Consider the following 72,089-nt stretch of genomic DNA (forward strand, 5'->3'; position numbering starts at 1 on the left):
CTACTACAACCAGTGGCTTGACAGCACATCTGTTAACATCAGGGCCTGTACAACAGGACAACTGCATGACTCTCCTGAGAACTATTGCAAGAGATATTTTTTCAGCAAAAATACTCATATGGGTGCAATCAGGAAAGAGGAAACTTCTAAAGGAGTTTGGAAGAACTAGCAAACTAATGTAAATGACAAAAATGTTTAAAAAGCTGTGCAAAATTACCACTCCACAAGAACATTTGTATGTGGATTGTCAATGCCATATTTAGTCTGAATATTAGAGGCTTTTGGAGGACTGGGGTTTTGGAACAATATTTCTACAGGATCTTCAAGAAATCTAATTAAGTTTAAGTACTGAAGACATAAGAACACAGTTCTTTACCATATTAAGGGAATTGGCAGTGCCTCAGGAATTTCCTGTCCACTCTGAACACTCTGAAGTGTATGTTTTCAGCGGAAGTGTTAGGGTCAAAAGCCAAATGGGTAGAAATACAGGTATAAGTAATTAAAAAAAAAAAAAAAAAAAAAAAGTTATGGCGCTCATGTGAGGTTCTTTGCCTGAATATACCACATTTTGGCCATGAAAGTGTGAAGGAAGAAAATAAAGTTAGAAGACAAAGGATAAAAAATGACAGGACAGTGTAATGAAAGACCATTCCTCAGACGTAGACAAAGTCAAGGTGTACTGGAACAATAATGGCCCCCATACAATGAGGAAGACATAATTGGTATTTGCTTGCTTTGAAGAAAAGAGGTCTCCTGGTGTGACCGCATCTGGAATATTGCATCCAGTTTCCAGTTCTGGGTCCCTCAGTTCAAGAAAGACAGGGAACTGCTTGAGAGAGTCCAGCACAGAGCCACGAGGATGATTAAGGGAGTGGAGCAAATTCCTTACGAGGAAGGCTGAGGAAGCTGGGTCTCTTTAGCTTGGAGAAGAGGAGACTGAGGGGTGACCTTATTAATGTTTATAAATATGTGAAGAGTGAGTGTCAGGAGGATGGAGCCAGGCTCTTCTCGGTGACATCCAATGATAGGACAAGGGGCAATGGGTGCAAACTGGAACACAGGAGGTTCTACTTAAATATGAGACAATTTTTTACAGTGAGGGTGACAGAACACTGGAACAGGCTGCCCAGGGGGTTGTGGAGTCTCCTTCTCTGGAGACATTCAAAACCTGCCTGGACACATTCCTGTGTGATGTGATTTAGGTATTCCTGCTCCACCAAGGGGATTGGACTAGATGATCTTTCAAGGTTCCTTCTAATCCCTAACATTCTGTGATTCTGTGTATAGAGAAGTGGTCAGCAGGTCGAGGGAGGTGTTTGTCTTCCTCTACTCTACCCTGCTTGGAGTACTGCATACAGGTCTGGGGCCCCCAGAACAAGAAGGGTGCAGACCTGTTACAGCGGGTCCAGAGGTGGGCCACAAAGGTAACCAGAAGGCTAGAGCATCCCTCTTATGGAGGAAGGCTGAGAAAAGCTGGGGTTTTTCAGCCTGAAGAAGAGAAGTTTCTGGGGAGACCTCACTGCATCTTTTAATACTTAACGGGGTCTTATAAAACACATGGAGAACCACTTTTTGCTTAGGCAAGTAATGATAGGACAAAGGGGAATCATAGAATGGCTCAGGTTGGAAGGGACCTTAAAGATCATCTAGTTCCAACCCCCCTGCCATGGGCGGGGATGCCACCCACTAGATCAGGTTGGCCAAGGGTCCATCCAGCCCGGCCTTGAACACCTGCAGGGATGGGGCATCCACAATTTCTCTGGGCAACCTGTTCCATTGCCTCACCACCCTCTGAGTGAAGAATTTCTTCCTAACATCTAATCTAAATCTCCCCTCTTTTAGTTTAAGACCATTCCCCCTTGTCCTATAACTTACCTGCATGTGTAAAAAGTCATCACTCCACATGATTTTATAAGCCTCCTTTAAGAACTGAATCACAGAATCACAGAATGGTTGAGGTTGGAAGGGACCTCTAAAAATCATCTAGTTCAACCCCCTTGCTGAGCAGGATCATCTAGAGCACATTGCACAGGATAGCATCCAGGCGTGTATATCTCCAAAGGAGACTCCACAGCCTCTCTGGGCAACCTGTTCCATTGCTCTGTCACCCTCACAGTAAAGAAGTGCCCCCACTGAAAGGCCACAGTGAGGTCTCCTTGGCGCCTTCTCTTCTCCAGGCTGAACATCCCCAGCTCTCTCAGCCTTTCTTCACAGGAGAGAGGTGCTCCAGCCCTCTGATCATCTTGGTATCTCTCCTCTGGACTTGCTCTAACAGGTCCACATTTTTCTTGTGCTTGGGACCCCAAACCAGGACACAGTACTCCAGGTGGGGACTCACGAGGGCAGAATAGAGGGGGATAATCACCTCCCTTGACCTGTTAGTTGCACATCTTTTGATGCAGCCCAGGATGCAGTTGTCCTGCTGAGCTGCAAGTGCATGCTGCTGGCTCATGTTGAGCTTTTTGTCCACTAGAACCCCCATGTCCTTCTCTGCAGGGCTGCTCTCAATGAGTTCACATGGGCTCACTTTTCCAGTCTGTCCAGGTCCCTTTGAATGGCATCTCTGGTTTTAAACTAAAAGAGGGGAGATTTAGATTAGATGTTAGGAGGAAATTCTTTACTCAGAGGGTGGTGAGGCACTGGAACAGGTTTCTCAGAGAAGTTGTGGATGTCCCATCCGTGGAGGGGTTCAAGACCAGGTTGGATGGGTCTTTGGGCAACCTGGTCTAGTAGTAGGTGTCCCTGCCCATGGCATGAGGGTTGGAATTGGATGGTCTTCAACCTAAACCTTCCAATCCAAACCATTCTGTGCTTCTATGAAAATAGCATGACTGGCAAAATGTGTAAGCATTTTGTAACACTGTAACACCACTAATAACATTTGGTAAGACAGCTAAGCTTAAATATTTAAATAATATCCATAGCACCTGAGGGAAAAACAGAGATCTCTGCTATAATTGCACAAATTGGATAGAAGAAAATGTACAACTAGTATAATCTGCCAAAGGAGAGCTAACGAGGTAAAACAGACAAGGTGGATGTCTGTTAAAATCAGAATCCTGCAGAAGATGATAAAGTAGCGTAAGTCCTATTCTCCAAAATAAGTTCTCAAAAGTAGGTGAGATCACCTTTTTTCTTTTGGGGAAGGGGAGAGGAGCATATTAAGAAAAACACACACACACACACACACAAAAAAAAAAAAAGAAACAAAACAAAACAAACAAAAAAAAGAAACAGCAATGAGGGAAGAAAGTTGGGGAAGAAAAAGGAGAGACCACCCAGCATCTCCCTTCTCTTGGGAATGGCCTTAATTGATCTTTAACTCAGTAATGGACCATAGCCCTTGGTGCTGAATAAAGATGCATCACTCCCTTGATATTGTGAACTCATGGTTGGTTTAGGATAAGCCTGCTGAAGACCAATTGTTTTTTATATATAGTGATAATAATTGATAGCAATTAAAAGGTAGCCACTGACAACAAATCGTATTGTTAACAAGTACCAATCCAGTAAATGGAAAAAAAAAAAAAAGAAAGAAAGAGAAAGTGAAAGAGAAAAAGAAAAAGAAAAAGAAAAAGAAAAAGAAAAAGAAAAAGAAAAAGAAAAAGAAAAAGAAAAAGAAAAAGAAAAAGAAAAAGAAAAAGAAAAAGAAAAAGAAGAAAAAGAAAAAGAGAAAAAGAAAAAGAAAAAGAAAAAGAAAAAGAAAAAGAAAAAGAAAAAGAAAAAGAAAAAGAAAAAGAAAAAGAAAAAGAAAAAGAAAGAGAAAAAGAAAAAGAAAAAGAAAAAGAAAAAGAAAAAGAAAAAACTGATCTGATTTGTCAGTCTTAAACACTTCCATGACAGTAAATTCTAATTCCCTAACCAATTCACATAGCAATACCTTACATTCAGTTGTAACACAGGTAGAGGGCTTTTTCTCTTCCAACATTAGTGTTGAATTTTCTATTAAAACTTTACTACTTTTACTTGTTTAATGAATTATATTTCCTAATAAAGTTGCTTCACGTTAAAATTCAGAGAAAATTGAATCACCAAAGTTCAAACGCATAAATCATCAGTTCTATTTTCAATGTCTTTCCTTGCTGTTTTCTCTTCCTTTCAATTTTATCTCTGGAGTTTACTGAAAAAAAATCTGTATTGTTGAAAGACAGTTGTGTTATAAAATAATTATTTCCTTGAGAAATATGAAAACTACTCAAAAAACTATTCAAGATCTTTTTAATGAACTTGATCCTCATTTCAGGTACTCAGCTAACTCAGCTAACTTGTAAGCTAGCTCAGAGAGATAACGTAGTCTGTAGTGCTGACTCTACAAGCTTAAAAATCCATTTTAGTATGGAGTAGCTAAAGTTTTCTACCTAAGAGAAGTCATTAACCAAAGTTACTGTGTCAGATTGATATTTCAGGACGCATTTTGGGCTCAAAGTCTGTTTGTCAATACAAATGGCAAGGAAGATATTTGTACAGAACTTATAGAGTAGCAACATGGGCAGGCAGATGGTTCTTGAAATATTTAGTGTGTTACATATTTGTAAACAAATTTAATAATGTTTATTAGAAAATCTACAAATTGGACTTCAAGATGTCTGCTAAAAGTGGAATTTATCATACTGACTGGAAAATTAGAAAATACGTAACAGTATTCTCAGTTCTCTCTCTTTTTTCCTCTTAATTCTCATATGCCAGGAAATCAATGAGGCCACAGTTGAACTAAACTGCATCTGTTGTAACATTCCGATTTTTTTTTTTTTTCTGTGATGCCCAAATAGTAATATTACAGTGCCTCACAAAAAAATATTTAATCTTCATAATGCTCTGGTGATATGAAGAAGTGGTGTAATTCCTATTTTATAGGTACTAAAGAGAGGCAAGAAGAGGTCAAGTGCACTCCTGGATTTTTAGAGTCCAAGCTCAGGGCATAGAATCTGATTTTCCAGCATGCACTACAGTGCATTTTAAAGATTCAAAGTGCTTTTGTATTAGATCCACAAAAGCTGAACGCTTCTGCAGAGCAGACCTCATGATCTGAGGTCAAGCCCAGAATATGATGAATGCACAATTAATAACTGCTTGTGAAAGGTTACTTAAATTCGTACAGGAATTCTTTAACAAAGATAAGAAAAAAATTGCAGGATGACATTAAACCCTTTAACTATGGGGTTTAACCCATAAACCCATTAAACCCCTTTCCTTCTCTACCCTGAACCAACCCTCCATCCCAATCCCATCTTCCACAGCAAATAAAACAAATCAAACAAGCAAGCGAACAACAAACTTCACCTTAAGCAAGTTGATCTATCCCACATGATGAACAAACTTGGAATCCTGTGCAAACTGTAAGCTGTATCTGAAACATGCATAAATTTCCTCTACTATATAAAATTAACCTGACATGAAACCTCTCTAATTCAAGCGGTACATAAAATGAGGTAGGTTTATTTGTGAAAGTTTTGAGTGGAAACTATATAAATGTATTATTTCAGTGTCTAGTATTTAAGTGTTTGTATTGGTTTGATTAGTATAAGATACTAAAATGTTAGTTGCTGAATTATAGAATAACTAATATGATGCATCTACCAGTACTTAATATGGTTTTGATGGTTCATTTTGGTAACAGTTCTACTACAGTTAATCAGATATTTTAGTAGTTCTTTCACAGTAGTGCAGTAAAACTGTTTTAACTTTTATCCTCCAATTGGTTCCATGTTTCCAAATCACCATTTTAGGAGATTGTCTTCTGTGTATATATATATATATATATGTACAGATTAGAAGAAAATGGTTCTGAATAACTTACAGTTTTATGGAATAAAACCTGCTTCCTCCCAGCCCAAACCACAATTTGTGGGACAGGTCTCAGTTTGTCAATTTAAAAGTCTTCACTACCAATTATCTTAGTTTGTACCTTTTCTTCTGTATCTACCTTAGAGTTTATACATGTCTAGTTTCTTTGATTTGTCTAATTATTGGTATATCAGAAACATCTTACAACTCAAGAGGTGCTTTCTAGTGTCTCTGCTTTTTCATCACCTGTGCGTTATGCCTCTTCACTGTCAGATTAACACACTCGAACAGCTATTCACCTCCTAACTTTTTGAAGGGCCATCCATACAATTATTGTATAGATGGATAATTCCAAGAAAAAATGCTATAAGTAATTTATTGACTCGTGTATCTTCCTCTGCCTTCCATCAGCTATCTGTACTGGGTGAAAGTATCTAGCACATAGTTAGAAGCACTATGACTGGAAGTGCTCACAAAATGCAGACTAATTTGAAAAAATGAGAAGTTTTTTAATCTGTGTTGTCAGGTCTTGGACATTAATTTACAACATCTTAAAGATCTGTTTTTAAAATTCTAGAAAGGATTTTCAAATTCCATTGCCACTAGTGGGAGGTATGCAGCATGTTCAAATGTGGCACAGATTTGACAATGTTGAACAGTTTTCAGGTTTAAATTATTGACAATTGTTTGACAATGTTGAACAGTTTTTAGTTTAAAACTCAGTACCTGATCTGCTGTATACTAAATACGACTCATGCATTATTTAATCATGGACTGCCCCAATTTATTCATCTATCACAATAAAAATCTGAAATATTACTGTGTGGCAACTACAAGCAATTATTGACTTTTTGAAAACAATTACCTGACAAGTTTCTTTTAGTAGTTTAACTACTTGGAGCACTTGAAAGGTAATGACTAGAGATCTCTGTGTAGGATCTTCCATGTGACTATGGCTTTCTTGATACAGTATTTCAAGGTATTTTGTCAACAATATTGCTGTGAGTTATTTTTATTTTTACTGAACTGGGAAAACTGTAAATGAGCAAGTTCTGTGTTCTTAAAATTGCTTCAAATAATAGATTGACATAGACAGACTCCTCTCATTACCAGAGTGTACTCTCTGCAGTGTATGAAGTGTACTTCACCGTGTGTACCCTCAGCAAGTTTGCAGAGGACACAAAACTGGGAGGAGTGGCTGATATGCTAGAAGGTCATGTTGCCTTTCAGAGTGACCAGCTGGAGAAATGAGCTGACAGGAACCTCATGAAATTCAGCAAGGAGAACTGCTATGTTCTACTGCCGAGGAGGAAAAATCCCATGCATCAGTAGATGCTGGGGGACAACCAGCTGGAAAGATGCCTTGCAGAAAATGACCTGCAAATCACCGGTGAACACCAAATTGAATGTCAGCAATGTGCCCTTGCTGCAAAGAAGGCCAACAGCACTCAGGGCTGTGTTAGGGTAACTGTTACCAGAAGGCTGAGGGAGGAGATCCTTCCCTGCTACCCAGCACTGGTGAGGCCACTCCTGGAGTGCTGGATCCGGTGCCAGGCTCCTCAGTACATGAGAGTCATGGAGCTACTGGTTAAAGTCCAATGACAGGCCACAAAGATGTTTAAGGGACTGGAGGAAAGGCCAAGAGATCTGGGCTGTTTAGCTTGCAGAATAGAAGGCTCAGGTGGCATCTTATCAATGTCTATAAATACATGAAAGGAAGGTGTAAAGCAGCTGGAACTAGTCTCCTTTCAGTGGTGCCCAGCGATAAGTCGAGAGGAAGTAGGCACAAACTGGAACACCAAAGGTTCTGTCTGAACACTGAGAAACACTTCTTTACTGTGCAGGTGACAGAGCACTGGAACAGGTTGCCTAGAGAGTCTGAGGACTTTCCCTCCGTGGAGATATTCAAAAGGTGTCTGGACATGGTCCTGGGCAACCCGATCTAGGTGGCCCTCTTTGAGCAGGGGGGTGAGACCCAATGACCTCCAGAGGTCCCTTCCAACCTCAACCATTCTGCGTATCTGTGATTCTGGGAAACGGTGTTTTCAAATAAGAACCTTAAACATGGGTAAGAGCAAAGCATTGAGAAACAACTCTGGGGCAAAAAGCCCATCTATGAGAGGAATATGTGAAGTGTAGACTTGAATAGATTGAACACTGAAACCACTGAAAACTTTTTACGACCACTATGTGTGATAACATACATAATTCTCAGACTGGTCTTCAGCAGGAGAAAATGATGCAGAGTACGTCTGTCTCTGTAACTGAAAAATTGCAGGGGACGAGCTGCATTTTCAGTCCAGTTAAAAGAAAGATTGCAAAATAACTTAGTATATTGCCTGGTGGAAAGAGCCTTGAGCTGGGTGTCAGGCAAATCACGTTCTATTACTGGCTCTGACATTTTATCCCCTTTACCTTGTGTAACTTGTGCTCCATCTGCAGAAAAAGGATAATGTTCTTTGAAGTCTACTAATGGAAAATGAGGTATCTTCCTAATGTTTATTGATTCAATTCATAATTATTTTCTTATGCTTACAGGGTAAAATTAGATCATGTTCTTCATGTTAGTTCTTACAGGCATGACATTTGTTATGCCACAGTATAAGCACTTTTTTCCCCCAAAGGTATTGCACCCATATGTTCCTTCCAAAAGCTTTCCACTTTCTAAAAATGTTGCATGAAATGGTGAATGATTCTAATAAACGCTGCATTTAAAATTATTTCAGTAGAAATATTTTGTCTGAATTTTCTTTCAAAAATAAGAAAGCAAAACAAGAAATACAAATATTTTGACCTTCTGTTTGCTTTCAACCAGTCCAATGAAAGATAATATTATGGTTAATAACAACTGACATGATCTCTTACAAAACAGATGCAGGCTGTTTACTCATTCCTTTTTCCTTCTTTGCCTTTGGCTAAAAGGAAGTGAAGATATGTAGAAAAGGCAGTGTGTAAAATGACTTTAAAATAGTTTAAGTTACTATGATTTCAGCCATTACTCCTTTAGCTTGAAAACAAAAAGATTACTTTTTGTAATTGTTATTTGTACTTGTACTGATTGCATTTTGAGACAAACTATGTTCTGGCCTTGTGTCATATTATGGTAATGAAGAAATACAGGACAAACACTACCTTCAGTTATTGATGTGCAAAAATGGCAACTTAATTTGGAAACAAAGAGACCACACAAATTGTTATCAGAGTATATTTTTGCACTGGTGAATCTTTATCTCTGTACTAACATACACAAAGAAAACAATCAAGTACTATGGGTGACAGATGAACACAAAGGAAAATGTGTGCAAACATTGGGAAATGTCTCATTTTGTTGTCTGAACCAGAAAAATCTTGCCAAAATATAAAATGGATTAGACTAAAAAGTATCATCAGACAAAAAAAAAAAAAAAAAGAAGTCACTGTTTTGTTCTCTTTTTTTTTTTTTTAAACCAAGAATTAGAATTTGAGGTCATAGAATCCTGACAGTTCTGAGTCAGAACAGAGGAATGCTAGCTGCATGAAGCATAGAGTATAACTGATATGGGGGGGGCGGGGGGGGAATGTTTTTCCAGCTCCTTTTTTGTTAAAGCTATTGGATGAAGTTGTGTTAAAATCACAGATGATTTAGGTATTCCTGGAGCAGAGTGGAGCGGGAAGGGAAGGGAAGGGAAGGGAAGGGAAGGGAAGGGAAGGGAAGGGAAGGGAAGGGAAGGGAAGGGAAGGGAAGGGAAGGGAAGGGAAGGGAAGGGAAGGGAAGGGAAGGGAAGGGAAGGGAAGGGAAGGGAAGGGAAGGGAAGGGAAGGGAAGGGAAGGGAAGGGAAGGGAAGGGAAAGGAAGGGAAGGGAAGGGAAGGGAAGGGAAGGGAAGGGAAGGGAAGGGAAGGGAAGGGAAGGGAAGGGAAGGGAAGGGAAGGGAAGGGAAGGGAAGGGAAGGGAAGGGAATGGGAAGTGAAATAATCTCCAAATATTCTCTACTACATAATGCCCAGATCCTGGAAACACACTGGAAACCAAGAAAAGGATAAATTCAAATAAAATTCTACTGAAGTGATCGTATATAATTAATACTCTGTGCATTTGGAAACACAGCCAACTTAGACTTAAAGTATCTTGAAGTAAATTTGCTGTTCTTATAGATATGAAACTTACTTTTTGAGGACTGTTTCAAGAACTAGCAGTTTCAAAACTGCAACAGCTTTATCATTCCAAGGCTTTATTTCTAGCACTACATTTATACTTCATTAGTTAGTGAGGAATGAGTGAATTCTGTAAGGTGAATGTAACTGTATGAAGAAAACCAAAAGAAACACGATTTCTGAAACACTAAAGAATCAAATTGAGGTTGAACAGGTTGTCTGGACTATTTGGAGATAAGAATGAAGCTGTTTACCAAAATGTAAAGTGTCCTATTTTATTTTTCTTTGTACACAAAGAAAGAAGAAGGGCAATGGCCTTGCACTTGTGTTGTATACACTGTTCTGACCAAGACAGTGAAAAGCTTTCTACTTCTGCAATCTGGTCTTCCATACAGTTCTGTACTAGCCAACATAAAGTGCTATTTGAAAGTCTGCCCTCTATACCACTGCCATAGACACCTTAGCTACATCAAAAGACTGAGAAAAATGGACAAAAAATGTCCTTTTTAATATTTATTTTTTTTAGGACCAGAGTGATTCTGGAGTCTCTAAACTCCTGTGGTGTTTCAAGGAAAGTATGTAATGCATTATTATACTGTCTGCAATTTCTTGTTCATGAAGAAATGTCTTTCACTTTTCAGTTATCATTAATCTGGTGTGCTTTTCTGTATAAATATTTATCTTTAATCCATACTCCATGGAAATTCCTAGAAGGAAAGAAACTAACTGACTTTGAACCATCTTTGATATACACCACTGCTTAATAAGAAAACAAGATTTCTTAACGTGATAGTTTCACACTGATGGCTGGCTAAACTCCACCACACTGCTCTCTCACTTCCCCTCCTCAATGGAAGTGGGAGAAAAAATATTATAAAAAAGGGCTCCAGGGTTGAGAAAAGGATAGGGAGATCACTCAACAGTTACCATCACAGGCAAGACTGACTCAGCATAGGGAGATTAATATAATTTATTGCCTATTACTAACAGACTACAGCAGGAAGAACTAAAAAAAGCAAAGCAAAAATATCTTCTTACCTGATCCCTTCAACCTCATGTCCCCAAGTGGCACAGGGGAACGGGGAACGGATGTTGCAGTTGGTCCATAATACTTCGTCTCTGCCACTCCTTAGTCACCCTCTTCCCCTGCTCCACATGGGGTCCCTTCCATGGGATGCCATCCTTCCTGAACTGATCCTGTGTGTGCTTCCCACAGGCAGCAGCTCTTCAAGAACTCTTCCAAATATGAGCCTGTACTACGGGGTCCATCTCCCAGGAGCAAACTGCTCCAGCACGGGTCCCCCACGGGTAGCAGGTAGCAGCTCCGCCTCCAGATCCCCTGCTCCTGCGTGGGCTCCTCTCCACGGGCTGCAGCTCTGGCCCGGGGCCTGCTCCTGCAGGGGCTCTCCATGGGCCACAGCCTCCTCCAGGCTACATCCACCTGCTCCACCAGGGGCTCCTCCACGGGCTGCAGCGTGGAGATCTGCTCCATGGGGGACCCATGGGCTGCAGGGGGACAGCCTGCTCCACCAGGGGCCTCTCCACAGGCCGCAGGAGAACATCTGCTGTGGTGCCTGGAGCACCTCCTGCCCTCCTCCTGCTCAGACTTGCAGGTCTGCAGGGCTGTTTCTCACTCTTCGCTTTCCCAGCTGCTGTGGCACAGCAGTTTTCCCTTCCTTGAATCTGCTGTCATAGAGACACAACCAATGTCATGTATTGCCTCACCTCTGGTCAGTGGCGGTTTCCTTTGGAGCCAACTGGAACTGATATGGCAGCTTCTGGACTCTTCTCACAGAGACCACCCCTGCAGCCCCACTCCTACCAAAACCTAACATACCTAAACAGAGGTTGCCTGTTATGTACTAAACAATATGAACCCAACTGTTTTTACTTTGCAGGTGGCTGGAATAGTCAATAGAACTGCTGACTCAGCAACAAACTTAAGTGGAATGCTGTAACTATTAATTTAGCAGACAGTCTGGAAATTTGTTTAAACTAGGAAGGGATATAGTAACTACTGTTTTTTGTTGTTGTTTTTGTTTGTTTATTTTTATCCAATGAGTTAATAAGAATTCAGTGGTTATGTACTTGAAGGATTTATAAAATAAAGAGTTGGTTATCATATGCTTCATTTTAGCTTCAGCTTTTCTCTGAGAACAGTTTACAGCACAATTTTTCTCCGTTGATAACACTCAAACTCTTTTGTCTTTAATTTTTGAATGCTGCAGGAGGCTTTGCTTATGTGTATGACTTCTAATTTAAAAGCATGTTATAAATAAAATCCCTCACCTTTTACACGGGAACAACAACAAAAAATCTGGTTTTAGCTTCAATCTGATTTCAAGTTCACTATTCAAGTGATCATTTTCCTTAGCAATCTTACTGTAAATGGGATCTTACTTGTTTCCTAATAGACTTTAGACCACTTCATTTGTGTAATTGGTGTGAGTTCTTGGAACATAAAAATATATATAGCAAAAATACTAACAAAAAGGAAAAATTGAAGAGTATAAAACTAGGTCACTAGTAGTTTTAAGACAGAAGATATTGAATCTTGCATTTCATCTGAATTCCTGTTATATCAGCTTCGACTTCTTTATGCACAAGGTTTCTCATTCTGCCTTTTATGCACTCAACCCTCTTAATGTAAAACTCAAATCATTACTGAATTCACTTATTGGCATTTCTATAATTCTTTAGTCTTAGTTGTAGGTACTCCATCAGAGTATATACAGATTTGATAGACTGACATTAACATTGGCATAAAATATAGTGAAGTGGCTCACCAAGACAGGAGGTAAGGTTGTGTTATCACCTTCACTGGGCTCAGTGCATCTGTAACTAATGGCAATGGACAAAAATAATTTGGTCTTTATATCTGTTTTGCTGTTTAATTAAAATAAAATAAAATAAAAAAGACTATTTTTCTACAGTCCTATATTTCATATCATTTTTCTCATATTTCTTCTCATAATAAAGGTGTTTCAAACAGCTTATTAAAAGAAATTTCAGTCAGCTCACACAAGACTGAGTTATCTGTGCCTATAGACTGCATTACTAATTATGGCAATATCCCAACTACCTCTAAAAAAAGTAGTTAGGTCCTCATTCACTCTTCAAAAGCAGCACTTTTTTTTCTTTTTTTTCTTTTTTTTTCTTTTTTTTCCCTATTATAAACACAAATGTGCTTTTCTTTTTTCCTTGTGTAACCTGTTACAGAGATTTTTCTATTAAAAAAAAAAAGAGGTCTAAGTACAAAGCATTACAGTGGTAATATTACTGTATCAGCACTCCTACATTCAAAATTATTTTTGCTCTGCCACACTTATTTAACTCAGGGAAGGTTATTGTATCTCTATAAACATGTTTTAACATCACAGAATGGGGTATCCATTAATGATGCCATTTGATCCAGCCAGCTAGCCAAAATTCAGTCATGTAGATGGATTTAATCATGTGGAGTAGTTAATGGTGGAGCCGGGAATTTCCTTGTTGCAGTTTTTGCTTCAATACATGCACAGCATGCTGTTCTGAAATACAGGAGTTAAGCAAGTGAAGATAAACTCCTTCTTTCATGGAACAAATTCTCTTCTAATCCATAATTCTTGAACTTTTTTTACATGATAAAACTCCATGGGATCTGTGAAGTTTTTGTTTGTTTGTTTGTTTTTTCATGACTGAGAAGATTACTTTTACTAGTGACCCCTTGGAGAAGCCCAATGCTCCATGGTGATTCTCAGATGTCCAGCTCTGTCTCTGTCCTCCAGGTGCTTGGTAAAGAGGCTTGTTATGTTAATTAAAATGTCTCACATAGACCAAAACTTACATTACTTGTCTTTGGTTGCATTTAGTTCACAGTACATTGTTTATTGAACTGCTACAGTACATGCATTCTACTTGAGTAGAAGGCATCATAACAGTTTTCATGCTTTTCTTTTACAGTGCGTTGGCTGTGCCCTAAAAAGCAGAGTTTCTAAAGGATACAAGGTTACTTGAACACAGTCTTATCATTACTTTAATTTAAGGATGAAATAATAAATAGTTATCTATAAAGTTGGGTAAAGTATATAAAAAGGATGAAATTCTTAATGGAGACTATTTACTCCTTAACTGTTCTTGAATCTTATCATATGAGGGTGACTACTTAGCCTCTATAATCTAACCCACGGCAATGATCTTCTAAAGACTCTAAGCTACTCCTCTCCTGCATTTTTTTTTCAAGGATATATATTATAGATGCCTACTAATGCAGTCAATCTGGGCAAGGTTCCCAGTAGACCAAAATGGCAAGATTTTTATTTGCTTGATCATGAAAACAGCTTTTCTGTATTTGTGATAGGGACTTGGATAGCAGTACTGATGGGGCAATATAATATGCTCCCACAAAAGATCTGGATGTTTAAAGATAACAAATAATATGATGTTCTAAGTAAATTTGTATTTTTTTTTTTTAACACATTTTAAAAAATACTACATTTTTCAGTACCATAATATGCTTACAGCATTCCCCCAAAATAGTGGCAGAAGTTTACAGATTATAAAAAAAATGTGAAAAAAAAGTATCGAGGTTAGTTTGCTCCAAGATCCTCAATGGAACTGTATTTGAGTTATGAGCAGAATAAAAATAAAAAAATAAAAATGAAAAAAAAAATGGTGTGAATATGACACACTGGGAGGTCATAACCTCTCACTGAACAATTTTTTAAGATGTGGTCATGGGACAATCAGTCATACATAGCATTCAAAAAATTAGATGAATATTATATATATTTTTTTATATTTATATATATATTTTTACTTCTGGTAGAGAGGAGAATCCCAGATTTCTGGAATGGTAACTTCAATTGAATTCTGGGAAAGACTGTTATATCTATTTCAGTGACTTTGAACATAAAGCTGGAGCTCTGAAGAGATCTTGAATTATGTAGTAATTAATCATTTTGGTTTGCTTCTTTGTTTTGGTCCAGGTACAAAGTTAGTCTTTATTAGTTTGCTGTCACATGAGGAGAATAATTGTGAGCTCCCATACAAAGTAGCATATGTTCACATTATGAGGCATATGAGGTTTTTAAAATTGATTAGATTAGATTGCTATAAAGAAAGAAATCTTAAAGTCAGAATTTTGAAGACAAACAAAGAATGAGGAGTAAGGAGTATTACAACAAAGATGGAGAACTGAGGCTCAAAGAGATTGGCTCAAAGAGATTATGTGATTTGTCCAAAAGCACGCAAATAGCTGTAGGTAAAGTGTCAATGAAACCCATATCTACTGCCTTCTACTTCAGCCTCTCACCACCCACCCTTCTAGAATAAGAAAACTATGTTAAGTAATTCTACAGCTGCAAAATAAGATGATGATGTGTTTAAAAAGTAAAAGTAAAGCTTTCATTCAAAATCCACTTCTGGAAACATCTTTACACAAATTTCAGTATACTGACCATCTCCTGAGGTCAGACTGTTACAGAAGATTTTGCATAATCTTTTCTGACAGGAAGAATAAAGGCTTGATGATGCAGAACTGTAAGATATTTGAATTTGTACAGACCAGTATTGAACAGAAAGCATCTTTTCTTTCCAACAGGTATGAAAGCTGCGTGAAAGTTTACATGATTGTCCAGCATCCCTGAGTCTTCTGAAAGTGGGACAAGGGTCATCTTCTCCAAACTCTTCTCTCTGCATTTAGAGGTGTTCAATACAAGTCAAGTACCTCCCTTATGTCAAACTTCCTGTATCTTTTGCCTGAAGCTGCTTAACTTCCATTGTTATTGATGTTGTTATAATTACTGATTCTTATTTCAACTGTAAGTAGGGATTTTAAAACTGGTACAGACAAACTGCCTTCCCAAATTGATTTACAAGCAAAATGTATCAGGAATGTAGGTCGTAACACATTAAAAGACGAAAATTGCCATATAGTTCTCCTGGTTTATGATTTTTCATTGCCTCTGGTACTGGGATTTTTCGGTTCCAATTTTGCACCATCTACCTTTTAAGTTGCTGGGGAACAGGGAGAATAGATACTTTGGGGATCAATAACCCCTTTGGGTCTACCACAGACACTGTTCTGGCCTCTCCCAAAGTAGAAACTTGGCTTTCCCACCCAGCAGTGATCCAGGACAATTTATTTTTTTTTTAATTCAAGTTCATATTTTTTTCATATTATTATTTTCCCCTTGAATATACATTCTACAGTTTTCAGTAAAAACACGTATTCTTATTGATTCAGAATGGATATGCATACACTTTTCAGATTATTTTGTCTCTTCTTTTCTTTCTTATTTTTTTTCCTCTAAACACTTTTAGCTTAGAACCCTTGGGGCTTAGAGATGAGTGACTAGGTAAATTTCCTGGGAAAAAGCAAACAAACTTAAAATCTATTTCTTAAATCAGCTGGTAAATCCAAGTAAAATATCACAAGTCAGCAAAATTTCCTCAGAATTATTCATCATTGTAAGCATATTTAAGTAGAAGTTTATTTTCTCTGAATAGGTATCCAACCTTTGTCGGTCAATGTTATTACTCACAGTTAAATGAGCTAAAACTGGCTTTTATTTTCTAATCTATTTTCCAGATTTGGGTCAAAAAAATAGTGAAAGATTTAATAATGAGATGCTGTATTTCTGAACAACTAATTTTTCTTCTTATGGTCTGTTTTGTTGTTGTTGTTGTTATTGTTGTTTGTTTGCTTGTTTGTTTTTAATTATTCTCACTCATTTTGCTAGAAAGTCCAGTCTAGACCTTTAATTCAAAACCAAAATCTAACTCTACCTTCAGTTTCCAGACAAAATTGTTCACCATTTGCTTCTTTTTTTTTTTTTTTTTTTTTGGACAATGTACATTTTTTGCCCTCCAGATTGCTTCTTTCCTGAAAAGGTTTAGCTTTATGAAAATTAACTTGGCTTATCTAATTATTTGAATATTCTATAAAAATATAACCACACTTCATTTTGAATTATTGGTATTCATTTTGAATACTAGATGGCATTGAAATGGTTAAAGTCTATTTCTTCCTTTTTATATTGGAATAAAGTTAATAAGCAACCAGTGAGATGGACTGTAGCTGCTAAAGCTAAACTTCTAAGTAATCCTAAATGGAAAGAGGAAAATTGTTCCTGACAAGCTGAAATTACATTATAAAACCTCCCATATTTTGAAGAGCCATGATTTGTCCTAGGCATGAAGCTTATTTCAGTGTTTAATGAAACCTGTTTATAAAGAAAATATCTTCCCTGATATTAGTTTTCCAAAAGCATGCCCCTTAACCCTTGCTTTTTTGTTTCTATTCATTGTTGTCATGGAGGCAAAGGGGTACTCCACAAGATTGATCAACGCATGGTAACATCAACATAACATTTTCAGTGAAGTTCCCAGGAGCCTTCCTCCTGAATCCGTCATTTTGATTCAGATAACTAAATCAGCCTATCACTGCAATGATAACGGATGACTTGCCTCATTAGCTGTCTCCTGCTGCTTTACTGTGTCAGGAAGCACCACAGTGACTGTCTGGGTTCTTGGGATAGAGAACTGGCTTGTCTTATATTATTTTGGTTTATGTACATGTCTTTCATATTTCTATCCATTATTTTGTCTATATTAATGACAATAATATAGAAAAAATAATAATATAAAATATATATAAAATATATAATAATATAAAAATAATAATATAAAAATATAAAGAGACAAATGCAAGCAGCTTTTAATGAATTAATTAATATTTCATTCAGAGGAAATAGAGTTGCAGGATTCTTTATCAAAATCCAAAATTTAATCAGATAAATAAATAAATATATTTCATAACGTCCTGATAATACAGAAATACAGATATATTCTCTTATCACTTACTGTCTCAAAACTTTCTGTTTTCTTTAAATTGGATTTTTTTTGTTGTTGTTGTTAAGACACTTTGCTTATCTGAGCCTTCAGTGAATCAATTACCTTAATTACATCAATATACAAAAACAAAACAAAACAAACAAAAAACAAACAAACAAACAAAACCTAAGAGTCATTCCTAGATAAGTAGTTTGAATTGTAAATATGCTGTTGAATAACAAACTGAATTCAAATACAAACTGTAAATGATAGGACAAACAGGTTTTCAACTGTCATTATTAAACAGACCGCAGGTGTTCTACAGGAAGTACAGGTAACAAATGATTCCAAATATACGAATTTAGCCAAGTTGTCAGTTTATACATGGAGAAAGTAGGAGCAGTGTGATTGGTATGTCATCAGTTGTGTTTGTGGGCAGGTGCTTAAATTCAGTAAAAAATTAAAAAATACATGTATTAAATAACCACTCACAACACATGGCCTTCTAACTTGTACTACTGCTACAGTTTTCCTTATATACTGACCAAAAAATTATCCAAATTAGTGAAATTACAATATACTAAAATCACAGTCTTCACACTTCCCCTCCCCCCCCCCCCCCCCCCCCCCCCAAAATCAGACAACTTGCTTTGAATTCTAAAAGCAGAGATTTATTGCTAACTGAGAAGAAACCTTGCCGCTGGCACTAAAATAATACCATTCTGTGAATATCAGCCAAAGCATCTCAACCACCTTGAGCTGGCAAGGTACTTATAAAAGGAAAGAGAGAATTACGGAGTTTGCCAATTAACTCCCTACCCCACTGAAGATTTTTTCAAAACCTTTACAGAAACAGGGCAGCAAAACATTTTAGCTGGGCTGGGGAATTCCAGTTTCCGTTCCATGTTCAATCATGGGATGCTTGCACATTCTTATCAGGACACCTGGATTAAATTCACCAGTTAGATTCGGTTGGTTTCAGTGGGGTATCTGGAGAATTCTGGTGTTGACTGCCAGAGCATTTACAAAAATCTCACTTAATCGAGTAAGCAGGAGTCAGGAATGGGTAAGGAAGTCTTAGCATTTCTATTCCATCGCTGTCTAATTCTTGATATCACCTGCCAGCCTGACAGGTTCAATCAATTTATTCAGTGGGATTCAAAAATTCCATATTCTGTGGCTAGCTCACTTATAAAGTTAAATAATTTTTTTTTGTTTTTGTTATGGAGCATACTTAAAATTTAGAAGAATAAAGAAAAATAAAAACAAACCATTGGTATAATTTGTTTCCACTATATTGAGTCAAGACTTTTTTCCTGGTCTTTTTTTTTTTCTTGAAGCTGTTCCACTTTGGACACATAAATATTCAGCTGGGGAAACTCAGTTCTGCTAGTTTCTTCCAGGGGAAGAGTTCTAAACATGAGCCCTCTTTGGCCAAAAGGGTTTCACACACACAAATTACAAAAGAATTTGCACTTTTAGAAATATGTTGCTTCCTTATTTTACTGCAAGTAAGAAAAAGATAATAAACTATACATACAATTCATGAGTAAGGCTTATAGTAAGGTCCCTTGCTTGATTTTTAAGTGCAGTCCTTAATCATTACACTTTGTGCTGTTACCTAGAGTTGAGTGTTATACATGGTTATGATACTGTTCCCTCACCAACTACCATCTAAAGTAACATATGTCTGTGTGTATTCCTCAGGAATACTTCACATGTCTGAACCATCATACACCAATCCTTCCTCATGTCTGTCTCCTAAGTACATCCATCTATATGAATATCTAGAACTGCATGGTTCAAACAAGATTAAAAGATTGAAAGAGAAGCCTAATTCTTGTCCCAAAAGAAGGTATATCTCAAATGGAAGAAAGTCTATCTGAAATCCAGAAGTTGTTCTCCAAATGTTTTCTTCTTTAATAAGCATTTTTCCCTTCTGCATTGTCTCCACAGTTTACACATTATTCCTTGAATTATTTTGCAGCATATATAAAGAAAAGATTCTACCTCATGTCATTTCTTATAGTATAACAATTAGAATGTGCTACTACCAAGATTAAATCTCTTTCTAGATTTTGGTCTTTAAAAGGCCTTAATTTAAATTAACACAGAAAACATGAGCAAAAACCCATTTATTATACTTATTAAACTTATTAGTGTTTAACAGTGGAAGTTGTTCGATTATAAATATTCTGGACTTGGTAATGTCTGTAAATACCACACCATATAACTTCAAATTACTCTGATATACAGACATATATCAGTATAGGAATGAAATCCTCTTTCCAGTATTTAATTTTAGGATACAGAAAACGTTGAAGAAAACTCTATTAAGGTCTCACATGTATGTTGTTTATTCATCATTTATTACATTATGTATACCAGTCATTTTTGAAAAATACCATAATGGAAATGTAAAGTATTACCAGTTCCTAATACTGCCAAACCCTAAGCCTAGACCTCCTGAAGACAGAAGATTAAGTTTAACAATCATAAGATTTGAAATAATAAATGCTAAACTTCCATTCTAATTCTTGAACTTGAACATTTGTCTGGCTTCCAAGTGCAAGTAGGAGAGATCAATGTGCACTCATTTTAAAAAATGAAAGCTGACGTGTTTCTATAATCTCTTGATTTCAGCAGCCAAGGCTCTAAGAGATGCTCACTCCATCATGAATCTAGCCTTGTAACAGAACCAAGTTCATATTTTCAGAATGAACCTTTCTCTTTGTGGTTAGGGCAGTATCCTTGCAGAGAAAACTGCATTCCATTTAAAATAAAATAAAATAAAATAAAATAAAATAAAATAAAATAAAATAATCTCTGAGCTGTCATCTTTCCTCTGCAGGATTTACCAGCATAAAGGATTTCTAAAGGATTTCTCGCAAATTTTTCTGAGCAGTTCCTGGAATGAATACTTTGCAATTGCTTTAACCTCTCTACAAAGTGACTTCCAAATGCATATTTTCCCCATACTTATATAAGATTACTATTTTCTTTTAGCTAAAGAAAGATTAAGATGTTCAATTTCTTAAAGTCTTTGATTGCCTCTCTTCAGCTGTAGTTCCTGCTATGGTAAATAATACTTAGTGAATTGAATAAAGTCCCATTATTCTTTGTCAAGATACCAGAGTAAATTTAGCCACAGTGATTTTCTAGACTCAAAACACCTGTTAATTCTATCCTTTGCAATCTAGGAAATACCTACAGTCAGAGAGATTTACCCTTGAAATAGAAATGGATCTAAAATTCTGGTGTGTGCTGTCAAAATTTTATTAGCGCAAAACAGAAAATATAAACTCTTTATAAAGCCTTATGGTGTGTAAGGTTTATGAAACTTATGAGCTCCTTTGTCTGACATGTATTTGCTATGATGCTTTTAAATTCAATGGCTCAAAAATATTTCACTTAAGTGTTTTTCTTAAAATAATCTCAATCTTTATACAGCAACACAGATCTTCTAGTTTAAAGATATCTACTATTTCTCAAACTACTTAATATATGTCCACATTTGATTATTTAGTACCTGTGACAAGCTATTAATTAAGTGGTATGTGCCTCAAAGTAATCTGTTGACTGCTGGCTTTTCACTGTTGGTTTTATCTTTCCTTCCCAAATAATTGATTTTAAACTCCAAAATGATACTGTATAATAAACAACCCATGTTCCTGTAACTTGCATACTATTTGACTCAAATATTTGTAGAGTTTAAATGTATGTTTATGCACTGTAAACACACACACGCAAAAAAAAAAAAAAGAATTTTTGTATTCAAGTAAAAATAAACATTGTGGCTAGAGTGCTGAAGACAGCACTAAGCATGACTTCCAATCATTTCTATTCTGAATTCATGTTCCCATTCTAAATCCTTTTTTTTTTTTTTCTGCTGTCTTAAAATTCCCAAGATTTGTTTCTGTTCACACATAAACTGTATTAGAAATCCTGTAAAGAAATGTTTTAATGGTTTTCCTGTCAAGGGCAGGAATATAAATTCGCTATGAAAATCACTTTGGTAACTAATTCTTTCACTATATAGGCACTCTCCAAGTTGATGGCAAAAACATGGAGAAAAAAATGTCACTGTGATAATGTGCTATTGGACTAAAATTGCTTCTCAGTTTGCCTGGACTGGGAGACTTGTTGTTCTGGGCAAGGTCTACAGAAAAGGCATTTTGCCCCCTACACATTTTGGAAACATGCTTTGAACTAAAATTACCAGAGCTGAATATTCAAAAGCATCAGCGACCATAACAGTTTACAAAATTTGCACAGCTTATGTAGGCTCTGTACTACGTATATTTCTTTTATTTCATTTACATATTTTGTATGTTGTACATTACAAGAGAATAATTTTCAGACTTCAGGCAGTGGGTTTTCTAAAGGTTAGTAGATGTCATAACTCAAACATGTCTTTAGTGATACAAGCAGGCTTAATTCTAAGTCTGGCAGTGTAAGGGAGAATGATGTTGAAGTCATGGAGGATAAAAAGAAATAAAGCAAATGGTGTTTCCTCTTAAAAACTTCTTGTTATAGTCTTTCTTTCAATCTTCAACTCCTTTTGATCCTGAAATTGTAAACACATGAAATAAAAACAAACAAACAAACAAAACCCCCCAATGGTTTTACTCAGATAAACCTCAAAAGAAAATGTTTGACTCATTTCTTCCTTTATTCAAAACCATTTTTGAATAGCCCAACTCTGATGCTAACTAAAACAGCAAAATACGTGTTTGTATAGACAAAAAACAGTTATTAACAATATGTATGCCATCTGTCTTTATATTCTTGTCCTTCTCTCCTGAATACTGTAATATTATTTCAATGTAAAACACACAAAAAATGTTAAGTTTTGTAATGGTACTTATTAAACATTCAGTACAGAAAATAAACACTGAATATGCGATCATGGGTGAAAGTGCATCCCAGTGCTCCTAATTCTAACATAAACAGGACCACATATGTATTGCATATTACCCATCTCTTACTGGCTTCATTATCCAAAGAAAACAGTGCAGTTAATCTATTTTACTCAAATTGTACCACATTAGAACTAGTCTGGGCTTGTTCCTCTTACTTTTTTTTTTTCTTTTTTTTTAAGGGAGGAATGTTGATACCTATGTTATCAACTTTACTCTTTTGTCATTTGTGAATGCATAGAAGAACACAAGCCAAACTGTAACTTAGCAATATTTAGGGTTCTTATAGGTGTATGTTTTGCCAGCCACTCGATTCTTTTTAGAAAATTGAGATATTTTATAAAAATTAAATATAAATAATTTCTTCCCTAGGTCAGAATTTCTGTGAGAGTTCAGAGGCAATAAAAGGTGGGAAAGGGGAAGGGGGTGGGGGGTGGTACACATTATGAAGGTGTCTGTCCTCCCAAACAACGGCTATGCATATTCAGGCCCTACTTCCCAGGACATGGCTGAACACCGCTAGCTGATGGGAAGTAGAGAGTAATTTCTTTTCTCTCTTTCTGTGCTTTCATGCAGCCTTTGCTCATTTGCTTGTTTTTCTTCCCTCTTCCTTTTCCCTTTAATTAAATTATCCTTTTCTCAACCCTTGAGTTGCTTTTTTTGTTTTTTATTTCCAGCATACTTTCTTCTCTCCCTCTTCTTCTAAGGAGAAAGAGTGAAAGAGCAGTTGTGGTAGAGTTCAGCTGCCCAGAAAGGTAAAACCACCACAAAAGGTCACCATTACTTTAATCTTTTCTACTTTTTTTTCCATGTGGATATTTTTTGTTTCTATCCAGGGGAAGAACATAGATAGTGGGGGATAAAAAGAGAAGAAGGTAAAGTGACAAAAGGGAATGGGGGTGAGTGTAGATCTACCAATTCACTAACACTGCTGATTTTAGTGTACTTGTTTTTGTGTGCACTGTGGTAGAAACATTGTGCTAACAGAGTATTAATGTCAACTAGAATATGAGAAAAAAAATATTTTTTGGTCACATTAACCAACCTCTAGTCAGTTAACTGGAACCTCTCTGGTTACCCAGGACTGCTGCTAAATTATTAAAAATATAAGAAATACAGAAATATCCTTTCCATTTACATATCGCAGAACTTGCTTGAGCCTGTTATGATGAGAAATAAAAATACAGTCTGTCTAGCTTACTTTATAATCTTTAACAAGTTCAAAGAACAATATTTTAAAGTGGGGAACACTGAAGTACAAGTGAATTTCTCTTTATTTGCAGGTATCAGTATTTGACTGTAAAGCTAATCAACAAGGAGCACAGCAGTTAACAGCAAAAAATATCAGCAGATTTTCATTTTACTTTAAAATGATTTTATAGTTCATAAATCCATGCAAAGCAAATTACAGTGGTAATAAAACATCTAAGATTACCTGGGATTGTGCTAATCTGCAAACGACCTAATTTTCCAAAGAGTTTGGCGCTAGACATAGTCACTAGAACGTCAGGAAATCTAAGCTGTAGATATAACATGTGTCTACATGTAAATTTATTCATTTTGAGCTTTCAAACATCCTCATATTTTATGGTGTACAGAACTTTTTTTTTTTTTTAACATTTTTTTTAATATGGGGGTAATTATCCAAACGTTGATTTAAGCCTATGTCCCAGATCACATTTTGGTTAAGCAAAAAGGATTTTGACTAAATAATCTACCTAAGTTTGAAAAAAGAGGCTTGTCTTTTCTAGAATCATATATACTACAGCTTAGTAGTCATTCTGAATTATTGCTATACAAACATAAAGCAGTTGAAATCCTTCATTCGGTGGTTGATCATAATCAACTAAATTCACAAACAAATACGATATTTTGCATGGTAAGATGAATACAGTTTTCCTTGTTTTAAGATATTACTACGACACAACCACAATCCAATGACATTTCTTTTAATAGCCCAAGTGGTTTATAATTTGACAGAGAGATGCTAAAATGGAGATAAGTTCTTTATTGCTTTGTCCATAGCTCATTAAGTTGCTTCCTGTTCATAATTAGGAGTCTATTTTCTTGTAGCTTTCAGAAGTTTCTGTCTATTCAGATCCATACATTATTTGGGTTGTCTTACACCCTCAGTTATAGAATGCAGCGTTATGTTTCAGTCAGTGTCTTGAAAACTTCATCTGTTTGACCTTCTCTCGTTCTTATAGATATATATGATTATTTTCCCATTTTAAAGCTTAAAAGCAATGTGATTATATTGTTTTGTCTGTCAAAATGTATGTTTATTCAATGCTTGAGAAGAACTTCCTTGTGCTGAGTGATATTATCTCCAGCTATTGTGACAGCAACATCAGTTCTGTAGGACAAAGACACACACTAGTTTGTCACTTGTCTTAGTTCTGGTATCCCTCGGGAGTATTTTGGATCATATTGACATTTATTTCAGGAGCTCATTCTGATCGTCTTTAACAGGGTCATATGTAACTCAGTTACTCAACCATCTCAGTCTTACTTCAATTGTATTCTCTTGCAGCTAAAGTTATCTGTTTGGTTAAATGTTTTGCCCCCCCCACCCCCCTTTTTTTTAAATAATTTGTCTTCTTTGTTCTCTTGTATCATGCTGAATACATTTTGAAAGTATAAATGTATATGAATACAATGAATCAAATACATGAATACATTTTCTGACAAAATTGAGCTGTTTTCTATTCTCCTATATTTTTCCCTAATTATACTCTTATACTAAACAAATAGGTAATGTACAAATAATGGATGGAAACCAGCTACATAAACCCCCTGTGCTGAAAGATATAGTACAGTAAGGGTCTTTATTATGATATGGTAATTGGATTCTAACATTCAAAATACATGCTAGACATTGAAAGAATGTTATTTAACACTGAATAATTGCAATTTCCATTTCTTTCTGTACGGTCATTTGAGAACAGATAGTATTGCTCGTAAATTTCACTTTTTTTAGCATTGGTCTGTGGGGACTGTTGCATGAAAAAGAATAAGCGAATGAGTGAATTGTAAAAACACATGATGATGTTCAAAGCTTGTTCAAAAAACGTGAAAGTGAAAAGAAGGATACCAGTTGCTTTATCATTATGCCATTAACAAGAAAATCCTGCAAAGTGGAAAAAGTTTGGAAAAAATCTTTCTCAACAGCGTTCCAGGAGAACTCCTTGCAAAGGAAATATAATCAGAGGAATTAATATGTTATATGGTTCAGAAAGGAATACTTGCCTGTTCCAGGCCTGTTGCATTTTTTCCTTTTTTATTTCTCACCCTAAGTCCATATTTATAATGTTTCTGACATCTGCCATAATTTTTTATCTTTTGCTGAGTGGACTAGTGTGTGTCTACTATCTAGGAGTCCTCAGCAATTCAAAACAGGATGCACATCAAGAATGAAAGGAAAGAAGTGCTATCTGCAGCTGGAGTTACATAGGTGTTGTAAATATTATCTGTTGCATTAGGTGAAAAGCAGATATTGAAACTGGCATACAGAATCCTCTCCAGAAGTTCAGCTTCAATGTTCTGGAACAAATTTATTTTTGCCAAACTATTTATGAAGTAGGAACTAACTCACATTTGTCATCAAAGCTAGGTGTTAACTCTATACTCCTTTACCTCTCTGTAAGCTCAACCAAGAATTAAATGGCTTGTAGCAATACCAGTCCTCCAGAAGTAGTACATCAGAAAAAAGGAAACAAAAAAAAAAAGAAAATATCAGATATAATAATGATTTCAGATATTGTTTACAAAATAATAACCTCCCATAAAACTTCCAATGGAGGAGCCGAGTATTTGCAGCAAGTCTCTTTAGCTACACAAATTTTTAGATTACATGTTTTTTTACCTTATCTGATCAACTGTAAGTTGCATTCCTAAAGAATATTTTCACTGCATTCACTTGAGGAAGTGCTAGAGCATTTTCAAGGGCTGAAGCTACATGTTTCATTTCCGCAGCATTCTGTTTTACGGAACAGAAATTATACAAAGCTATATCAGACTGTAAAATAGTTCCTTGATTGAAGGGAGTACAAAGATTTGACAAATAAATATATTTACTGTTACTTTCCTCTTGTTCTTTCTTTTGATCTTTTTTACCTCAGAAGTTATCAGCTTTTGAAAATATCAAAAGCCTTATACCATATCATCTTCTGATATATATGGCCATGTATATTCTGATTATATAAGGCTATATAGTCCATTGCAGCACATTAAATGTACTACAAACTGCAAAGTGACTTTGAAAATATAACTTTATCTACTTCACTCACTCTGTATACCAATGTATTTAGAAGTCATAAGTTACACAAACACAATTTTTAAAAAGCTATTTATAAATAACAGTCCAGAACCATTTTTTAGCTGTAATCTAAACCAGTAGCAAAAGTGGCAACTAAATTCTTCAACAAATAAGAGAAGGAATTTTGATCAATATTGGTAAAACATTAGTCTAGGTGTATTAAGAATTGCCACTTTTGAACTTCTCTGCTATTAACTTTAAGCAAGAAAACAAAACTCATTATAAAACTTCTGAAATGCAGGTCTTGAACCTAGGATCCAAAATATAGACCTTAGTACCTAGTTATACACAAATAGAAAGAATTGAGAAATGGTAAATGCAAAATAGATGGTATTCTTTGTGATTCTTCTCAGAAGAATCCACCCTAGCCTTTTTATTGTAAGTGCAATATTACCACTAGACTAATGAAGTCTAGAAGCTTAGACTAGTCTAAGACTAGTCTTAGAGACAGCTGGTCTCAGAAGAGTCTAAAGAGATGATGAGAAGAACTTATGACAAAACATTACTTGATTATACCAATTTATTTATGTCTCATTGTCTCACCATCTATGAGAAGTTTTCATGAAATATTGGTTGAAGTAGTTACGAAGTTTTGAAATAATTTTAAAGAGCTTAATCTCTCGCTTCAGCATCAATTATGTTTTAAGTTTTTAAGTTTTTAAGTTCTATTTTAATGTTTTAAGTTTATGGTTTTAATTTATAAAATAAATTAACAAGTATATAAAATTTTAAGATTATAGAAAAATAAAAGTTACCTTTGCTGAAATTCCCAAACTAAAATGTTTCATTTTATGCTACGCAATATTTTTCCTCCAGAAGGAGACCTGTTGATTAACATTTTAAAAATCGTAACTTCTTCTTCCTGCCTAGCTAGGGAAATTTTCTTGAAAGTATACTATATCATTATTATCCTAAAATGAGATGTAACTATCTACACAGCTCCAAATTTTTGCATGAACATACACTTAAACTAGTATGGTGGTTTTTACCCAGCTGGGCAGCTGAGCTCCACCACAACCATTCTGAATCCCCCTCCTCAAAGGGAAAGGGTGAGAAAATGGGATGGAAAGGGCTCAAGGGTTGAGATAAGGACAGGGAGATCACTCAACAATTATCGTCATGGGCAAAACAGATTCAACATAGGGAGATTAATGAAATGTATTACCTATTACTAACAAGCTAGAGCAGTGAGAAACAAAACCAACATGGGTCCCCCACAGGCAGCAGCTCCCTCCAGATCACCTGCTCCTGTGTGGGCTCCCCTGCACAGACTGCAGGTCTGGCTTAGAGTCTCCTTCTGCAGGGGCTCTCCATGGGCCGCAGCCTCCTCCAGGCTACATCCACCTGCTCCACCGGGGGCTCCTCCACAGGCTGCAGCATGGAGATCTGCTCCATGAGGGACCCATGGGCTACAGGGGGACAGCCTGCTCCACAGGGGCCTCTCCACAGGCCGCAGGGGAACTGCTACTGCGTGCCTGGAGCACCTCCTGCCCTCCTGCTGCACTGATGTATCAGTACAGGCTGGGGGACGACCTGCTGGAGAGGAGCTCTGAGAAGGACCTGGGGGTCCTGGTGGACAACAGGTTGACCATGAGCCAGCAGTGTGCCCTGGTGGCCAAGAAGGCCAATGGGATCCTGGCGTGCATAAAAAGGAGCATGGCCAGCACGTCAAGGGAGGTGATCCTCCCCCTCTACTCTGCCCTGGTCAGGCCTCACCTGGAGTACTGTGTCCAGTTCTGGGCTCCCCGGTACCAAAAAGACAGGGATCTCCTGGAAAGAGTCCAGCGGAGGGCCACAAAGATGATACGGGGCCTGGAGCATCTTCCCTATGAGGAAAGGCTGAGAGACCTGGGTCTGTTCAGCCTTGAGAAGGGAAGACTGAGAGGGGATCTCATCAATGTGTATAAATACCTGAGGTGTGGGGGACAGAGGGATTTGGCCAACCTCTTTTCAGTGGTTTGTGGGGATAGGACAAGGGGTAATGGCCACAAGATAGAGCACAGGAAGTTCCGCACCAACATGTGAAAGAACTTCTTCACAGTGAGGGTATCGGAGCACTGGAGCAGGCTGCCCAGGGAGGTTGTGGAGTCTCCTAGTCTCCTCCTCTGGAGATATTCAAGGGCCGTCTGGACGCCTACCTGGGCAGCCTGCTCTAGGGAACCTGCTTTGGCAGGGGGATTGGACCCGATGATCTTTCGAGGTCCCTTCCAACCCTTTCAGTTCTGTGATTCTGTGATTCTGTGATTCTGTGATGCTGTGACCTGGGGGGCTGCAGGGCTGGTTCTCACTTCTCACTCTCTGGATGCTCTTGGGCAGCAGTTTTTTTTTTTTTTTCCCCTTTCTTAAACATGCTTTCACAGAGGCACAAACGGCATCACTTATTAGCTCGGTTCTGGGCATTGGCGGTTCCCTTTTGGAGATGGCTGGAACTGGCCTTTATCTAACATGGTGCAGCTCCTGGATTCTTCTCACAGAAGCCACCCCTGCAGCCCCCCACTACCAAAACCTTGACACATAAACCAACTACAACTAAAAAGCGTTTAGATTAGGAACGCTAAAAACATTAGCCAATTAAAAAAATATTTACTTTCTCCTTACTTGCCTATTTGGGCCCAATAACAGCCTTGGTTTTATATTAATGTTAAGAAACAAATAGCTTTGGTTCATTTGGTTCAGAATAATTTGGTGAAAAATATACTGTTGTGTGCTGCTTTTGTGGTCAATTTGAAAGTCTCCTTCTTAATCTGTTTCAACCTGTAGCTGAAGTCTTAATCTGTTGCCTCAGTCTGTTTGTATTCTGGTTTCAGAGTGCAATATTGATTGCAAATATATTCCTCAACTAAGAACATCATATATATTGACAAGGATTTGGTAGCATTTTATTATTATTATTATTATTTATTTATATAGGACACTAAGCAGATGTTGTTTATTGAGAAAAAAAATTACTGTGCTGAATCATGAAGACATTGGAAACAACAATTTTCGGACAGCAAAAAGGAAAAAAGAAAAAAAGGAAGGTGGCTCAGGTATGTCCTTGAGCTTCACAGTAAATTAACTTTTAAGGTATTTGTAGATTTGAGAGGGAATCCTCACCTCCTTCTTGAAGCAATGACAGTTGTCATCTGTAAATGAGTAAGACTCTTGTCTTCACAAGGAGCCAAATGGAGGAGTCAAAGGGCAACAGGTAAATGATCCATTAGGATAGGTGTTGTCTTAATATAAGAAAGACTTTTTTTTTTTTTTTTTTTTTTACAGTGAGATAAATCAATCATTGGAACAATGTTCCTAGGGACTTGGTACAATTCCCATCACAGGAGGTTTTCAAGATGCTGCGGGACAGGGTGATAGGTAACGTCATCTAGGTTCCCTTTTCCCACGGAAGGTTGGACCTGATGACCTTTTGCGCTCCCCTTCAACCTGGGCTGTTCTATGATTCTATGATGCTATAACTGAATCTATGACTCTATGATTCTATGATTAAGTATTTGTATTTCTCTGCGTTAGTTAGAGTACAAAATGTAGTTCGTTAATTTGAAATTTATGGGTGTATAGTCTCGCAACAGACAATCTCCATGAATTTGTAGTGTCACATGTCTGTAAGAGCATGCTCTTCAGTGTAATCTTGTATATGTTACTGCCACATCAGAGAGGTTTGCAGTTTAAATTAAAAACTCTAATACCTGCATATTCAGGGAATGACAGGATTTGTAGCTACAACAGATAACCTGCTAGATTAAGGTCTGAAATCTGAGAGGCATATGCAGTTCATTATACACAGAACAGCTGAGAAATGATCGCCATCACTGAGAGCAAACACAATAATGCCTTGAAGCTAAGTTAGAAAGATAGCAGTGCTGTTAATAATTAATTCTCTCTGTTGTGTCTGGCATCCTTCCTATGATAGCAAAAAATCCAATAGGATATTGCTATATCCCCAAGCTTGTACAAATCCACCAGGGGTGCACTATGGCTGACATGATGTTGCCCAACGGTACAAAATTAAATCAAGAAGTGCTGTCAGAAACACCCTACCTCGTCTCATAGAAAGCAATCGAATGTGGGAGATAGGAGAGTGTTGAAAACCTCAGACTAATGTTGGAGAAATCTGTCTATTGCAGTAACCCTGCTAGCAGATGTTAAATCATTCCAGATAGCAACACAGTCATGCCTGCCTCTTGAATTTCCATCCTTTTTGTTTGTTTTGATTTTGTTTGTTTTTAATTAAATTAAATTTAGCCCAAGTCTTTTTCAAATGGAGGGTCAGCCTTTAAGACAGTCCTGCGAAGACAATCATATATACAAAAGCAGATAATTTATATCTATTTACATCACCTGGTTCCTTTCAGCTATTATATACAAACTTTTGTGAAGTATCATTGCAATAGAAATACTGCAAAACATGCATGACTCTGCCCTACTGTCCTTGAAGTTAAGTTTTCCATGACCTTTAATGTGTTTAGACCTATAGCATGTATTGTTGCTAAATGCAATTACCCAGATTTTTAGAAATACATTAGAGAAGAAGTCACAAAAATAATCTGTGCTAGCAAAAAAAGATTTATCTTGTGTCCATAGAATATTTATGACAGATCCTGAAGAATTTCTTCTTGTAGTGTATACATCTTTCAATTTTCAGTCAGGTTTAGTTAACATATTTAGTCTATTAGAGGACTCAACACCTTGGACTCAGGTAGGTAGAATTTTTTAGGTTCCTGCCTAAAATTTCATACTTGAACTGAAAAATATCAGAAATGCATCAGAAATGTCAACTAGTCTCCAAGTTTGGTTTAATTTAAAATTGATTATGAATCCTTCTGCCTATCCCTAATCAAGCATAGTTTAGATTTAAGGAATTAGTTTTAACATTAACCAAACTCATCATTCCCCCACATTGATTGCTCTAGACATTAGTGAATCAATTTCTTATTCTCTTTTTTTTCTTAACTATACAACTTTCCCTGTAGTGCACTTAGAATCATAGAATATCCCGAGTTGGAAGGGCCCCATAAGGATCATCAAGTCCAACTCCTGGCACCGCACAGGTCTGCCCAAAAGTTTAGACCATGTGACTAAGTGCACAGTCCAATCTCTTCTTAAATTCAGAAAGGCTTGGTGCAGTGACTACTTCACTGAGGAGCCTGTTCCAGTGTGCAACCACCCTTTTGGCTCTTCCTGATGTCCAGCCTAAACTTCCCCTGCCTCAGCTTAACACCGTTCCTGCAGGTCCTGTCACTGGTGATAACGGAGAATAGGTCACCTGCCTCTCCACTCCCCCTCGCGAGGAGGTTGTAGACTGTGATGAGGTCCCCCCTCAGCCTCCTCTTCTCCAGGCTGAACAGGCCAAGTGACCTCAGGTGCTCCTCATATGTCTTCCCCTCTAGGCCCTTCACCATCTTCGTTGCCCTCCTCTGGACAGTCTCCAACATTTTAATGTCCTTTTTGTACTGTGGTGCCCAGAACTGCACACAGTACTCAAGGTGAGGCTGCACCAGCGCAGAGTAGAGCGGGACAATCACTTCCCTTGACTGACTAGCAATGCCGTGCTTGATGCATCCCAGGATGTGGTTGGCCCTCCTGGCTGCCAGGGCACACTGCTGGCTCATATTCAACTTGCTGTCAAACATTTTACTTCTGTAAAACATAGATGATTAATGCCTAAATACTAATTATTTTTTCTATGCCTGTGATTAATTACCAGTGATTTCTTCTTACTTTCAGGGAAACAAATTTCCACTTTCCCTTTTTTACACCCAAGTTTCACTAGTTGCCTGAAAAGTTCCTAGTCGATACTACCTACATTTAAAAAATAAATAAATAAATAAAAATGAAGTCTTATACTGATATAATGAGTCTGGTTACTCAAACTTGAAAAAAAAATCACTGTACAAAACATAAATAAGTGATAGATGACTTCATAAGTTGCTCTCATGTTATGGAATCTTCTTCACCATAGTAGCTTCAAATGCAATCAGAAAGAATAATCTTGTACAGATCAATTTCAGGTCGAAGATTTTTCACATCTCTGTCTTTGAACAGATACTTCTTTGTGTATTTTATTTAAACTCATAAAAATGTCCTAGTACCAGCTGTTGCACATTTGCTTTCACTATAGTGCTTGGATAAGATATTAGATTCATGAAAAGGGTTTGTAATTGAAAAGTAGTTAAATATAATTTAAGGAAGAAACACTGCATACTGTTCCGGCACTCTGTGTGCATGGCAAGTGCAATCAGTCCTATTCTATACAGTACTATTAGAGCACAGATACCTAGCATATTAAAAAAAAAAAAAAAGTAATATTTTTGTTATGCCTGTTAAATAACTCATGGTTATTTAGGAAGTTTTTCTTACTGTTTATGCAGAAGATACTTGCAACTGACTTCATCATAATTTATTGAACACAGCTTTTTTCTGCACATATTTTTCTTTGGAAAAAAAAAAAAAAAGCTCTTTTGTTACATTTAATCTCACAGTCTTATTGTATTACATGGACAGGAATGTACATTGAAGACTCAAAGATTGCCTAATACAACACAGAGAAAGAATGAAAATGCTGTGCTTATTCACGTAGATGGAAGTTGATGCTTCAGCATGCTATGCTCTAGTTGCCTTTAGTAGTTATTGTTAAATGAAGGAAATCAAGCCACTGAGCTGTGGCTTTCTTCCAAGTTAAGTGAGCACAATAATAATGTAAAAACTGTGTATACTAATTTTTTATTATGTGTACAGAAAACTAACATGTAACATATTTATATTTTAGAAGTTAATATTCACCTTCAATTCCAGTGAAAATTCATGGTTCTTAGTAGCACTCAGTACCACTCAGAATCTTGCAGGATTGTCCCCTGGTTTCTGAAGTGAAAAGCCTAGTTTACAACACTTTTTCTGATACTAAAAAGTCATTTGAATATGGCGTTCTGGCATGAAGTCAGTGGGATTGTGTCTTGGAACTAAGAGACACCTTCTGTTTCCTGTGGCAGTCAATTCAAAATTCTTCAGTTATTTCTTTGTGACTTCCAGAAGACTACACATGCTGTAGTTAACTGTCATCAGTTTCCAAAGTATTGTTGCTACTTTGGTCAACTTTCCAGATTTATCATTCTGCTCAATAAGTAGGGTATCATATGTGTACTTCAACTGCTAAAGGACTGGTAAAACATTCAAAGTGAAGCACTTCAGCATATACAAATGTTTACTGTTTTCCTTTTTTGTTTTAGTTTTTCAGTTTGGTCTTCCCTCACTACATATATTTTTGGTTGTTGCTTGTTTTATTAATGTTAATGTTGTTTTAATTTCACCACAGTTGTATTAGGAAGAACAACACTGATCATTTACAACTACCAATGTAAGAAAAATATTACTCTCATTTAAGTGTTAAGGTCTCTGTCTGTGTCTCTTCTCCTTTTCTGGTTTTTAGAAAGAGAAAATGCTGATCTTGGCTAATCATTAGACCAAAAACAAGCTTTAATATCTTCCACAGCAGAAAGTTACAAAGCCTTAAGATTTCCTCTCCTTGTGTTTTCTGCATGCTCATTTTATATTGAATTGTCAGATATATCATAATCTATCAATGAAGGCTAAGATCAGAATGGGAAGTTCTTTCTCTACCTATTCTTTCTCCACAGTACTCAATACCAGCCAGAAAACTGGTCTTTGACAGTTCAGGGGTCTAGAAAACTTGACAGAGCAATTCAGCTTGGGAAGTACTTCATGACTGCTGGTGTTGTGAAAAGCTTTGCTTACTTTTTCTGGTCATCTCTCTAATGGTCCATTCACACCAGCAATACTTACAGATGTCTGGTATGTGAATCCTTTGAGGAGTTGGAACATCTTTAACAGTGTTATCACTCTTGGCCCACACCATCTCTGTTATTGATATTACATTATTATAAAAACTATATATCTCTTCTCAATTTCACAATCATTTCAATTTCTCTTTGTGGATACCCAATGTGACCTACAAACACAGCAATTGACAGGCATCAAGGGCTTGAGCTAAACTAGTTCCTACAGTTAGTTTTAGGGATTCAGACAGTCAGATTATCCCAGGGAATTTCTTCTGTAGAACTCCTCAGATATTTCTTGGTTGTCTGTGTGCAATGACAAGAAAATTGTTAGTGATATTTTAAGTCTTTTTTTTTAGTGGGCAGTGAGATAATGGCCAGTTTCCTTCAAGCGTTTTCCCACATCCCAATACCAGCACGTCTGAACGCTCCCAAACGCTTCTGAGGTAAAAGACAACATCACTACCTGGTTTCTGAACTAAGGTGATTAATGTCCGGACAAAACCCAAGTGGGGAATACTCAGAAGAGTTGCTATCTGCCTAAGCAAACATATCAATTTGTGTATTCACACAAGTTCAGGAACAGGCAGTGCAATTCAGTCTCACCTTTGGACATACAGGTGCTCAGGCATTTAGGAAGATGCCAACACAAAGGAGATGACCAAATTTCAATCACATAACCTGAAGTCCCCAGCACTAATTTCATTCATAGGCAATCTGTCTCTGCTTCCCTCAATAATTTCATAAAGAATTCAGTTGCATAACGTCCAGGGCTTAGTTGCCATAACCACTGTATAAAAACTGTGCATCCATTGTCCCCTATGGATTTAATTTTCAGGCACAAGTCCAAGTTTCTAGCTAGTGAAATCCTTAGGAAACCTTCTGCTGTGCACAGGTTTTCCTGCTATATTATGTAACACTGGCAGCTGATAGCCCAACTGCTACACTTTTCATCCAGTGCTGAACTATTGCTCTCTTATTATTATTATTATTATTATTATTATTATTATTATTTCATTGTTATTATAGTTTTTTTTATTATTATTAAGTGGCAAACTACTGAAAGGTGACCAAGTTTGACAGTCTATTCTCAAAAAAAAAAAAAAAGAGTGAATTAACAAAGTAGGCAAAAAAGATAAAAATGATCTAAGCAAACAAGACTGGCACAGAGTTTAGAAGACTCTTTTGAAGAGGCCATTGAATGGAATTCACAGAGCTAGCAATTGGCCTAGGTGTGTGATACCTAAGTTGTATCTAATGTTTTGGCAACATGTAATGCAATCTTCCTGAAAAATGCCTTTCTAATCAAGGAATTAACTTGCAGAGTGAGTGTCTGAAACCTGCAAAGGAAAAAAAACAATGCTGTCTACAGAAGTTTTGGCACCTAAATTAACCCCGTGAGTGTGCCTAACATATAAAGAGAAATTTTTAAAAAGTGAATGAGAACCTTTCGAGTCTTTGTAATACTCGAGAGAGTTATATGCATTCAGACTTCTGTAAAAATATCAGGCTATTTACTTCTACTTAAATGGGTAGAATTTGCACAACCTTCAAACTAAATACCAGTGCACTTATTTACTTTAGGAGGAAAAAAAGAGACAATTAAAAATAATAAAAATAAAAATAATTAAAAAAAAAACACACTTTAAAAAGAGCATTGTCTTACAGTCTTAGTAAAGGTTATGCAAAGTCCGAAATAAGAAAGAAAATATCTACTGCTTAATGCGTATCTTATGTCTTACATATTTTGGTAAGGACCATTTTGACTGCTGTTGAATCAGTCTGTCTTGTTAAATTCACTGGGCCAATTTTTATTTACACTTTAGCACACTTTCTTTGTTCCTCACATACATTTTCTTATTATAGTACTTCCCATGCTCATTATAAGACATAATAATGGACTTTCTGCTGTGGTCTGACATGAAAATCCAGAGCAGTCAGAAGACTGTAAAGCACATGGCCAAGAAAATTATCAGTTCCTCAGTATACAGAATACGTCCAAGATAACACAGGTAGAAGTTGTCTTCTGTTTGCTGGCAGACTGCACTTTTGTCACTTTTTTACACTGAGGCAGTTTATTACAGATATTAAGAAACATTGCATGAGATCCTGAAATTGTAAAGAAAATGAAGTAAGATGGTGGTGCACAAGCTAGATGTACTCACAGAGACATCAATCTTCTGAATCGCAAAGGCCATTGATATGTATCCATGGTTCAAAGAGAGATATTGGCAACACAAAAATGGTGGTAATTCAGTAGTATGTACACACAGTTCATATGAGCTAATGAAGTAATTTTATGCGCTTACTTTTACTTTAGATACTAAAATTCTCAGCAGGTTCTAAACAAACATTGTTTGGCTCACTGCTTCAGATTCAGGGACAATAGTAGATAGAATGCAATCTCTGACAATGTAGCTCCAAGGAATGGGAAAGAACATTTGCAACCAAAACAAATCAATCCAAAAACCACCATCATTTGGCTTGCATTCCCACTAAATTAGAAAGTTTTGCAGTGCCTGGAATGCAAATAATTTCAGAGGTTTGCTGGGTTTGATTCCAGGTCATAGAGGTATATGCTTTTTCTCGGAAGGTTTTTCCTTGCTTCTTGACCTACAATACCTGAGGCAGAAAATTAGCATAGGTTGTTCATATGTCTCTTCCTCAAAAAGCAATTATAAAGTGTCTTGACTACCACGTTGTTTTTCATAAAAGGTTGTCCATAAGATTTTTCCACAGAAGTGCTGCTGTGCTCCTGATCCCAGGGGTCAGGTTAATCAAAGTAATGGAAAAAAATTTCAGAAATTATTTGTATGTTGTACATATGCAGTTTAGTTTCACAACACTTAATATTTGGAAGTTTGGTCTTTTTGAGCAACTGCTCAAAAAACTGCTCATTGTACTGTACAAGAGGGTGTGAAATTCTATTTCCTCTGAGCTAGCAGAAGCTTTTCTTACTCCTTAAGATGAGTCATAACTTCCTCTATGTGTCTTGCATCTAGGTTAGATAAGTTCTGCATTTTGTTCACAGAAAGTAACATACACAAACATATAGGTGCTTCATTCACCTCTGAATCTCCTTTCTAGATTAAAAGCACAAATTTTCCTTGCTTTTGTATGATATTAAATGAGAAAGTACTTAAGGGAAGATTCATTTCGGTGTCATCTTTAAAAGGTCTGTGTTGTGATGCCATTTTCAAAATCTCTTGGTTTTCTACTACATTACAGAAGTCAAAACTGCCCCAAAATAACCACGTGAGGACTAGAATAACACACCGTGCATACCAATACTCTTGCTATGATGAATTTTGAAAAGGAGTGCTGGGTAGAAGTCTGGACCTGCCTAGACTCAAGACACATTCTGATGTCTCTATATGTTTTCACTTTCTATACTTTTCTATAACTTTTCTGTGATCAAACTGCTGCAAGTTACCTTAATCTATACAGTCCTTTAAGTCATCTGGGTCTTATCTTTCCTGTGCATTTTCCATTACCAGAATCAATGCCTTCCTTTTGGTATATTTGATTTCATGAATGAGTAGAATGTTATTCTGTCTCTGACATGCCCAAGATATTGCATTATTTATGACACTTTTTCTCTCCCATTGCTTTTCGTAACTCTTAATTCCCTGAGCCTATTTTATGTCTTTTTTTGGCAATGTATATGAGATGTTTTCTGTATAATACAGTTATACTTTTCCTTCCTTAAAAAATAAATTAAAAAATAAAATAAAAAATAACAGTTTACTTTTTCAGTGCTTTTTAGGCATGTGATATTATGGCAAGATATGAACTTAGATAACTGAAAATCCACCAATGCAATATTTGAACAAAGCAAATAATCTATTGGTTTGTAGCTAATAATATAACATATTGTATTCTGCTTTGAATATTTGACTTGTCTATATATACACACCAATACTTTATTTAATTCAGCTTTTATTTTATTTTATTTTATTTTTAATTTTTATGTGCAATGTTAGGCTACATGTATATCTTTGTAACACAGTTCTGCTATCTGACTGAATTAATGCCTGTCATATTTGAAGGCCAAAATTTAACACTTATTAAATTTTAAATTTTCTGTTCTTATTCTGTAGTGCATACTTAGAATGTCCATGCTGTGTATGATTCCTGATTTTATTTTTTGATTTAGATGCGAAATATATCTTGCTGATTTATAACTCCTTGAGAACGATTTCATCAAAATTCTTCCATCTTCCACAGTGTAAATATATCCTTAATTCTAGCACTGCTTGAAAACAAAGCAGGGTTTGAAATAGGACTTTTTGGTGGTGTCTCATTCACATATGATAAATTCCTCTGCAGCTTCTGTGAGAATCTAGCTTCTGTTGTGCAATTGTGTGTGCCACTACTCAGATGATAGAAATATATTGGACATCTGTTTCATGAACAATGCCTTGTGCTTGACAGAATGCAATGTTATAGACATATTCCTTCAAATAGCTTCAAAGTAAAAATAAAATACAGCAAGGAATGAAGACTGTGTTTAGTTCCTTAATCTTCTGCCTGTATGCCCTTGTGGATTAATCTTGAACTTGGACAAATATGCCTGGCAAGAAAATGCTCTCACTCACTCTTGCTTGCTTCTTTTTAAATTTTCCAGACTCTCCAGCCTAGAGTGCACATAATTGTTTTCAGTGAAGAACTCTCCAGTTCCTATACTCCCCAGTGGGATTTTCAAGCTCAGTAGACAATTAGATTTTCTAGTGGTTCTGCCAGTCATGCATTGGCACTGTATACCTACATTTAATATGCTTAAGGTATGTGAGTACTCAGCTCTGGAGAGGCCGCACCTCGAGTACTGTGTTCAGTTTTGGGCCCCTCACTACAAGGACATTGAGGTGCTCCAGTGAGTCCGGGGAAGGGCAACGAAGCTGGAGAGGGATCTGGAGAACAAGTCTTATGAGGAGCAGCTGAGGGAGCTGGGATTGTTCAGTCTGGAGAAGAGGAGGCTCAGGGGTGACCTTATCGCACTCTATGAGTACCTTAAAGGAGGCTGTAGCGAGGTGGGGATTGGTCTATTCTCCCACGTGCCCAGTGATAGGACGAGGGGGAACGGGCAAAAGTTGTGCCAAGAGAGGTTTAGGTTGGATATTAGGAAGAACTTCTTTACCAAAAGGGATGTTAGGCATTGGAATGTGCTGCCCAGTGAAGTGGTCGAGTCACCATCCCTGGAGGTCTTTAAAAGATGTTTAGATGTAGAGCTTAGGGATATGGCTTAGTGGAGGACTTGTTAGTGTTAGGACAGAGGTTAGACTCAGTGATCTTGGAGGTCTCTTCCAAACTAAATGATTCTGTGATTCTGTGCTGCAGTCTCCAAGCTCAGATACAACCACATATTCGTCTGGCGCAACTGATATTTGTGTGCCTTGCACTAGCTGTTCCTTCACCTCCTCTTCAGAGACAAGGATATGCATCTCTTTTGTGCTCCTTCATTAGTAAACAAACCAGGATAGATTAAAGTCTCTTTCTTCAAGTCAGTAAGATACTGGGCAACAAAGATGGTGAAGGGCCTAGAGGGGAAGACGTATGAGGAGCGGCTGAGGTCACTTGGCCTGTTCAGCCTGGAAAAGAGGAGGCTGAGGGGAGACCTCACTGCAGACTACAGCTTCCTCATGACGGGATGTGGAGGGGCAGGCACCGATCTATTCTCTTTAGTCACTGGTGATAGGACCCGCAGGAATGGTGTCAAGCTGAGGCAGGGGAGGTTTAGGCTGGACATCAGGAAGACGTTCTTCACCGAAAGGGTGGTTGCACACTGGAACAGGCTCCCCAGTGAAGCAGTCACTGCACCAAGCCTGTCAGAGTTTAAGAAGCATTTGGACTGTGCACTTAGTCACATGGTCTGAATTTTTGGGTAGACCTGTGTGGTGCCAGGAGTTGGACTCGATGATCCTTATGGGACCATCCCAACTCAGGCTATTCTGTGATTCTATACCCGCCTTTAGTTTCAGTGAGAATTCAGGCCCTAACAACTGAAGTTTCTTCTGGATGGTGTTTCTTCGGAATAGGATAATTTCATTTCCCTTTTGAAGACTTACAAGGATGTAGTAACAAAAGCAAAGGCATAAAACAGTACCTGAAGCACAGGCTACTTTTCAGCCTGCAGCAGACTATAGGTATGATATTATCATTTCAGACAAATGTGATCTACGTAATGTGAAGTGTTCCGGCATGCTTACAGTCTGTCAAAGGCCAGAAAATGGGACCTTCATTTTAAGACTGTATGGTATAGAAAACAAAAAACAACAGAGAAGGAACTTTTCCTTCACCTAAATTTTATTATTATTTTGCAACTCCTTCAGGTGTCCACAAGGAGTTCTGACACCCTTCCAAAAAAAAAAAAAAAGTAATGTATTTAGAAATTAGTGTTACATGTTGGCCTTATTTACGTGTCCAGTCTTGCATTCAGGGCTTGATCTATCTGGGGGAGGAACATGTAATGCCGTGCAAGGCTGTTTGGTTGTATGACTGCCAACATGACTTTACAATTTTGAACTGTTTGTATAGAAGCAATATACAGAAGAGTACGCTATCCCCAAGTGAAATGTAGAAACTACCTGTTGCCTGTCAGGTAGAAAAGTTTAAAGGTGTAAGCATCTGTTCAGGTGTAAGAAAGAGTGTAATCATCTGTTTGAGTACAATTCTTATGTATACATGAACATTTTCCTCTCCAATTTCCAACTTGGAGTGCAACATTTTTCATCATACTCTTAGATCAGGATTCTGATTCTAACAATGGTTCCTAGTGCAAATTTCCAGAGAAGAGAGAAGCAAACCAGTCCTGACTGCTTTGAACGAGATGGAGATAGCAAACAAATGTAAATGAAGAAAATAAGCCTGTAGGAATGTTTTCAAGTAATTGTCATTGTCCAAAAGCTTTACATTGGTTGAATCCTTGAAAGGTAATTAATGTAAACTCAGGTTGCATCACTGAATTTGAGGTAGTAAGATAGACTTGCACCATTGCAGAGCCTCAGTCATAGTTTAAATGGGCACTGCCTCTAACTTCACAAGAATGAAAGAGAAAAGCACATCTTTCTACCTTGTCAGCTACGAGCAGACCTAGAGGAAGAAAAAACGAAAGTTGTTATAGTTAAAAAGTAATGGTTTTTTAGAACATTTCACTGAATATGTAATATTGAGTAGTAACCAGACAGCAAATGAAAGGGAAGATGAAACGGTAGAAGGTACTTGCATGACCTTAATTTACATGGCAATTGACAACAACCACAATCTGCAATGATTTATAAGTGCCTTACACCATTCACCCTTGAGACAGAAAAAAGGGATTCCCATATTATGTATGGGGAGTGCAATCCCTCTCAAAACACAAGAGTCTGGGGTACGCAACTGAGTACCGAAAATCTTAAGATTAGGCAGCACCAAAGTCAACTGAGAAGGGAGGATGAGTCTCTCAAGATGTTCACGTAACGGAAAGGAAACTCAGATGTTAGCCCTACACAACAATTTTTAGAGACAGGCTGGGAACTGGTTCTTTTCAAGCCAGGGACCATTTCAGCATCCTCAAAGCTAAAGAAAGAGTTGACTGCTCTGTGGAATTGTGTTCCTGGCGGGAAAATTCTGGGGACCAGATCTGGGGAGCTTATGTACACATGGCTTTTAGGCTGCTGCCGCAGTGTTCCTCTAGATTTGAAAATTTGTTTATGGTTTGAAAATCCATCTGAGTTGTCTGAGTGGTTAGAAAGCTGCCTAGCAGAGAAGGACCTGGGTGTATTGGTGGATAGTCAGCTGAATACGAGCCAGCAGTGTGCTCAGCTGGCCAAGAAGGCCAGCAGCATCCTGGCTTGTATAAGAAACAGCATGGCCAGCAGGACTAGGGAAGTGATTGTCCCCCTGTACTTGGCTCTGGTGAGGCCACATCTCGAGTACTGTGTTCAGTTTTGGGCCCCTCACTACAAGAAGGACATTGAGGTGCTCCAGTGAGTCTGGAGAAGGACAACGAAGCTGGAGAGGGATCTGGAGAACAAGTCTTATGAGGAGCAGCTGAGGGAGCTGGGATTGTTCAGTCTGGAGAAGAGGAGGCTCAGGGGTGACCTTATCACGCTCTATGAGTACCTTAAAGGAGGCTGTAGCGAGGTGGGGATTGGTCTATTCTCCCACGTGCCCAGTGATAGGACGAGGGGGAATGGGCAAAAGTTGTGCCAAGAGAGGTTTAGGTTGGATATTAGGAAGAACTTCTTTACCAAAAGGGATGTTAGGCATTGGAATGTGCTGCCCAGTGAAGTGGTCGAGTCACCATCCCTGGAGGTCTTTAAAAGATGTTTAGATGTAGAGCTTAGGGATATGGCTTAGTGGAGGACTTGTTAGTGTTAGGACAGAGGTTGGACTCAGTGATCTTGGAGGTCTCTTCCAAACTAAATGATTCTGTGATTCTGTGATTCTGAGTCTGATTTGCAAAGTTCTTTCAAAGAAGAATATTATTTAGCAGTCTGCAGGGGTGATGCTGGGGAGTTGTGCAGGTTGGCTTAGGAATCCGGGTTCAGCCTTGAGAAGTAGGGAATTACCTCTGCTCATCATTCTTTTTGCTTTTATTTAACCTGATTGTTTTTCTGTAATAAGTACCATAAGTACTTTGCATCACAGTTCACATCCTTACTATTTTCAAAAACATTTTTCCACACATGCATGGTCACTTCTAAGGAACTGATGTAAACCTACCAAAGTCAGGAGAAAGACTTTTCACCCTACTCTCCCTGAGAAATGAATCTGTTGTCTCCTTCATCATAGTAAACAGCTAAACAGATCATTTGAGTATTCTTGGTAATATCTATAGATGGGCAGAAAATTAAAGGTAGTTAAAATGGATTAATCATTGTTTGCATTCTCTGAGAATATTATAGACAGTCATCTTCATTAGTCTTCAAGGAAAGCAGTATTTACATATGAAAGAAGATCAAAAAGAATGCATTTAAATTTAAACACACACATTTTCAGATGAGCTGTGAAAATTTCCTGTGAAATGGGTCATTGCTCTACATAGTTTAACTTATTCGGTGGAAATGTGAAAGTTAAACTGACTGTTGCTTAGAAAACAAAGAAGAAAGGATTTGGTGTTACTTAACAAAAGAAAGCAATGTGAAAAAGAAATTTGAAAATCATGTTGTCCTGGTTTCAGGTAGGACAGAGTTAATTTTCCTCCTAGTAGCTGGCAGGGTGCTATGTTTTGGATTAGGATGAGAAGAGCGCTGATAACATGCTGATGTTTTAATTGTTGTAGAGCAATGCTTACACCAAGCCAAGGACTTTTCAGCTTCTCGCTCTGTCCTGCTAGCGAGCAGGCTGGGGGTGCAGCAGGAGCTGGGAGGGGACAGACCCAGGACAGCTGACCCAAACTGGCCAAAGGGGTATTCCATACCATCTGACGTCATGCTGAACAATATATAGGGGTGGCTAGCCGGGGTGGGGGGGCCGGCTGCTCGGGGATAGGCTGGGCATCGGTCAACGGGTGGTGAGCAATTGCATTGTGCATCACTTTGTACACATTATTACTATTATTATTATTATTATTATTATTATTCTTGTTATTATTTTTCCTGTCTTAATAAACTGTCCTTATCTCAACTCACAGGCTTCACTTTCCCGTTTCTCTCCCCCATCCCGGAGAGGGAGGGGGGAGGGTGAGCGAACGGCTGTGTGGTGTTTGGCTGCCAGCCGGGCTAAACCACAACAATGTAACTCTTCCTAATTTTTCTGAAAAAAAAAAAATGGGGCTTCTTGGCTTTGTCAAGTTCAGTTTTTCAACTGGATCATTAATGAACCAGTTATTCCACCAAGAAAGTAATCATAACATTTTTTAAGAAAGTTAGGAGATATTTTTAAACATTTTCTTGCAGTGAAATAAGGTGATTTTTTTTTTCAGCTAGTGGGCTTTTTTTTTCTTTTATATTTTTTCTCCTTTGTCCAGAACATCTCTGTATGTAATATGCCACTTCATTTTTCTTTCTTCAGCCTCACAAAGCAACTCATTCAACAAATTCAACAAATCTATGGTAGTTTGTATCAGAAGAATAACTCATCCTGAAATAGTAACACTTTTTGAATTAAGTCATATAAAGCTATGGCAATTAGGTGAAAAATCATAACTATCAAGCACACATTTTATATCTAAATTCAGTTACTGAATAATTCCATTTTACAGAATACTCAGAAACCTTCAGAATTTAAAGCAGAAAGCTTCTCTTCATTTTCTAGTGGATTAGAATAAGAGATTTGTTTTTATCTATTTGTGGACATTCCATAAAGAGGAAAATGAGGTTGAATTCCTGAAATAAGTTATTCACTGCTAATTATACAGTGCTCTAGCATCAATGGAAAAATCAACCATAAATGTACTGCAGTAGCTCAGCAACGTGAATAGCAAGTGTAGCTGTTCCCTGATGCACATGAATACAAGATGCTAAATTGTATGAAAATGGCCCCAGGATATTGTTTCAGATTCTGTATTGGTTTCTGTATGAATAGCACTGCTGCAGTGGAAAGCAAAAGAAAACAAACAACTCGGAATTTTTCTACTGGTTAAAAATATATCAGGTAAAATCCAATATTCCAGTGGATCAGGAATTCAGGTTAAGTTACAAACATTCACTTGGACATTGCTTTTCTTCTTTACCATATTATCCTGGATATTTTTTTACTTGACAATAAATAAATAAATAAATAAGGTTTATTCTTCACATCTCACTTCTCTTTTTGCTTTGATCCTTCAAGTGGGCCTAATCCTGTGTTTGTAATATCATAATCCCCTGCTATGGAAATTAATGTGGTGTCACACATATTCAGTATTATGTAGCTCCAGTGCCAGAAGGGACAGTGAGCTTTGAAAAGTGCAAGATATTTTAAAGAAAATAAATAAATACCCAAGCAAACAAATATGCAATCTTTTCTATACATATGTAATGTGGCCAAAATTGTGTAATGTTACTGAAAGGATAATTTGATCCACTGGATTTGAAAGGTCCATTCAGTGATCCCCTCCCCCCCCCACCCCCCCGCCCCCCCCACCCTGGCTGTTCAGGTAGGCATATATATTGATTTCAGATATGAGGGCACTAAAAAGGCATAATGTCAGTGTGAAACTATCAAGGGATAGATTTTTTCTAAAATAGTCACATGAATCACTGGAAGATTTTTTTTGGAAATGAATCCTTCTAATGGTTCCAATTCTTTCCGCAGGAGAAGGTCAAAGTAAAGGAAATACCTCTCATCTTTTGGGAGGATGCGGTGAAGTTCTCAAGCAAACCCCCCAAACTATTTATCATTTCCATAGCTCATGCAAATGAGAAGAACTCGGCTCCATCTTCTCAAACATTTCTTGGACTTCTTTCTGTCTTACGGGCTCCAGGTCAGAGATATACTGCTGGAGTCCTACAGAGTCAGGTTTTCTGAGACTGTTAGTAGTCCCAGTATTGCTCTGAAAATGAAATGAAAATCCTCTTCACATATAGGTATGTTGGTGTTCAATATCTCCTTGTGAAATCCCCTCATTTTCTTCTATTCTTGTCTTTTCCTTGTGAATTTTTGTTTTTGCTAACTTCTATTTCAAATGGTGCTACTGAGAAAGGAAAAAAAAAAAACAAACAAAAAAAAAAACACACCATTCTAATGTGCATTTCATTTGAGAATAAAGTGTCCATAATTGTTTTGCTGATACTGTGATACTGAAAATCTGCAAACAGACAAAGTAACAATAAGATTCATTTTAATAGGCATGCTGAGGGGAAGTGAACTGTAAAATCATTGTCTGTAAGTCCATTTAAGGACTTGTCCCTTCATTCCACATATCTCTTTCCCCAAAGCACTTCAGAATGTGTTTTTAATTATCTTGAACATCTGATTAATTTTTACATTGCAAACTGCAGCCCTGTTGGGAAGATACCTGTCAAGGCATAGCAAGAATAAAATGCATCTCTTCTGAAAAGTCTGGGAGTCCATTTTTCAACTCTTGTATTACCATTCTCAGGCTTATTTTTTCAAGCATTAATCTCAAAATACCGCTGGCAAACAGTTTATTTGGTGGTTCATTATACTGCCCAGCAGGCAGTGAAATCAGCAAGAGCATGGGCTTGTTGGGCTGCTCCATATGTTTATTTGCTAGCATGTACAAAAAACAACCTCACACACAGATCCTGAAAATGCTGAATCGAGCAAATATGGAAAGAGAGGCTGGAAGATGGAGTGGAGGATGGGGAGAGAAGACTTAAATTCAGACGGGAAATTTCTTTCTTGGCAGAGGAGAGAAACATCAGGGCACTGAGTACACCCATAAACATTACTCAGCCAGTCAGAGCAGTCCCATCTGAGATCCCCCAGGAACTTTCTGCCTTTGGCGTGGGGGCTCTACTCAAGCCCTGGCTGAAGTTCAGCCCCAGGACTTCCGCACAGCTCCAGGCTGACCTCCAAGCCTCACAGACACCTGAGGCAGCATGCACAGGCAGCCCTGAGGCCTTCTCTACCATATTCAGCACCCAGAACAGCCCCTGGTCTCCCCCTTCCTAAACTGCTCAGTGGGGTTAAGCTAAGGTACAGGACTTTCTCAGTCAGATTCAACTTGTCTTTTCTTCCTACCCAAAAGTTACTTGTTGCTGGTTGGTGATGGAGGTAACAAGAATATCACCAAAGGAGTAGAGAGATTGGATTGGATTTGAGAGCTGGGCAATCACCAACCGCATGAAGGTTAACAAGAGCAAGTGCCAGGTCCTGCACCTGGGATGGAGCAACCCTGGCTATACGTACAGACTGGGTGATGAGACGCTGGAGAGCAGCCCCGCAGAGAGGGATCTGGGGGTTGTGGTTGACAGCAAGTTGAATATGAGCCAGCAGTGCGCCCTGGCAGCCAGGAGGGCCAGCCACATCCTGGGATGCATCAAGCATGGCATTGCTAGTCGGTCAAGGGAAGTGATTGTCCTGCTCTACTCTGCGCTGGTGCAGCCTCAACTCGAGTACTGTGTGCAGTTCTGGGCACCACAGTACAAAAAGGACGTCAAACTATTGGAGAGTGTCCAGAGAAGGGCTACAAAGATGGTGAAGGGCCTAGAGGGGAAGACATATGAGGAGCAGCTGAGGTCACTTGGCCTGTTCAGCCTGGAGAAGAGGAGGCTGAGGGGAGACCTCACTGCAGACTACAGCTTTTAGATGAGGGGGAGTGGAGGGGCAGGTGCCGATCTATTCTCTTTAGTGATCAGTGATAGGACCTGAGGGAATGGTGTCAAGCTGCGACAGGGGAGGTTCAGGCTGGATATCAGGAAGAGGTTCTTCACTGAGAGGGTGGTCGCACACTGGAACAGGTTCCCCAGGGACGTGGTCACCGCACCAAGCCTGTCAGAGTTTAAGAAGTGTTTGGACTGTGCTCTCAGTCTTATGGCCTGAATTTTTGGGTAGACCTGTGTGGTGCCATTAGTTGGACTTGATGATCCTTATGGGTCCCTTCCAACTCGGGATATTCTATGATTCTATGAAAGGAGTAGAGATATGGGAAAATTTATAATTCTATATATACTGTGATTATTTTGTCTTTATTTCATTCAGGGATGTCAAGTTCAAGATGTTTATCATATTAAGTCAGGGACATACTATGCTTGAATTTATGCAAACATAGAAGACAGCAGCTGAGCTGAAGATTTCATAATCTCAGTAGCTGGCAGAAAAGTTTCCAGGCAGCTATTCTGACAGACAAGGTGATGAATTAGAGGATGTTTCAGCCCACTGGGTAGAACAGGATTAGCTATACCTATTCCGCTCTCCTTTTTTCCTTACCAAATATCTCAGACAATTTCAGCAATGTAACAGATGTCTGCAACTTAGTTGTTCTCTCCACCTCATTCAAATAAAGAAAATAATTGTACAGTGAAGTATGTTGTAGTAGAGCTTGTTAATATATGTGTTAAAGTAGAAACCAGGTATAACTTGTGCTTAGAACAGAGGGCAGGTAGATCCAGGATGGTCCTGAGTTCCTGCGAGGTTTCATTACTGGATTTGGACTGACCTTAAAAAAATATCTTCCATATGCATAGTCTTTCTATTCAAGTGGCAAATAAGGAAACAGAAGGAAAACAGGTTTTTAGAGACCTGTAAAAGGATCTATGGAAAAATAGAGGAATGGAATGGAATGGAATGGAATGGAATGGAATGGAATGGAATGGAATGGAATAGTTCAGTTGGAAAGGACCTTCATAGATCATCCAGTTCAACCACCTGACCTCTTCAGCGCTAACCAAAAGTTATAGCATATTATTGAGGGCATTGTTCAAACATCTCTCGAACATTGACAGGCGTGGGGCATCAACCACCTCTCTAGAAACCTTTTTCCAGTGTTTGACCACCCCCACAGTAAAGAAATTTTTCCTTCTATCCAGTGTGAACCTCCCTTGGCACAGTTTTGTGCCATTCCCATGTGTTCTGTCATCAGTTACCAGGGAGAAGAGACCAGCACATCTATCTCTATTTCTGCACTTCAGGAAGTAGTAGAGAACAAAGATGTCACCTTTCAGCCTTCTCTTCTCCAGATTAGACAACCCAAGTGTCCTCAGTCTCTCCTCATCAGTCATGTCTTCTAGCCCTTTTACCATCTTTGTTGCCCTCCTCTGGGTGCTTTCAAGGACTTAAAATCCCTTACATGTCTGTCTAATTTATCAGTCCCCAGAAAAGCACAACTCTAGCAAACAGTGAGAAAGAGTCTAAGGAAATGACATTTAGCTAATAATAGAAACATTGGGATTATATCTCCCTTGAATTTATCCCTTAGAGTCCTCCAACAGAGAAGACACATACTTGTGAAGCTGTCAGCTGAAAAGTTTCCTTTACCAAAAGCATAGCTTTGGTAGCTGCTGTGTGATTATACATGTATGTGAAATGCTTAGTGATTTCTATTGTTTTGGTATGCTTGTGGTGTAACCAATAAGCTTGAGACTAACCAACAAACCTCCTGTAAGACGGAGTTCATTGTCTGTGATATTCTATCCTCATGGCTCTGGCTGTTGTTACAGTAAAACGTAACTGTGTATGTAGAAAATCAGGAACCTAAATAAATGTAGGACATTAGCAAACAGTAAAGGTAACTTGTAACCCCTTGATCTTGTAGTCTTTAAGCTGCCACAGTTCTTTTTGATACTAGTCAAGGAATGTGTTGGTATAGCAGATATACAAAGAAGTGTATTAGCCATAGCTGAAATTCTTAAAGATAGCCTTTATAAATTTCAATGACAGTTTCTCAGTATCAGATGTAGGTTTTGAAGTGTTTTCTTAATCTGTGAAAGATATTGTAGTCAATTATGATATTTTATTCTTTAGGTAACTCCATTGACTTCATATACTTTTCAAAAGTAGAGTAATACACAGATAAGGTTAAAAATGAGAAGTATTGCACCCTCCAGCTGGTATCTGCCATATGAGCACTGGGATATATCACAGTTTAAAATAAACCCCATTGCCTAAATTCCCCAGTACAACTTTTTGAAGTGGCTTCCTTTGCAAATTGGCTGCTACCAATAAGAACTGAATGATTTATATATGGAATACTGAAAATAAACTCTACATTTTGGACTACTCCCCATTCATCCAAATAACAGAGGAGAGGCTGATTTTCATACAGGACAGGATAATTGAAATCAAATATATTATTTCAGAAAATAATTAGAGTAAAATAAATAATTAAATCTTGCTAGATTATTGCAGAATGACTCCTATGAAACTCTTGGCAAGAACAGGCTTCAGTGAAGTCAGTTCCAGCACTTAGCTTAATTCATGGAGGTCAGGAAGACAAGTCTACCTGCTTGGCTAGTACATCTTTCTTGCACACAACAGTCTTTGAAGAAATGTGTGCTGAGCACAAAGGTTTAATATTATTACATTCTTTCAAATACAGCCCAGTGTCAGCTGGACTATTTGAATGTGCCTCAGTGTGTAATTGTTCTGTCTAATAATGTATGAAAGTATGTAAAACCAAATTAGATTAGAAGAAAAAAGACTCTTACTTTCATTGTATCCTGTACTGTTGGTTTGCCCATCCAGACAAGAATGCAGTAAAGGTTTCAGTCACGTTTGCTGTAAACCAAAAAGAATAAGACTTATACCCACAATTTACTCTCCAGCCAGGTGGCAGCAGAAGTTAATTATTTAGGAAGCAATGCCATTGTATGTCAACTTGACCCTGCCTCAGCATGGGATTCAGAATACCTTCCAATAATAGTATAGCGCATGACAGTGCAATATCAAAATTATGCATTCCAGTCCCTAATTCCACTATCCCAAGAAAAACAAAAGTAAGACTGATTGATACAAGTCACTATTTTAGCAATGTACAAATCTCAGCAGCAGTAAGGATGCTCAGAGGAGACAACAGTTTTCAGATGCATAAACTGTGTTAAAGAATTAAGCTGAATTCTTTAATTATCATAATAAATCCTATGTAAATAGGATTTAGATTCATAGCTATGGTTTTATTGGCCAGATAGGTGATTTTTTATGCTTTTTATTTAATTTTTTTTCCCCAGATTCGGTTTTGATTCAGTTGTACAAAGGATGACTTTTAATACCTCAGAATACAAGTACCGCCATGATAGAATAAGGGTAGAGTTTTCAAAAATTCCTAAAGGACATGGACCTCTCAGGCTTTTATGAATATCTGACTCAGTTTATCACTCATTACAAATAATTATTGAAAAGAAAAGCAACAACAACAACAATGACAAAACTGTGTAACATGCAACTATGCAACTATGCTATGGTCCAAGGATATTTTTTTCCCTTTTTAATATTTTAAGTTAACAATATATGTAAATGTCACTAATAATAGGGGATGTTCTATTCACATTCAATAATCTTAGCATAATAAGATATATCATTGTTTGTTTTTAAAGCAATTTTGCCTGCTTTAATACAGACATTGAAGATCAGCCACAGACATTTGAGATCCTAAGCAGAAGCTTGCTTCACAAGGCAGCCAATGACTATTTCTGAGAATTGGTATTCTTCTGCATGCCCCAGAATTACTAGTCATATTAAGAGTCTTGACCCTGAGTCTCTGAATATTCCCAGAATGAGCATTGCAGATTCCAGTGTCCATTGTTACTAATCTCAGCTATGATTATCAGCCCTGGAAAAAAAGGTAAGCATTTTCAGATTATGATTTTAATAGTAATAATTTGGGGTGAGGTTTTAGCTAAACCATCCAGCTGCAATCAAGGTTATGATCCTTTCATAGCTGAGGTTAATACTATAAATACCAGTTATGCCCCTTGCTGGATGACTGTTTCGGTAATTCACTGGAGTGAAATAACCTCAGTTTCCAGAAATGAAGATCCTCTAAAGGTTTTGACAAGAAACTATATAAAGCAGTAATCAAAAGCAATGCTACAGAATAGGATAATGCTGTCTTAATTCGTATTTAATTTTGGTGATATAAAGATTTCTTCCTTCCTAAGAATTCAGACTAAAGGGAGAAAGTAATTCTGTAATTTACACCTCTGACATTAAGCTGAAAAGCAGCACTGCAGACACCTGCTTCAGAATTGTCATTGTTTCCATGGTGCCACTTTCTATCACCTATTTTTAATAGTTTACACAACAAGATCAAGGGTGTCCCAGCTGTTACTGCCACTGTTGCTAAGCAACCTTTAAATCAGAGTTCAAGAAGACAAAGAATCATGCTTGAAAAATTTCTCAAGTGTCTGGTTTCCCCCTTCTTCTTCTGTCTACACAATTTTTCAGATGCCATGTTTTTTGTTTCTTTTTTTTTTTCTTTTTTCTTCCCTTTCAAATTCTGTGTGAATCAACAGAAGTCTCCTAAAGGAATAAGCTAGTTTAAGGTCCAACTTCCAGTTACAAAAGCCACAACTTTATGCAAAAAATGAAACTGTGGCATTTAATAGGGGGCTTATAGCATTAACTTTTTATTCTTATTCTTTATTAAAATATTGTTAGGGCTCTGTAACTCTCTGCTGCTATTATGTAACATCTGTGCATGACTGCATCATGGACTGACATACTGATCAATGGAGGGAGATTCAGAGCTTGCAGGGAATTTCAATGTCCCCCTGGACCTTCTGGAATCATAATGCCATCATCTGCAAAAGGTGCAGAGATCGAAATCCCCCATCAAGAAGAATGAGAATTTAGAATGAATGAATCTGGAGAATTTGGGGACTGGACCAATGTTCTAGAATGTCTAAATATTTTTTGAACTTTGTTGCTAAACCATTAGCATCCCTTACCCGAGAAATTATATGACACAACTTTTTCATTAGATACATTAGCTGTGTTAATGTTGGAAATAAAGCAGCGCAGTGGAATATAAGAGTAAAGGAAAATGTAAAGTTAAGAGATCCTGTGCTTCATTTAAAATCTTTGCTTGGACCAATAGCCTTTTCTTTGTAAGGCTATTGGTCCAGGCTATTCCTTTATATATCCATATAAGCTTTTATGTCACCCTAAATGCTTCCTCCCATATCATATCTGCCTGAACCCTTTCCCTTCTTTACACCAATCACTACAACCATCAGGACCATTCCTTGCCCGTTTCTATTTCAAATTATTATTATTATTATTATTATTAATTGCACACACAGTCTTGGTAGATTTTCTTTCAAATTCTGTAGATGAAAAACATTTTCTGCAACTTCTCATCACCTGTTCATATTCCCAAAGCCACTGTTGTTCCCCCAAATAAATTGCTCTCCTGGTTTTTAACCTTCACACTAATCCGTGATTTACCAGTCAGGTGAACAATTCATTCACTTCATACTGAACATGTCAAATAACTATTTTCACTCATATAAGAAAAAAAAAAAAAAGTCTGCTCAGTTTTCAATTTGAAAAAAAATTTAATGCGATTTCAATGTCCATAAGAGGTGCCAGATTGTCTCTGCCTCATTAACTATCTTGAACTTGAGAAACTTCCTGGAAGGTATAAGTAATAGCTTATTCTCTGTGTCCCTTCAGCCCTTGTCTTTATGTTTGACCTCTTTATAGAGGCTTCTCAGCAAGAGTACCAGTTGTGAAGGCACTTTTTATTTATTTGTTTGTTTATTTGCTTGCCTAATGTCGGGAAACATTCATCCCCCTGGGAAGAGGGCTGAGATCACAAAATTCATTTCAGGGAGGTTGCTGTAATGTTGGATGATGCAACCTTTGTTCTCTGTCTGCCTGATCTGACTCTGAAGCTGCCACAGGGAAATAAATAACTCAGTCTGTGAAACCATTTGACCCTTATTTTCATTTCATCTAGGTTGGTGTAAATTAGGAGAAACTTCACTACATTACGGAATGATCAGTGGTGTAAAATTGCCATAAGTAGGACAGTCGACTTTTAGAACTTTTATCCAAAATGTAAGTCTGCTGCCAGTGTTTAATGTGCTTGCTAAAGGCAATCTTACAGTTCTGAGTTAATGAATAGATCATGCATCAGATTTATTACTCTGCAACCTGCCAAGGAAAGATAGCCTCTTAAAACTCTTATGTAGAAACTTACATATAATAAGTTCATCAATCCTCACTAACATACTGAAAATATTTTTTTTTCTTTTTTATCTGGATTCTAAGAATCTCTCTACATTTTGCCACCCCAAAATTCTGAGAAATGTACTTTGCTTGAATAACTGCTGTTACAATAATATTTCCTCTATTTGTGTTAACATATTTCTATGCCCAAAACCACAAATAAGAAATTTTCTGGCAGACTAGTTTGGAAACTGTGAAAACTTTTTTTTTTTTTTTTCCCAAATAATTATGGAGTACAGCTTCTTATTCTTATTTTACAAGGTGTTTTTAGTACCTATGTCACTAAATATATTTTTCAGAATTTCTGTGTTTAGCAGAATCCTGTTTACAGTTATTAAGTGAACAAGCCAATTTAAAAATGGTGACACAAACTTGGTCCAGATCCAGGGCCCTGGCATCTGTTAGGGTATGAAGGCAGAATCCCAGTCTTCAGTCCCAGCCATGCAGTTGTGATAACTGAAGAAGAAAGTTAAAAATGTGATTAAGAGACACTTGCTGAACAAATGTGTTCCTTGGCTTCCCTGCTGCAGGGTGTGGGAAGCTTTGCAGTGCACAGCTGGGTGTTAATGCTGAAAGCCAGCACTGAGAAAATCAGCCACTGCCCCTGCCAGAGCAGGAAATGCCTGCAGCAGCAGTGCAGCACAATGGGCAGGATACATCATTTGGGCTACTCCCAGAGAGCTGTTAACATGGTTGCCTCAATGCTTAGCTGTACAGAAATAGTTTCTCAGGTTCAAATTATTGATCAGGGTATCACTGAGCTAAGCACTATACAAAGAGAAAACAAAAGCAGGGTTGGTTTTGGCCCTGGAGAGCTGTGCAGCCTCCTATAAGGCACGCTCACAGCAGCATTTCTCTCTCTCTGAGTGAACAGTCCCTCAGACTACAAAGGAGTCACTGGGAATATCATTGCAAATAGACGCACTTTGCTTTCCTTTCTCTAACCCTTTGTAAATTAGGATCCAAATCACGTAATGAGAGTTTAAATTTACAGTGTAGCATAAGATAAACAAATGAACTGAGCATGATTTAATCAAACAACATACCATTTTACATGCTGAAAGCAGTTCAGCACAGTTATCACTTCTGGAATTTCAATTTCTGTCACTGTGTAAGATTAAATCAATATTAACAGCACTAGTATAATACAAATAATAATAACTTTAAACGCATATTTTCCTTCCAGAATTCAAACTCATTGTAATTTGATCTCAAGATCTGGATTGCAGAGGTTCCTCCTGCAATCTGCTACTCATACTATGTGAGGGACACATTCACTTCACCTCCTACCCCTTTCTTGGTAATGTCAACAAAAAGAAAATGAGCATTTTGGAATGCAGGTGTATCTCAAAGACACTTCGAAGATCAAGACAAAGAATCTGAGGACTTTATTCCACTGATGGGTCAAATACTTATTAATATTAATAAGTGTGCAATTTCATTGATGGGATTCAACTTTTTCATTTAGCAAGTCTTCCGTTATGAAACTATCACAGGGCAATTTATAAGCATTTGTTCAACTCTTCCTTCATGAATCACAAATCATCTCCTTAAAGAACTCTAACAGACTGGTTTTTACAGAAAAACAGGGTTTAAATATCACTTGGAATATCACTAAGAATGGTGAGAATTAGTTGTGAAGAAAATAAAGGATAGTTAGCACAAATAAATGGAGAAATGTTAAAACAATAAACAATTACTTTCTCATTTCAAAGATGTCATATTGCATTCTTTATTCTGATTGTGGAAAATTAGCCATTGACTATCAGGAACAATTGATTTTCCTTCACAGATGTTTTCTAATTACATCTGAGCACTGAAAATTCTAGTGCTGCCACTCAGCTGTGCAAGGAATGTCTTCAGTTGGTTTTCTTATTACAGTAAGTGTCCTGTTGTCCTGCTCAAGACCAAAGGTCCGTGGTGCTTTCCTAGTAAACCCTGCTGGTTTTTTTTATGTATGTTGGAAGAGTCAGACATTTTACATTACAACAGACTGGAATGACATGTAGAAACTGTCAGCACACATGCAGTTGTAGGAATTACTCTTTCCTGCTCTGTTTGGCTTAGTAAATTGTAGCTGGGGTATATTCATTAAGTTCTCAGAGCTACAACTTTCTCTGTATACACATATGTTTAAGTATACATGTACATATATATAGACATACATGTGTGTATGTATACATATATTTAGACATACACACATGTTAATATATATATATGTACACTGCAAAATTAAGGGATCACAACATTAACAATGACTGACAGAATCTGACTGCTCAGTGTACTGAATATATTTTCGGGAAAACATACAAAAATTTGACAGGCAGATTTCCAGATCTAAAGTTCAGAAAGGAACTTCAAAGCAATTGTGGACTTCTTCAGATCTTATATGCAGTTGCAAGACACAGGTAGCTGGAAGGGTTGTTTGGTTCATTTGGTTTGCATTTTTATTACCTAGCTTCCTTTAATTCTCGGGATTCGACAACTATTTTGTTCTCAGATATCTTTCACCCTTTCACTCAAGTACAGTGTAATCCTACACCTCTGCAGTCTCATATGTACTATGCCTTGTGTTCTATATACCATTCTCTGCAATCAAACAGCAAGATTGGTTTTTTTCATCTATTGTCATTTCCTTTTGGAAATCTTCTTCCAACAGATTTCCAGAAGCTCAGGCTCTACTCAGATTTTCTACACTTCAGCAAAGCATCAGGGTGAAGGCTGAGGCACACAGTTATATAAGCCCAGGGTGAAGATAGAGTGGGGCTTGAACAGAGTCGCCGAAGAAAAGTGTTGGATTCTTAGCAGCTGACTATTCATTTAACCTGGGAAAAAAAAAAAAAGGGGGGGGGGGGGGGGGGGGGGGGGGAGGGCATATTTTATGCCAGCTAATGAGAAATTCTATTGTTCATGACCACAAAGGTAAATGCTATTTTTTATACGGTATTGGATACAAATACAGTTCTTTTTATTATTTGTTGACACATAACAGAGAAGAGGCTAAGCAGAGCTGTACTTATTTTCCTCTACTTATTGTAAGGAATAAAACTGTTATCAGAAATGTTATATTGTGCTAGTTGCTGGATTTTTTTTTCCATAGCAGGTGATTAATATTGTTAGTAATATTACAGAAGCTTCCTCTTTCTCTTTGTTCTATGTGAGCTTACGACTGAATTTGTGGTAGTATATTCAACCTCCAATGAGATATTGGATTTAATGGGCTTTTATTAAAAAATTAACCATAACTATATGTTTTGTTTGACTATTTTTCCTTTTTCTTCTAGGTATAAGCACATCTCTGAATGCAGATGCTAATGCATCATGTGAACTAATCCTCTGTTCTTGTCCTCTTTTCTGTGGTATATAGTATATGCTCCTGTAACAGCATTTGTAATTTCCTATAGGCTTCTTCCATCTATTCAGTACATCTAGACATGCCATTGTAAGAAAAAGATAAATGTTGATCTTTTGTATGGTTCAGAACAAAGTACACAAAAAGCACAAATTCAAGGGAAACATTTGTTGGTCTTAAACCTCCCTCATTGGATTTGGCTGGAGAAAATGGTCTATAGCTCCACCAAAAAAAAAAAGTTTTTCCTCAAAAAAACTCTTAGCATTTTGGTTTCTATCCCCATTCTCTATGTTCTGTGGAATTTTTTCTTTCTCTTTCCCTCGCTCTTTCTGAAGCCACAAGTAGACCAGAAGGTGTCAAAGATAAAAAAGCTCTTGTTTTCTTGACACAATGTGTTGTGTTGAAGAGCAGGGGTCTGGAAGCTGTAATGCCACTCCTATTCCCCTGTACCCACCATCTACCTTGAATGTGACCGCACCAATTTTTAAAATGGAAGAAATTTTTTCATTGTGACTGGAGCATGTTTGAACAGAATGGCAAATTTCACTGAATGCTGTTGCAAAACACCCAAAGATCACACACACACACAAAAAAAAAAAAAAAAAAAAAAAAAAAAAAAAAAAAACAGTTTGAACTAGAATTCCAGATTATGCTTCAGTAGGAAAATTGAACAAGAACTTTGAATTCAGTTTGTAAATTGGCACCTGGTTTGAAGTAAAGCCTTGAACAAAATAAGTTCAGGAGATAGATTGACTGTAACAAGTTTCACTGTCTAATGAGTAGAGAAAAGGCAAACCTAGTCAACCAAAGTGACAATTTGTTATTGTCCACAATTTTATATAGAGGAATATGGATATGCAAACCTTGTTCTGTCACAAATTTCTTTACTGCAATCCTTTTCACTTCATGCTCATTCCGTACTCTGCAATGAGTCACTTACCTTTACATAATTTAAATATTTCAAGCATCTTACTTTGATTATTTTTAAAGCAAATGCTGGAATAGAATCTAATGTCTCCCAGCACTGTGTATTCCTATCAGGCTCTTATAATCAGGATGATCGCTTAATTAGCATGTTTGTTTCCACTAGGGTATACCAATTAAGAGATATAACCACATTGCTGTACATTTCTATTAATGCCTTTCTACATTTAAAATAAGATCACACATTTCAGCAGGTGTAGTTTTTAACACTAACAGAAGATTTTCCAAAGGTATTGAGCTATTTTGCCATCTGTTTCTTATAGTGGTATTCTTAAATTACTAGAAACTAGACATTAGGTGTCTTTTTTTTTTCTTTTTCTTTTTCTTTTTTTTCTTTCTTTTTTTCTCCTCAAAGCTGCCATAATATTACCTTTATTTCATAGTTTTCACAAATGCATTCAAGCAAAAATACAGCTGACATGAGTAATGATATCTCATAAATGCTAGTTCCACAGATGTGTCATCCCAAGTCATCTTGCTTTTGTATGCGTACTATGCTTAGTTATGTTATCAACAGTTCTCTCAAGAACTACATTGGCTGCATTTGTTTTATTCCTCCTTTACTTTGGACATAAATCTCAGATCTTCTTCTGTGTCTTCTATTTTTTAATGTTAGGAAACATTTTTACTTTTTCTCATTGTGATCTCACAAAAATACATCAAGTAATGCAAACTTTACATTTATTTCCAAATAATTTTTAATTTGGAGCAGAGACGTTCAATATTCTTATGCTTTCATTGTTGCTATTAAAGCTTATTTTGTTTTACTTATGTATCTCAATTTAAAAGCTATTTTTCTCTGCATTTAGTCTTGGTTCTTTTCTGGAAGGACAGCAAAGTCAAAGAAAGGAGGTTTTTCACACATTCACTGAAGCATTCTAAGCAATGACTTCAGAAAAGTGTTCATTATTGATGTCCAATTATTGTAAAGTTTACATGCATAGAAGTAACTGGACTGTATTTGAAATGTTTCTAAATACGTGTCTACATTTTTCCTGTGTAGATCTGTAAAGAATCTTCTTGCTTTTCCACTAGACTCCTACTAATTCACCCGTTATACACTGATTCAATTAATTTAGAATTATTATGCCTATGGAAAGCACTACTAAAAACTGAAAATTGCAAGTCTTATGTACAATTTCTGCAATATCTAGATGTCTCATTTGTCTCCCAAGTTAGGTCTCAACTTTAAACACTTGCAGGATTTGTGTTTTATATTATTCTTATTTTTTCACAAATGGAGTGTTCTCAAATAAGGCTTTTCAAATCATTCTCTTCCACAATGACAGTTAGCCTTGTCTGTCCACTCTTAAATTTTAATAAAGAATATGAAGTTGATTCGAAGGTAGTGGTAATTATCACAAATTCATATGACTCTATGAGTTGATGTTTGAAGAAAAAAAAATGTGCAAAATAACTGAAGTTTTCCATAGCTGCAATGCTTAGAAAAGTAAATTTAATTATATCTTTATTTGTGCGTAACGCAGAATAGTGCATTTTAAATATCATTCTCTGTGTGTGTGTTAACACACACACATGAATTCATGTAGATTGGTTTCTCTTTTGCACAGTAACTTTAGAACGAACGAAATTTATAAAAATGGGATTGTACCCTAACATTCTTTTTCCCAATCGCCTTTAATATGCTTCACTTTTTACAAAGTACATATATGTAAAACCCCACTTTCATTTCCTATTTTGCTGAACTCTAAGCATTCATTTTGGGTGAGGGTTGAAGTTTTCCATGAAAGCTCTATTACGATTTTTTAGTGAAAAAGATAGATCCGTGTTTTCTCAGAACTATGTGGAGTAAATAAAATAAACCAAATTGTTAGTGCAAGAATTTCACTAAAAATCATAGTATAGTGTAGAGGAAATGAACAAATAGAACAAATGGCTTGCCATTTTTTGGTGGGAATATTTACACCAGGGCATACCTTCTGACATTCTTATCACACATCTAACCTTCTTCTAAACAGGGAGGGATTTTCCTCTTGTGTATCCACTTGTGAGTGCTCATGAGGGTATTAACAGAAATAGACGATTTTATTCTGTGAGGTTTCCTTTATTATCAGAAGCTCAGTATCAGAACTTCAATAAGACTTCACGTACAGATGTATCTCAGTCAACCTTCTGTCTATCTCCCAGTCAATGACTATAAGTATAAAATACTTAAGAAATCATTGAAGGAATTTGTATGTTATAAAAATATTTCACCTTTTACATTTAATCAAAATAGGCTGTGGATTTCCTAGTAATAATGATTTGGATTGAGTTTCATTTCCAAATTAATACTCCAAAACATAGGTGTGTTTTGTTTTTTTTTTTTTGGTAAGTACCCCCACATGCAGTGAGTGATTGACCTTCAATTAATAAAGTTTACAGCAATCTAGGGCTCAGCTCAGTTGCTTAAACATAGTCAGCTAATGCCAATAGAGACACTACAGGATATCCCAGCAAGCATCTAACGCTTATATCATGACGAGCCATGAAACTCTTTCAAGTACTGTGTCTTCTCTGTCATCCCCATATCAAATACTGCTAGGTCATTTCATAGAATCATAGAATCATAGAATATCCCAAGTTGGAAGGGCCCCATAAGGATCATCAAGTCCAACTCCTGGCACCGCACAGGTCTGCCCAAAAGTTTAGACCATGTGACTAAGTGCACAGTCCAATCTCTTCTTAAATTCAGAAAGGCTTGGTGCAGTGACTACTTCACTGAGGAGCCTGTTCCAGTGTGCAACCACCCTTTTGGTGAAGAACCTCTTCCTGATGTCCAGCCTAAACTTCCCCTGCCTCAGCTTAACACTGTTCCCGCGGGTCCTGTCACTGGTGATAACGGAGAATAGGTCACCTGCCTCTCCACTCCCCCTCGCGAGGAGGTTGTAGACTGCAATGAGGTCCCCCCTCAGCCTCCTCTTCTCCAGGCTGAACAGGCCAAGTGACCTCAGCCGCTTCTCATATGTCTTCCCCTCTAGGCCCTTCACCATCTTCGTCGCCCTCCTCTGGACAGTCTCCAACAGTTTAATGTCCTTTTTTTACTGTGGTGCCCAGAACTGCACACAGTACTCGAGGTGAGGCCGCACCAGCGCAGAGTAGAGCGGGACAATCACTTCCCTTGACCGACTAGCAATGCCGTGCTTGATGCATCCCAGGATGTGGTTGGCCCTCCTGGCTGCCAGGGCGCACTGCTGGCTCATATTCAACTTGCTGTCAACCACAACCCCCAGATCCCTCTCTGCGGGGCTGCTCTCCAGCGTCTCGTCACCCAGTCTGTACGTATAGCCAGGGTTGCCCCGTCCCAGGTGCAGGACCTGGCACTTGCTTTTGTTAAACTTCATGTGGCTGGTGTTCGCCCAGCTCTCCAATCTGTCCAAATCTCTCTGCCTTTCCATCTTTATCCGAGTCCACAACTCCTCCAAGTTTGGTGTCATCAGCAAATTTGCTCAAAACACCTTCTAGTCCTACATCCAAGTCATTTATAAAAACATTGAAGAGGACTGGCCCTAAAATGGAGCCTTGAGGGACCCCACTAGTGACCATCCACCAGCCAGATGTGGCCTCATTTACCACAACCCTTTGAGCCCTGCCCGTCAGCCAATTGCTCACCCGTTGTATGATGTTTTTGTTTAGCTGTATGCTGGACATTTTGTCCAGTAGGATCCTATGGGAAACCATGTGAAAAGCTTTGGTGAAGTCCAAAAAGATTACGTTGGCTGGTTTCATCTGGCAGTGAATGTTGCCTCTGGTCTTTATGTGTGTCAGAGCATGAAGAGTGATTCAGTTCATCCAAAAGCAGACAGCAAATGTCAGCCAGCTTAAGCTCATGTTTACCCACATTCTTGGATTCTACTTCTCCAGGATACATTGTAAAACAAATAATTACATTTTAATGAACAGACATAGAGACATGGAATTCTTTATAGTTATGCCTCAGTCAGTTGTTGCTCATCATTTCAAACACAGACCAAAAAATTCAGGATAAGAGACACTAAACAGAGAAGAGGCAGCTTACATTTTCTAGAGAGAGTGGATTCAACAGTAAGGGAAAAAAAAAATTATAGGTTTTTAGGTTTATAAAAGATCATTTACTTTTGCCTAGTAAAAATCTGGGAGTGATTTTTCAGATGCAATTCATAATGAAAATGAGACAGTAAGCTGGTTTTGTTGTTGATTTTGTGTGTGTGTGTGTGTGTGCCATTAAAATGGTTTCAAGGTGCAACCGATTCTGCAGCTCACAGATATGTGCTCTGCAACTTAACTTTCTCACATCTGATTCCCCTCATCACACTTTTTGAGATGAATGAACTAATTCAGCAGAAATTACATATGGAACATGAGGTAGCTTTTCCAACTGAAGACTGAAACTGGAAGACATTGATAAGGTTCAGTTTGGACATATGTTGTCAGAAAATTCTCCAAGCTTCTTTACCTATTACTGGTCTGACTTTGCTCTCATAAAAAGAATTGATCTCTTTCAGAACAGAATTTTCCCAAAACTGAAAAAGATTTCTGGACTTTAACTAGTAAACACCTGAATGAAGATTACTTGCCTGATTTTACAACAAATGCCATGCTAAGGAATGTGTTGGTATTGTTTCGAATAGTTTCTTCGTGTGACTATTGTTCTACATGAAGTCACAATCAACATTTCAGCATGGATTTGTGACCTGAGATTATCCCATATTCATGGGATATGAGGATGACCTATCTCTGTAATTGCCACTTTTAAGAATAGAAAAAGGCTGTCACAGTGTGCCTAAAACCCTGATCATATATTATAAGCAGTGCAATAGTAATCAGCAGCAGCAGCAGCAGCATCATGGGGTTACATAGATCTGTTGATCAAAAAGAGCAACAATGCTGAAATAATCTCCCACGTCTAAACCAAGGTTTTGAAATTGTCTGTTTTATTATGAAGAATATTCAGGAGTTATTTTATGTCACATTGTACTGCCTTTGCTTTTGGGTACCTTGGTTTATGGGTTAGAGTTAGGTTGAAGTTAGGATTGAAGGAAAACCAGGAGACACGGCAGAGTGTGGCTGGAGATGAGACTACCAAAAAGAAGTGTAGGATATATTGTAATTTCTGCAATGCACTGTTTGTCTGGAGACCTTGCCCAATGCTCAATCTATGTTTAGGTTCAAGGTTTATATTAAGGATGAGGTTAGGTGTAGGGCTGGGAATATATTTGACAGAGAGACTAAGCCAGAGAAGATGCACTTAGAGTGGAGTTGGAAAAGGAGGATTTCTTCTAGTACCTTTTAAAAAATCAGCAAGCTATAGAAATAGTTTTGTCTTACCATTTTAACAAAATTATTAAATATATATATATTTACCCTCTTGCTATCCCAAAATGTCCATCAAGTATTCCTCTTTCTTTATTCTGTCCAGAATTTATACACAGATGTTTTTCAATATGTTTAAAAATACTCATTGGTTTTAAAAGTTTGTCATTATTAAGTCAAATGTTTACGTCTGATTTGCAGCAATTTACCTTAATAATTAGTTTCATTTACTTTGTTAGGTTACTTTGTTTTCTGTTATTTTAATGCAGATGGAAATAAATATCTACCCAGACATAAATTTCAGCATTTCAAGCAAATGAGGAGGAAGAAGAGGAAGAAAAATAGATGGAACTGGCGCAAGAAAGAGGTTATTTGTAATAAGGAGATTCCTATTTAGAATCTGTCTATAATAATTATTTCCACACCATCTATAAAGTATTTTGTCTTATTTCTCATTTGAATTTGTCTGATTTCAGCTTCTATGCACTGACTCTGGATATAACAAAATCAAATGTTTTCACCTACTAAACTACAGATCATGTTGATCCCTAATATTTGCTTATTATGAAAATGCAGCTACACTGTAATTAGTTCATATCTCCATCTTATTCTTACAAGCACTTAAGCTTCCTTTAGGAAGCTTTAAAAAAACTTGTAATTCAAACAGTTTTTGTGGGACTTCCCTGAATTCTCTGCAAATGGTTAAATTTTGCACCATTATTTTAAAAAGGAGGAACATAAGAATTGTGAATGTCATTCCAGTACTGAATCTCTCTAAATCTTATAAGAATTAGAAATTCTTTGTCTTGCTTCTGCTTTTCCTATTAGTCTCTTTGCCATGGTATCTCACTGTCAAGAGATTTTAAGTTGCTTGTGTACTGAGGTTCTTAAATCCGCCCTGGAATCTTGATTTTCATTATGCAGTCCTGACTGTATAATCCTGACTGTATAAATTTCCTGCATTCTTCCTACGAGACACTTTACTTCTTATTTTATTCCATTAAATCTGGTTGTAAGTGGGTCCATTTCACTTAGAAATTCTGTATCAACCCAACTCCCATGTCTTCATCTTTATGTCATTGCTCCAATATGCACATCATCCATCAGACACAGACACAGACACAGACACAGATTTCTAGGTTGGAAGAGACCTCAAGATCATCGAGTCCAACCTCCGACCTAACACTAAGTACTCCACTAAACCATATCACTAAGGGCTACATCTAAACGTCTTTTAAAGACCTCCAGGGATGGCGACTCCACCACCTCCCTGGGCAGCCCGTTCCAATGCTTAATAACCCTTTCGGTAAAGAAGTACTTCCTAACATCCAACCTAAACCTCCCCTGGTGCAACTTTCGCCCATTCCCCCTCGTCCTGTCACCAGGCATGTGGGAGAACAGACCAACCCCCACCTCACTACAGCCTCCTTTAAGGTAACTGTAGAGAGCGATAAGGTCGCCCCTGAGCCTCCTCTTCTCCAGGCTGAACAAGCCCAGCTCCCTCAGCCGCTCCTCGTAAGACTTGTTCTCCAGACCCCTCACCAGCTTGGTCGCCCTTCTCTGGACTCGCTCGAGCACGTCCATGTCCTTCCTGTAGCGAGGGGCCCAAAACTGAACACAGTACTCAAGGTGTGGCCTCACCAGAGCCGAGTACAGGGGGACAATCACCTCCCTAGACCTGCTGGCCACACTGCTTCTTATACAGGCCAGGATGCTGTTGGCCTTCTTGGCCACCTGAGCACACTGCTGGCTCATATTCAGCCGACTATCAACCAATACTCCCAGGTCCTTCTCGGCCAGGCAGCTTTCCAACCACTCATCTCCCAGCCTGTAGCTCTGCTTGGGGTTGTTGCGCCCCAGGTGCAGGACCCGGCACTTGGCCTTGTTGAACTTCATACAGTTGACCTCAGCCCATCGCTCCAGCCTACCCAGATCCTCCTGCAGAGCCTTCCTGCCCTCGAGCAGATCGACACACGCACTTAGCTTGGTGTCATCTGCAAACTTACTGAGGGTGCACTGGACGCCCTCATCCAGATCATCGATAAAGATATTAAAGAGGACCGGCCCCAGTACCGAGCCCTGGGGGACACCACTTGTGACCAGCCTCCAACCAGATTTGACTCCATTCACCACAACTCTCTGGGCCCGGCTATCCAGCCAGTTTCTAACCCAGCGAAGCGTACGCCAGTCCAAGCCCCGAGCAGCCAGTTTCTTGAGGAGAATGTTGTGGGGAACGGTGTCAAAAGCCTTACTGAGGTCAAGGTAAACCACATCCACAGCCCTTCCCTCATCCACCAAGCGCGTCACTTTGTCATAGAAGGAGATCAGGTTCGTCAAGCAGGACCTGCCTTTCATAAACCCATGCTGACTGGGCCTGATCGCCTGCTCGCCCTGCAAGTGCCGCGTGATGACCCTCAAGATAATCTGCTCCATGAGCTTTCCTGGCACTGAGGTCAAACTGACAGGCCTATAGTTCCCCGGGTCTGCCCTCCGGCCCTTCTTATAGATGGGCGTCACATTGGCTAGCCGCCAGTCAACTGGGACCTCCCCCGATAGCCAGGACTGCCGATAAATGATGGAAAGCGGCTCGGCCAGCTCCTCCGCCAGTTCTTTCAGTACCCTCGGGTGCATCCCATCCGGCCCCATCGACTTGCGCACATCCAAGCTCCTTAGCAGGTCGCCAACCATTTCCTCATGAATAGCAAAGGCCACATCCTGCTCCCCATCCCCTTCCGCCAGCTCAGGGCACTGTGTATCCAGAGAACAACCGGTATTGCCGCTAAAGACTGAGGCAAAGGCGGCATTAAGCACCTCAGCCTTTTCTTCATCCTTAGTAACTAGGTTTCCCCTCGCATCCAGTAAAGGATGGAGATTCTCCTTAGTCCTCCGTTTCGCATTGATATATTTGTAAAAGGATTTTTTGTTGTCTTTAACGGCAGTAGCCAGGTTGAGCTCCAGATGAGCTTTGGCCTTTCTAATTTTCTCCCTGCACAGCCTCGCTACATCCTTGTAGTCCTCCTCAGCGGCCCGCCCTTTTTTCCAAAGATTATAAACCCTCTTTTTTCTGCTAAGCACAAGCCGCAACTCTCTGTTGAGCCAGGCCGGTCTTCTTCCACGCCGGCTCGTCTTTGGGCACGTGGGGACGGACCGCTCCTGTGCCGTTAAGATTTCCTTCTTGAGGAGCGCCCAGCCTTCCTGGACTCCTCTGCCCTTCAGAACCGCCTCCCAAGGGACTCGGCCAACCAGCGTCCTGAGCAGCTCAAAGTCAGCCCTCCGGAAGTCCAATACAGCAGTTTTACTGGTCCCCTTCCTGGCCTCGCCAAGAATAGAGAACTTTACCATTTCGTGGTCACTCTGTCCAAGACAGTTTCCGACCACCATATCTCCCACCAGTCCTTCTCTGTTTGTGAAGAGAAGGTCTAGCGGGGCACCACCCCTGGTGGGTTCACTGACCAGCTGCGTCAGGAAGCTATCTCCCACGCTCTCCAGAAACCTCCTAGACTGCTTTCTCCGTGCCGTGTTGTGTTTCCAGGATATATCCGGGAAGTTGAAGTCCCCCACGAGGACAAGCGCCGACGATTTTGCAACTTCTGTCAGTTGCCTATAAAACTCCTCATCCGTCTCCTCATCCTGGTTCGGCGGTCTATAACAGACCCCGACCAGGACGCTAGCCTTGCCGGCCTTCCCGCGGATCCTAACCCACAGGGATTCAACCTTATCATTCCCAGCCTGGAGTTCCACAACATCAAAACAACATCAGCTTTATCAGTAATTTTTATTTTTACTAAGACCATTGCTAAGAACACGAAGTTCTTTTGAATAAATTAATCCCTAAATTCTGAATAAGTTTTGAATAAATTAATCCCTATGGAACTCCACTGGAAACACATATTTGGTGCTTATTCCCAGTTGACACACAATCCCTTAAGATTCATTTCTTGGTTAGCTCTTAATCATTTTCTTATGTGATTTATTGATATTGTGTAATAATAATTGGAGTTCTGGACCACACTTTGTCGTACGCCAGTCATGATCTGTGTATATGACATCTGCCTATTTAACTTTTCAGCCAAATTTGTTATCTAATCAAACAATAGAATCAGGTTTATTTGAATAAATCTAATTTATGTAAAATCATTTTGTCTGACATTAATTGTGTTCCTATTTCTGAATTCCTTATCAGTGAATTTTATACCAGCGTTTCCATTATTGCTTTGGACTGATAAAAAGCTTACCATCTACTGAATATGGCAGATTAACATTTCTTCAAGCAGCTGGAATTTTCGTGTTTGGATATTTATTAAAAGTGAACATCAGAGCAACAGACATTTCCTCAGCCAATTTTTAAGTGCTCTTGAATATTATCTTAATTGAATATATTTATTCATGGTAGATGATGCTTGAATTTTAGTAGTATGTAATGCTGTGATATGTTCCACCAGTTTTATGTACTAAAATGTAAAATATACTCTCACACTTTCTCTGAGAAATTAAGTCACTTCCTCAAGGGAGATAAGTACATCAGGTCCGCTCAGAAGGAACCAGGACTCTTTTGCTACCACAAAGATGTGAATTTGACTTGGACTTGTGTAAGACATCAGTTTTAAGATACTCTGGAGAAATCTCTGGAAACAGGGAGTCTCAGTTTTTCAACAGTATCTGGCTTCAGTCTTGGCATTTTGCTGAGTTTGGAACCATAATCTCATTCCCTTTTCCCACTATGTTCTTTGAGTATTGATGGAGCCTGACATCTTTCTCAGTTTATGCAGACCTAGTTTGTACTTCATTGTCCTCATTTCACTTCTTTCTTGCTTGGTATACTAAACAGGGGATTTTTTTTCTTTCTTTTTTTTTTTTTTTTTTTTACTGAATAAATTTTAGTAGTAATTTTGTCATATCTAGCTTGCAATGAATTTTGCTCTTAGGTTTCAATAGCTCTCAGCCACTACATTATTCTAGTATCCTTTTGTTCCTTTAGCAGTTTTCAGGATTTCATCCTTTTTCACTATTATTATCTGTTCTACTCCACATTTCTCATATTTATGAGAAAAACATTTATATAACATCATATATATGTATATATCACATTTATAATATATATAAATATAAACAAAAATAAAAAGAAATAATATATATTATAAGTACTTTACCGTTTGATTTCTGTCTCCTTTTTCAATCTATGTCACAGTGAGCTTTTACCAAATATTATTCTTCATGATTATTGGACCATTACTTTTTTGACCATTAATTCATTCTTTTTAAAATCTCTAGTTCCATTCATACTTCTCTCATAATATGTCATCTTATAATTGCTTACAATTAATGTCTATCATGGATTTCTTCTTTAAAAATGTACAGTACCTGTCAGAGGGTCTTGAATAGTGAAATGTGATCATATCAAAACACTAGTGCTACTAAAATGTTTTCTTTCCCCTGGGATCACAGAATCACAGAATCACAGAATCGTAGGGGTTGGAAGGGACCTCAAGAGATCATCAGGTCCAACCCCCCTGCCAAAGCTGGTTCCCTAGAGGAGGTTGCCTCGGTATGTGTCCAGACGGCCCTTGAATATCTCCAGAGAAGGAGACTCAACAGCCTCCCTGGGCAGCCTGTTCCAGTACTCTGTCACCCTCACCATGAAGAAGTTCTTTCGCTTATTGGTGCGGAACTTCCTGTGATCCATTTTGTGGCCATTGCCCCTTGTCCTATCCCCACAAACCATTGAAAAGAGGTTGGCCAAATCCCTCTGTCTCCCACACTTAAGATATTTATAAACATTAAGATCCCCTCTCAGTCTTCTCTTCTCAAGGCTGAACAGACTGAGGTCTCAGCCTTTCCTCACAGGGGAGATGCTCCAGGCCCCATGCTCCAGGCCCCATATCATCTTTATGGTCCTCTGCTGGACTCTTTCCAGGAGATCCTTGTCTTTTTGGTACCGGGGAGCCCAGAACTGGACACAGTACTCCAGGTGAGTCCTGATCAGGGCAGAGTAGAGGGGAATGATCACCTCCCTTGACCTGCTGGCCACTCTCCTTTTACTGCACGCAATTTTAATGTATCCCTGGGATACACTTCCCAAGATCCCCTAAAGGTGCTCTTTATAATGAGAAACCCCAAAGGACATATTATCAGTTATAATCAGGAAAAGATGTTTTCCAGCTTTTCTAAGTTTGTTTAATAATAATTAAAACAACAACAACAAAAAAGTTGTTTTGGACTGAGACCCCTTAGGAACCCCTTAGGAGGTTATTTCAGCCTTATGACATGACTCAGGACCTGATGAGCTATTTCCACTCTGTTTTCTGTTGCATACTGCATCAAATGATAAAGATGTAAGTGCAAGGGCTCAACAACTACAGGCTTTACATAAAATCTAAATGGCTGAATATTTTTACAAGTATTAATAAATTTGAGAGAAAAAATGGAAAGTGGTAAAGAATGACACAGCTTAGAGTAGCTGAATTTATGAATAAAATTTTAGTTATGTACAAATAATTTTACCCTTTTTGCCAATATTTTGTTAATTAGGAAACAAGGGAAATAGAAAAACAAAAACAAAACAAACAAAAAAAAAACATGGCCTGACCTCTAAGGTATATTTAAGATGCTCGTCTGAGGTATACATTCTCAAGACTGAAAATAGGTTTAGTTTTAAGATATATTGTAGATGTGCTGTTGAGCAATTGTTTTACATTTTGTTTAAACCATAAAGAAATATATTTTACAGAGGTTTGTGCAGATATATTTAGAATAGAATATATAACCTTGATGACTATTTAGGAAAAGGTAATCAATGTGTAACATTTAGATCATTTTCTGTGCTGAATTGATGAATCTGTAGATAACTCTCCAATTAAAGTCACAGAATTGTAATTGCATAAGCAATGTTCACTATGACCAGAAAATAAAAAGAGAGAGAGAGAGAAAGAGAGAGAGAGAGAGAGTGATGAAAGGAATAATTAAGTCATTTTTGAAATTATTCACATGTATTAATTAAAGCAAGACGGCATCTTTTTTGTCATTATAGCTGCTAAAATTCTTTTGGGGGACTTGGGTTAGGAAGAGTACCTTTACATGGTTTGGGGAAGTATAACCTCAAGGAAGAAAGCTAACAGGCCTATGTCCTGGGTTGTATCTATCATATGACATGGGAATTTTAGTAATATCAACTAGTGAGGATTATTTATTGAGTTAGATGTCTTACAAATTATGGACAGCAGAACTTTCATAATACCTCACTACAATAATGATTGTTTGTAGAAAATAAAATGTTTAAAATGTAAAAAATGGTTTAGACCTTCAAAAAATGCCTAAGGATTTGCAGACCAACTCCAAGAAAAATTTATGTCCCTAAGCAACATTGAAGAATATCAGGTATAGTAGATAATACTATGTCTTGAGATTACACTGATTTTTTTAGAAGAAAAATGATTGGCATTCAAACAATCTAGATCCGCACAAATAGAATATGGATTGCTTACATATGCTAACAGTTTTAGGATAGTTCACTTTAATGATTTATAGTACTAACTATGTTAAGACTTCGCAGTATTCAAGATTTTGCTTTGGTAGCTCAAGTTTTAGCATTTACATTAAAAAATTCATGCATGGGAAACTGTAAACGTTGGTGTCTTGATTTAAAATTGTAAAAGATACAAGTGAATGTGGTAACCTTATTAGATATAATCACTCAGCATAAATGTCAGATACTTTGGTGAAATAGTTATGTGCATGTGTTCTGGATTGTATCATATACGTATAGCTCAAAACAGAGTCCAAAACTTAGGGTCTGGCTGGATAGATGAAAATAAACTGATGGTTTGGTATGGTACTTCTATTCAGCAGCCTTTATATTCCTGGAATATTTTGATTTAGAAAAAAAATCTAAAGTACAAATAGAAGATGAATCAAAGATGGTAAATGCATCTTAAAATTGGGCATCCAAACTATAATTTCTGCCTCACCACAGAGCCCCTTAACAATATCTCCCTGTTAATATCATGTTAGCTTTATAGTCACTACCATAAGTGAGTTGGCTGATCAAATCCTCACTTTCCTCTCCTACTCAGATTGGAGTTGTGTGGGAATAAAAATGTTGTTTTTTGCAGAGTTGCATTGTTTAAAGGTAAGGAATGGGGTATTGAGATATGCTTGCAGTGATAAGAAA

The 72,089-nt window shown here is 37.8% G+C and overlaps 2 long non-coding RNA genes across 2 annotated transcripts; one reads left to right on the forward strand and one right to left on the reverse strand.

Moving 5' to 3' along the window:
• Positions 1–22,011: 22,011 nt before the first annotated feature.
• On the reverse strand, positions 22,012–54,744 carry LOC118243946 (uncharacterized). Its single transcript, XR_004777393.2, has 3 exons — positions 54,667–54,744; positions 50,772–50,841; positions 22,012–22,298 (listed from the first exon to the last, which is right to left on the reverse strand). It is a non-coding gene; the product is annotated as an uncharacterized LOC118243946 (long non-coding RNA).
• Positions 51,788–55,704, forward strand: LOC118243947 (uncharacterized). Its single transcript, XR_004777395.2, has 3 exons — positions 51,788–51,904; positions 54,023–54,123; positions 55,481–55,704. It is a non-coding gene; the product is annotated as an uncharacterized LOC118243947 (long non-coding RNA).
• The last annotated feature ends 16,385 nt before the right edge of the window (positions 55,705–72,089 follow it).

Source organism: Cygnus atratus, chromosome 3 (assembly GCF_013377495.2).
Source record: "Cygnus atratus isolate AKBS03 ecotype Queensland, Australia chromosome 3, CAtr_DNAZoo_HiC_assembly, whole genome shotgun sequence".
Lineage (NCBI taxonomy): Eukaryota > Metazoa > Chordata > Aves > Anseriformes > Anatidae > Cygnus > Cygnus atratus.